We start from the raw sequence: 72,089 nt of genomic DNA on the forward strand, positions 1-72,089 counted from the left end.
TTTAGTGCCGTTTATCTGTGGATTTATTACTAAAGGAATTTGTCGAAGAAAATCGAAATAAACTTGTCTCAATGAAATAGGTATCACTTGAAGAAGTGTTTATAACTTTTTATCTAATAATTATATCGATATGAAATTTTGTTCATTTAAAATCAACTGAACAACATTAAATAAATTAAAGATATCCCTATATTTAATAGTGTATGTCCTCCTCTATTTGTTCTAAGTCTTAGGATACATTAGTCCACTCTCTCTGAAGCTGTTTAGTTAATTCTTGAAGGTTATTTGAGGGTTTTATATTTCTTATGTGTCGTCCTAGGATGTCCCAAAGATGTTCTATCGGATTAATATCGGGACTATTCGATGGCCACTCCATAACTCCCAAATTATGCTCTTCAAAGAAATTTTGAACAACTTTAGCAGTGTGTGGTCTTACATTATCTTGTTGTAAAGTGAAATTGGTTGATACTGATTCACAGAAGGTAACATAATAAGTTGTAGAACATCGTTTGACGTTGGTTTGAAGTTATACCCCTCATACCATTACAGATCCTCCTCCAAAAGCTCTTCTCTCAGCCACAGTTGTATTCAAATATCGTTCTCCTCGCCATCTAAAGACTCTATGTGGTGCATCATTTGATTTTAAACAAAACCTGGATTCATCTGTAAAGACTCCATTGGTTCATGTTCCAGTTAAAGTGTTAATTAGCAAAGTTTCTTCTCATTCACTTCTGTGATTTAGTTAATTGAGGAACAACAGCTGTACGTCTTGAATGTAAAGTGGCTTTATGAAGTCTGTCCCATACGGTTTGAGTAGATAAATGTGTCCCTGTGAAGATTTACTAACTGACGAACTGTTTTTGTTAGCTCTTAAAGTGACATATGAAGCAAATGTCGTTCTTCTTGAGGAGTAGTCAGTCTCTGATGAACAATATGTGGTCTCCTATGTCTGATACCAATTTCTCTGCACCAATTCCACAATCTGTGAATAACTGACCGACTTGTTTGAAGCAAGTTAGCCACGTACCTCTGCGATGGACCTTCTTGCAGAAGTGGCCACCTCGACTCAGAAGTCTTCTTTGTGCAATAGGTCCAAGAGCATCGTTGTCCATGACCGATAAACAACATGAATTAAACGAGTCTATTCTGAAGCATTGAATGATAATTTGAATTATTTTCAACTATTTCATTGTGACTAGTTTATAATCTTCAATTAGCTTTAGCTTTATTTCGGTTCAGTTGAACTGTGCCGGATCTCTCGTGGGTACACAAAAAATAGCACAGTTTTAGTAGGTTACATGCGAAACGGTGAGAATAAAATTATCATCACGAAAGTGTTTGGGTCTCTGAATCGCGGCCGTAAAATCAATAGAGCCGCTTACATGCGTTCCAGCGACTTTAATTTATGTATGCTAATTGCACACCTAAACATTTTCAATCCAACACTTCCTACAAACCAGAATAATTGGACTGTTTAGCCTACAATAAACGTCGGTGATTAGGTTCTTTTCCCATGTCTGGCCGACTAAGTGGATTGAGTCATGCCATCTCCGAGTCGTTTCTGAATATAGATAAATTATTTTCTATAAATCACACGGCCGCCGGTACGGGTAAATCGCGACCCGGAATTATAAGCCCATTTCGGGGGGAAATTGCGTGTTATTTGTCAAAGATTGTCGGTTACGAAAGGCTACAACTAAAAATAAAACTCAAACTTGCAAACCGCATTACGAATTACATGTAGCGTGCCCCGGCGACATTTTCCCTTATATCATTTATGTTTCATTAGTAGTTTTACAGGAGTAATTTCTGGTTGAACTAGACCTAATGCGCAGAATGAACGACTATAAAATTCTTAAACGCTTGTTTAACAACGCGCAATTAACTAACATTAAACTATTGCAGTTGGGAGATTCGTGCTAAAACTGTACTATTTCGTTGTTCATAATTTAAAAGGGGCAAAATAACGGTGACTTGGAAATATTACCCCGTTATAAATATTTATGTTCGATAATTTAATTTGCTTTGCTTTTGAAGCAACTGGAATAATCACAGTAGAAATTATTAATACATAAATAAAAATCAATTTGTAAAACATCTGTTAGAAAACGCGTCTTTCCTGGCCTGATTTACAAGTTGATTTGTAGGTAAGAGTATTTTATGGTAAGAAAAAGATATCTTATTGATTACTTTCTACTTGAAGTAAATTGGTATTAATAATTTTAAATTCAAAAATTTAATAATATAAATTTTAATGATGCTAATATTAGTCATTTTAATTTTAATAATTATAACTATAAGAATTTAAAATTTAATTATTATATTTTCTAATTAAGGTTATTAATATTAAACTTTTTAATTTTTAATAGATAGATTAAATATTTCTAATAATTATAAATTTAATAATATTAAATCAATATTCTAATATTTTTAATTTTATTAATTTTAGTAATCATTATAATCTTAGTTATTTTATTATAATTATAATAATTATTTAAATATATTATATAATTTAATGATTTTGATAAATATATTTTTATTAATTTTAATTGTGTTAATTACCATATTATAATTATTTTTAATTTTGTTTCATTAATTTTAAGGAAATCAATCAAAATTAATTTTAATAATTTTATTTATTTTTTAATTTTAATTTTTTTTCTTTCTGCATAAAGTAAATTTTCCTAAAAATTTTAAATTAAAAAATTAATATTAATATAAATAATTTTAAAACATAACTATTTTAATAAACTAAATAATAGATTCAAAGTATATAATTGTAAATTTAATAATATTAAAGCAACATTAATTTAATGTTAATTTTTTATTAAATTTAATTGTATTGATTATTTTTAATTTTGTTTTATTAATTTTAAGGAATTCATATCATTATCACAATTTTAAAATTACTGGTTAGAAATTAATTAATTAATAACTAAACATTAGTATTTTTAATTTCAAAAATTTTTATTTTTAGTAATTAATTTTAATGTTTTATAATTAAAATTTAATACATTTTAGATAAATAATTTTATTTATTTTTTAATTTTCTTTTTTTCTTCACAAATTTTCTTTAATAATTTTAAATTAATAAAATAATATTAATTTAAATAATATCAATTTTAGTGATTTTAATTTTAATATTAAAAATTGATTCATTTCATAATTTTTGTTTTTAATGTTTAATAATTATTTCATATTTTTTAATTAAAATTTAATATGATTATTTTTTAAATATTAATATTCCAATATTTGTAAAATTTAACAATTTTAATTTCATTATTTTTTAATTTTACTTATAATAATTTTAGTTTTAATAATTCTAATATTAAAAAATTGAGTAGTTGCTTTGTAGGTAAGAATAATAATAATAAATAATAAAAAATATATTTTATTGACAAATTTCTATGCACAGTAAATTTTCTTAATAATTTTAAAGTAAAAGAATAATATAAATTTAAATAATTTTAATAAATCTTAATAAAATAATTTTACTACAACTTTTTTTTTTAATTTAATAGATTTAAATTTCCAAATATTTTTAATTTTATTAAGTTTAAATTAATGGTTTAATATTTGTTAATTATATTTTAATATTTTCTAATAAAAATGTGTGCAATTATTTTATTTTTTTAGGTTTAAATATTCCAATGTTATTAATTCTATTATTTAATTGTTTCCATCACAATTTCAATTTTAGTAGTTTAAAAAAAAATTTTACTTGTTAAAATAAATTTAATTATATCTTCAGTAATTTTAGTTTTAATTATTCTGTTAATAAAAAAAATTAATAGTTGCTTTATAGATAAGAATTATTATTAAAAAAATAAATAATATTAATTTTTTAGTATTTTTTAATTAAAATTTAATAAATTTTAGGGAAATAATTTTAATTTCAAAATAATTTTATGTTAATATTTTTTAAATTTTGGTGAAGTAATTTTATTTATTTTTTTTTTTAATTTTAATAGATTTAAATATTCTAATATTTTTAATTTAAAATTAATATTAATGGTTTTGACCACAACTTACTAATTAAAATTTAACAATTTTAATTAGTAATTAATTTAATATTTTTTAATTTTATCAATAGTAATTTTGTTTTAATAACTCTAATATTAAATAAATTAATAGTTTTCTGGATAAGAATAATAACAATAAATAATAAAAAAAAAATATTTTAATATTTACTTTCTACGCAAAGTAAATTTCCTTAAATAATTTTAATTTTAGTAATTTTAATATTTTCCCTTAATAATTTTGGTTAAAAAAATTAATAATATAAACTTAATTTTAAAAATATTTGTTATTAAAATATAATAGTTATATTTTAATATTTTCTATAATAATCTAGTTTTAAAAATTTGAATTTCAATATTTTTTGTAGTAATTTAATTTTGATAATTGTCATATTAACAATTTTAGTAACTGTTTTGTAGAAAAGAATAATAACAAATAAATAAAAGATATTTAATTACTTATTTCTACGCAAAATTAATAATAATTAATTATAATAATTTTTAATAAATTTGTTTTATTAATTTTAAACTTAACAATTTGATGTTTAACTATTCTAATTTTATTATTTTTAAAGACTTTAATTTAATATTTAAATTTTGACAATTTTAATTTCTATTTTTAATAATCATAATGTTATATATTTTAATGATTAAATAATTAAAAGGTTGTGGCAAATATTATTTGGGATAGTTGTATAATATACGTTGTTGTGGCATAAATTAGAAATTCAGGAAGTTAATGAAGATTTATTATAACTAATTACTATTTTATCAACTATTAATCTTAACCATATTCTTAATTAACAATAGTTCAACTTAATAAATCCTCCAGTTGTACCTTAAAGATTAACACAACAAAATAATCTAAATAATTCATTTTTTTTTTTTGCAGCGAGAGCCTTTGCATATCTCGGTAAGTAAATCTCGTTCGCAGTCATTAATTTATCGTTTGTGCATCGTTTTATCTATACAAGATACTGAATTGAAGGCTCGTTATTTTAATAAACATATTAATTAATCTGGGGCATTCTCTCATAGCTTTGCGGCTACCGGAATGATTTTTTCAAAGCAACTTTGCGTTCATACTATTTATAAGTAAGTGACATTGGTGCAATTACAAAACTGAACGTAAAATATTGTGGAGCTCGTAATTAAGTCCATAATTTATGATACTGGTTTAATATAAATACATGTGAAGCGTTTTGCATAAAAATATGGCTTAATTACAAAAAAGATGACTATCGGTATAATTTACTGTAATTGTGTGTATTACTGGCAATATTACGCGGTACTATTTTTTAAAAGTGTGTGTAAACGGTTATGATAAGGCAGAAATACATGTTCAACATTACTTGCCACAATAAAAACAGGCGACGACATTTTTATTTATATCCGAACAACGAATAAAGTCAATGTTTGGGAGCTAATTCATCACCAAAACTTTTCAACGGTGGAAAATAATTTCCAAATTGACAAATTATTAAGAATCATATCTGGACTGAATGGAAAACGTCACGTCCCAAGATTGATAGGTTTTCAGGGGGGGGGCCGTTGATTCCGTTTTATGTACTTTGGGCAACTTCGTCGATTTCCAATCATAAATTATTCATAAGCCCCAAATAAAATGAATCGCTTGTGTATGTATATTTACAGATTAAGGTAATTTTTTGCCTCTTCCTAAAAGTTAAACTACTTAAATTGGCATTATTTGTTGTTAATTTAACTGGACTTGGGGAAAAATAATTTACCACAGTGACAACTTTTTCACCGCAATTTATCTAAATGTATCTTTGATTGATAACAAAGGAATGTTTACCACGTTTCCAGTTATTTTGTTATTCATGAAGCTTTTATCTATTGACGGAGAAGTTATTTGTAAGGACGGTTATTTAATCAAATCACCAGTCAAAAGTTTCAAAACGGTTCATTAAACATTTTAATATTCTTGTAAATAAAATCATTTCGATCTTTGACGTCCTTTATGAATGCTAATTGTGTCAATTTAAATAAATAATTAATAGTAAACGGGAATTAGCATTTTAACCGAGTAGATTACTTAACTAAATAAAGCAATAAAATAGCTAGAAATATTTTAATTAATTATACTCCCTCCTTTATTTGCGTCTGTCCCAACTATTCCGAAATGCATTTGTTGTGTCGTCTGAAACGGAAATTCTCTCAAATTGTCTTCAACTATGAATCATGAATTCTGTCATGGAGTGATATTTTAAGTTTCCATTTATCTCATTTAATATTTAAATGAGCGTCAACAACAACAGGGTCACTTGCTGTTCATTTACAACTCCAAGAAAAGACAAGTGACCGAAATTAAGGACAATGTCGTTGGTGGTTTTATACGGGAATCGAGATAATTAAGTGTGTGGTTTTGTTTCACACCAATTACAACGTCTGAAAAAGCTGTTACACTCAATCAATCCCATTTAAGACAATTTATTTCATCTGCGCCAAACTATAAAGATATTACCAACGTGCATTTGCACGAAAACCAATTACTTATTTTCAAGTCCCGTTTCTTTCACCGTCGACACCATCAACAATGTAACGACTCGCGCTTTGGTGTCGACGCTTCTGGTGTTGATCATATTATTACAAAGGCATCATAAAGTGCCTCGTGAATGTTCCCGATCTACTTTCTTTGATGTTAATGCACGAGCATCTCAAACAAACCCTCAGAAATGCATGTGCATACGGTTACGACTGACTAGCTAGTCTCTCAGACGACGATCGTCCATTATGTGACGCGAGATGAATTCCATTCACATCATTGTGTCAGGTCGATAAAGTTTCGCACACTCGATCACCGTGCATGGAACGGGTCGATGCTAATTGCATTTTGTGTCATATCCACTGATGTGATGGCAAAAAATGCCATGCAAATCCTCAGGAAGATGCACTAGTCACGGACTTCCAAAGTTTTCCGTTAGAGCCTTGCACTGTCAAAGTAAAGCATACACTATTATAAACATGGTGGATTTATCGCATTATGTTTTTGTCGGTAATTGGCTTTGTCTTCTCTGGATTCATTACAGTTACTTCAAGTATTGATTTGCTTTCAGCGTCTAAATACAAAGGTTTCAGGCTTTTGGTACAACCAGATTCAATGGCACGAGACACTGTTTTAATTAGCATTGAAGTGAACAAAAGAAGACAAGTGACAAAGGCTAAATAACAAATTTCAAACGAATCATATAATATTAATACATCACTCTGATATATGTGGAGCAAGATTAGAAATTTTCATTTGTCTTGATAAAAATGTACGTTTAAATATCCATATTATTTAAAGGTTGAGGCTTTCGTGACCATTATTTCCATATCTATAGTTGTTTGAGTTTAATGGTGGAAGTTTGTTGGAATCATTTCCTGACATTTCATCTTCAGAGGTCTGATTTGGTTCGTGCCACTTTGACCTCTGATTGTCAACTAAATGACAACTTAGATAACTGATGTTCTAGAAATTTCGTTCTCTTCATTGGCCGTTCTTATCAGCTTAGCTATATTGGTGTTTTTGATCACTGGTGTCCATATTTTATCAAGCTTCAATGCTTATTCTTTTCTGTTGAAGTTGTTTTTATGTTTATGGGTTTCAATTGCTTCCCTAATCATTCTGTTGTGATATCCAGTTGTCGAGACAAGCAGTTGTGTATCTTGGAATTTTATCTTATGATTTCCATCTAACAGTGCATGTTCAGCTACAGCAGACTTGTCTGATTGTCCTAGTTTGCAGTTTCGTTTGTGTTCCTTAATCCTAGTCCCTGTTGAACGTTTTGTAGTACCAATTTATTCTTTCCCACAAGAGCATGGTATGCGGTATATCCCAGAACCTGTTTGATAGTCTCTTCTATCTTTGGCAGATCTGAGACTGTGTTGAATCTTCCTTGTTGGTATAAAAACAGTATGGATGTTATGTTTTAATAAGATTTTTCCAATTCTATCGGTAACTTTACATATATATGGGAGAAAAGCTTTACCAATCGTGGGCACACTAGATGGATCTTTATTATTTGTATGAGGTCTCATTGTATGTCTTGTTTCTAAGCTTTTGTATCCGTTGGTCTGTAGTGTTTTTTCTTGTTCTTCAGCGAGGTGGTGTGTGGCACATATCCTTTTGGCTCCTTCGGTTAGTGTTTTGATGACCCCTTGTTTTGACTAGGATGATGGTTAGATAGTTTATATAGATACCGAACGGTGTGTGTAGGTTTTCGGTATACTGTATGGTCTAAAGGTTGACCCACCCTTTTTACTAGGACATCCAAAAAAGGTATTTGGTTCTCCTTCTCCAATTCCATTGTGAATTTGATATTGTTATGTTGAGAGTTTAGGTGTTTTAGAAACTGCTCTAGTTTTTCTTGTCCATGTTTCCATATCACGAAAGTATCATCCACGTAACGATACCAAACAAAAGGTTTGTGTTTGGAAGTCTCAATTGCTTTTTGTTCAAACTTTTCCATAAAGAAATTGGCGATCACTGAACTAAGAGGACTGCACATTGCTAATCCTTCAGTCTGTTCGTAGAATTTATTGTTCCAAACGAAATAGCTTTCAGTAAGGCACGTACGGAAAAGATCCACTATATCTGGAAGGAATATTTCTGATTTCATTGATAGGAACTATAGTGAAAAGTGACACTACATCGAAACTAACCAATCTATCTTCTACATCAAGATGTAATTCTTTCAATATCTCAACAAAATGTGTGGAATCTTTGATGGTGATGGGTGTTTCCAACATGTGGTTGTAGCAATCTGGAAAGATACTTAGTTAAGTTATATGTTGGTGACCCAGGAGTACTATCCATGACTAATTGTTTTTGGATATCCGTTGGTAAAGGTGGGCTTCCTTTATTTAGTATCTATTAACATATCCGTTATTCTAAACACCTTTTTTATTGATTTCAGTAAGGTTAAATAGGATAAATTACTCTTTGAATTGCTTCTCTATCCACTGTACTCTCCAGATTTGGCCCCAGTTGCTTTTGGCATACTTGTAAAAAATGTTCTTGGGAATAAATTTAACTCAAATGAAGAAGTGATTGCCAAAACTGAGAGCTATTCATCGTTTTACAAAAAGGGCTTCGAAAAATTAGAATGAAAGACTGTTAATGAATACCATAAAGTAGAATTGATTTTGTTCAAGTTTATTTAGAAACAAACCCTTTTGAAAATTAGAAGGCGACAGTAAATTTCAATTTAGTTTGAAGGATGGAAACAGAATGTTAACCGGACAAAGATCTTAAACAGGCATCCAAACCTTGTTTAAAATGTCCATTATTTACGTAGATGAGTACTGTAACAGTGGAAAGACATTAGGGCAAATAAAGGCGCCTATATCGCGTTTATTAATAAACATCTGGCAAATCGTCTACGAGTCTAGACAGTATGCATAATTAACCCTAACTCCGAGCAATTCCAAATGACAATATTACTTCATTTCAGAGGCTTCGAAACACACAAAGGGCACACCCTTTCACCAGTAAACCAGACGGGTTCTTTTACGATAGCGTTGCCCAAAGTCCGACAGACAGCCACCACCGTATTTATTACTCGTCGGTGACACACGAAATCGACATTTATGACCGACCATTATTTCCAAGCCACACTGTCGCTTGTTTATTCATTGCTAATAAAAAATTACCCCATAAAAATCGGACCTCCCGCCATTCCTAGTTCCCATTCAAACAAAACATCCAAAAACGAATTTACGGCGGAGGCCTCTTCGCAACCATCAACTTGTACGTGTTAAAACAAAAGCAGGAAACGAGGAGCCCGGTAAATGAAACTTGTCGTTTAGCATGTTAGTTGTCGCACAATTTAGTACAATCGCGTTCCACAAAAGGCACTGTTGATGCAGAAGTGGCAGCCACTATCAACCAATTTATGCGGCACATTCCCCCACAGCGGCAGCGCCTACGTTCGTGAACGTCAAAATTATTTGCGTTATCAATTTTAATGACACTTAATATCAACCCCGTGAGCCTGCCCGTGTGTGTGTGTCTGCTCCAGATTTTGCATATTCACGTGACACTGTTTGTTCTATCTGTATTCAACGGATTTCTGGAAGGATTAACGAGAACACGAACGCAATCTTACGTCTAAGGTTATTGACGAGTCGTATTGACCTAGATCTTTCGATAAAGGTGACGTAAATTAACTAAAATTTTTTTCTTTTTTTTTTCTTTATGTATGTCTATTAGTATAGATAATTTGAACTTCCTAGACTAAATAATATTTAAAAAATTATTTAATATGTGAAGCTCTAGGGGGTTGTACAATTTTTATTTCCATTTTTTTTCGGGGCATATTTTATTCGGTTCAGTATTAATTTAGTTGTTGTTCAGTACCTCAAAAAACACTTTTTTCAGAAAATTTGCCTCTTTAATTACAATTCTGGAACATAAGCACCTGTCTCAAAACTTGGCAAGCTATGAAACATTTCTGTCGCCCTCTGTTAACAGGAATCATTGGATTGTCCGCAGTTTCTTCAATAATGAGTCTAGGTACACACTATAGTACTCAGACAGTAGTATTCAGACATGGCATCAACGTAGAGAGAGATATCATGAGCAAAACTTGGTTCCAAATGTTGTTTTTAGATTTAGTGTTTCAACAGTGTGAGATGGAACTTCTTTAGAGACATAGTTACTCATATTAAACCGAGAAATTATGAATGCTCGACAATATCACAACTTGATTATTCATCTAATTATTTTTCTATTTGATTAAAAACTTGGACCATATTTATTTTTATTGACCACCGTGTGAAAATTGGACATTGAAAGACAAATTTATATTCGAAACCAATTGTCCTAAAATTTGGAGACGCTTGCTAATGGTCCTATAGAAGAGTGGCAAGCTATGAAACATTTCTGACACCCTCTGTTAACAGGAAGTATTGGATTGTCTGCAGTTTCTTCAAAGATGAGTCTAGGTACACACTATATTACTCAGATAGCAGTATTTGGACATGACATCAACATAGAGAGAGATATCATGAGCAAGACATGGTTCCAGCTATTGCTTTTAGATTTAGTGTTTCAACAGTGTGAGATGGAACTTCTTTAGAGACTTTAGTTGCTCATATTAAACCGAGAAACTATGAATGCTCCACAATATCACAACTTGATTATTCATCTAATTATTTCTCTATTTGATCAAAAATTTGGACCAGATTTATTTTTATAGACCACCGTGTGAAAATTGGACACGTATGGAAACATCTTGAAAGACAAATTTATATTCGAAACCACCTGTCTCAAAATTTGGTGAAGCTTGCTAATGGTCCTAGAGAAGAATGGTAAGCTATGAAACATTTCTGACATCCTCTGTTAACAGGAAGTATTGAATTGTCTGCAGTTTCTTCAAAGATGAGTCTAGGTACACACTATATTACTCAGATAGCAGTATTTGGACATGGCATCAACATAGAGAGAGATATCCTGAACAAAACTTGGTTCCAAATGTTACTTTTAGATTTAGTGTTTCACCAGTGTGAGATGGAACTTCTTTAGAGACTTAGTTGCTCATATTAAACCGAGAAACTATGAATGCTCGACAATATCACAACTTCATTATTCATCTAATTATTTTTCTATTTGATTAAAAACTTGGACCATATTTATTTTTATAGACCATCGTGTGAAAATTGGACACGTATGGCACCATCTTGAAAGGCAAATTTATATTCGAAACCAATTGTCTTAAAATTTGGAGAAGCTTGCTAATGGTCCTATAGAAGAGTGGCAAGCTATGAAACATTTCTGACACCCTCTGTTAACAGGAAGTATTGGATTGTCTGCAGTTTCTTCAAAGATGAGTCTAGGTACACACTATATTACTCAGATAGCAGTATTTGGACATGACATTAACATAGAGAGAGATATCATGAGCAAGACATGGTTCAAAATGTTGTTTTTAGATTTAGTGTTTCAACAGTGTGAGATGGAACTTCTTTAGAGACATAGTTACTCATATTAAACCGAGAAATTATGAATGCTCGACTATATAACAACTTGATTATTCATCTAATTATTTTTCTATTTGATTAAAAACTTGGACCATATTTATTTTTATTGACCACCGTGTGAAAATTGGACATTGAAAGACAAATTTATATTCGAAACTAATTGTCTTAAAATTTGGAGACGCTTGTGAAAATTGGACACGCATGGCACCATCTTGAAAGACAAATTTATATTCGAAACCAATTGTCTTAAAATTTGGAGAAGCTTGCTAATGGTCCTATAGAAGAGTGGCAAGCTATGAAACATTTCTGACACCCTCTGTTAACAGGAAGTATTGGATTGTCTGCAGTTTCTTCAAAGATGAGTCTAGGTACACACTATATTACTCAGATAGCAGTATTTGGACATGGCATCAACATAGAGAGAGATATCATGAGCAAAACTTGGTTCTAAATGTGGCTTTTAGATTTAGTGTTTCAACAGTGTGAGATGGAACTTCTTTAGAGACTTTAGTTGCTCATATTAAACCGAGAAACTATGAATACTCGACAATATCACAACTTCATTATTCATCTAATTATTTTTCTATTTGATTAAAAACTTGGACCATATTTATTTTTATAGACCATCGTGTGAAAATTGGACACGTATGGCACCATCTTGAAAGGCAAATTTATATTCGAAACCAATTGTCTTAAAATTTGGAGAAGCTTGCTAATGGTCCTATAGAAGAGTGGCAAGCTATGAAACATTTCTGACACCCTCTGTTAACAGGAAGTATTGGATTGTCTGCAGTTTCTTCAAAGATGAGTCTAGGTACACACTATATTACTCAGATAGCAGTATTTGGACATGACATTAACATAGAGAGAGATATCATGAGCAAGACATGGTTCAAAATGTTGTTTTTAGATTTAGTGTTTCAACAGTGTGAGATGGAACTTCTTTAGAGACTTTAGTTGCTCATATTAAACCGAGAAACTATGAATGCTCTACAATATCACAACTTGATTATTCATCTAATTATTTCTCTATTTGATCAAAAATTTGGACCAGATTTATTTTTATAGACCACCGTGTGAAAATTGGACACGTATGGAAACATCTTGAAAGACAAATTTATATTCGAAACCACCTGTCTCAAAATTTGGTGAAGCTTGCTAATGGTCCTAGAGAAGAATGGTAAGCTATGAAACATTTCTGACATCCTCTGTTAACAGGAAGTATTGAATTGTCTGCAGTTTCTTCAAAGATGAGTCTAGGTACACACTATATTACTCAGATAGCAATGTTTGGACATGGCATCAACATAGAGATAGATATCCTGAACAAAACTTAGTTCCAAATGTTACTTTTAGATTTAGTGTTTCACCAGTGTGAGATGGAACTTCTTTAGAGACTTAGTTGCTCATATTAAACCGAGAAACTATGAATGCTCGACAATATCACAACTTCATTATTCATCTAATTATTTTTCTATTTGATTAAAAACTTGGACCTTATTTATTTTTATAGACCATCGTGTGAAAATTGGACACGTATGGCACCATCTTGAAAGGCAAATTTATATTCGAAACCAATTGTCTTAAAATTTGGAGAAGCTTGCTAATGGTCCTAGAGAAGAATGGCAAGCTATGAAACATTTCTGACACCCTCTGTTAATAGGAAGTATTGGATTGTCTGCAGTTTCTTCAAAGATGAGTCTAGGTACACACTATATTACTCAGATAACAGTATTTGGACATGGCATCAACATAGAGAGAGATATCATGAGCAAAACTTGGTTCTAAATGTGGCTTTTAGATTTAGTGTTTCAACAGTGTGAGATGGAACTTCTTTAGAGACTTTAGTTGCTCATATTAAACCGAGAAACTATTAATGCTCGAGAATATCACAACTTGATTATTCATCTAATTATTTTTCTATTTGATCAAAAACTTGGACCAGATTTATTTTTATAGACTTCCGTGTGAAAATTGAACACGTGTGAGACCATCTTGAAAGACAAATTTATATTCGAAACCTCTTGTCTCAAAATTTGGAGATGCTTGCTAATTGTTCTAGAGAAGAATGGCAAGCTATGAAACGTTTCTGACACCCCCAGTTAACAGGAAGCATTAGATTGTCCGCAGTTTCTTCAAAGATTAGTCTAGGTACACACTATATTACTCAGATAGCAGTATTTGGACATGGCATCAACATAGAGAGAGATATTTATATTCGAAATCACCTGTTTCAAAATTTGGAGGAGTTTTTTATTGGTCCTTGAGAAGAATGGCAAGATATGAAACGTTTATGACATCCTTTGTTAAACAGGAAGCATCGAATTGTCCACATTTTCTTCAAAGATGGGTCTAAATATTCACTATATCATTCGTCATCATCACTATATCATGAGCAAAACATGGCTTCAACTGTTGCTTTTAGAGCTAGTGCTGTAACAGTGTAAGATGGAACTTCTTTAGAGACTTAGGTTGGAACGTTGTAATAGTGATTCACTGATAAATTAAATCAAGAAAAAGTTTATATTCTTATTACTTTCTGTAGGAAGTAGGAGTACTTAAAAACCAACTACTTAAAAAAAAAAGGTTTTTTATTTGTAGCACGTTAACTTTTCACTTAGTACGTTTTAGTGATACGTACAAAATATGTGTGTAAGTTCTTGATGTATATTTAAAGTTCATCAATCTTTTCCGAACTGAAACATCTAAAGACTTAAAGATGGTAAAGTTTTTAATCGCCAAAGTATAATTATTGTTAAAATTATAAGGAAATTACTTTATGCGCATAGTTGTGAATAATTGAAGTTGCTCCAAAGTTCATGGAATAAATTATCGAGTCCGCGGAATCTACACAAAACTGCCTGAACAGCCCCGACGAAAATTGTACTACAGCCAAACAATATTAATATTGTATCAAAGTTTTAAAACAAAACTTCGGAAACCGTCTGCGATGTAATACTAGAATTATCTGGCGAAGTGTCTGGTATGACCGGCGGCAAGTCTATTCAAATATCGATCGATGAAACATCCCAAAACCGCCTCGAACCGTCTGAAATTATTGATAACACCTGAAAAATGCCTGGAACGTTTGCCAGAGCGTTCCAGACGTCCATTTCCGCCGGCCGAGAGGAAATGGTTTCAATTTTTGAATAAATATTTATGTGTTTTGATATCCAACACTTGGACGTTTATAACTTATACACTGGACAGTTTTTGCCACGTTATTAATGGCCGTCCAGATAGTTCCAAAGCTCGAATTTATGAAGTCGCCTTCAACATGTAATTTATATTTGCGAATTACAAGAAAACCATACGATTTTAAAATGTAAGACTCACACACAGAGAGAGAGAAAGAGGAATTTATGCAGATACATAAAAGGAAATTTGGCTTTATCGCAGAAACGCCTTATCCCTGTATAAATTAAGCCTAAGGACTTAACAAGCATGTATTCCTCAAGGACCGAAATAAAATACACGTATAAAACGAAGTTAATCTTATTTACGATTGCCTCGCATCAGATCAAAGTGTTAGATATGACCCGGTTCCATTAAGTTACGTATAAATTGGCTTGAGGACTCTTAAGGAGCATATGGTTACTCACACGCTATGATGCTTTTCCCCCCCGTTTTGAAGTATGTATTAAGAAAAGTTCCTATTGGATAAAGTTCCGTCGCAACAGGAATTTTACAAAATTGGGAGAACGTCTTCTTTATGCCGGGATAAATTTCTGTATCGAATCTCCCGTTCGGATTATTGGAAGTCCCCATGCGGGGATTATTCCACCTCTTATCGGTCCCACGAAAAAATATTATTCTATTGATATTACATGTTTTCTTGTTTATTATAAACATCTCGCAGATGTGATTTTATCGTATTTACCTTTCCATATTTACATAATCCTTAATATCAATATTATTCCTTTTTCAGTTTACTGCTTATTGTATTTTCTTTTTTATGTACATTCCCTTTTTAATAACGCATACGTATTCCCGTCTCCCGTACAATTATTATATAAATTCACCCCACCAAATATTAATTCAACATTTCACATAAATCATAATCCATACACACATAAAATATTATATGGAAAATATTAATTAAAACCAATGGATTTATTTGCATGTAATAATAAATATGCAGTACAGTAATTTTTTAGCAAATAATTATAAATAAATTGTGACTTAAAAAATCGATTTGTGCCGCAACAGAGGCGTAAAATAAAATTCGTAATTTTGACGTTTTGTTTTAGTACGTTTCAGCGGAAACTGAAAATCAAGTTCGTCACTGTGAGTTTCATTTATAGTTCGATAAATATTAAATTTTAATTTAAACTCTGCAATACGAAATTAAGTTCGATAATGCTGTGTTTTATAAATGAACGAACTGAATCTGACTTTATATATATATATACAGTGTTGGAAAAAAGTATGGAGTATTTATTTACTTATGTTAGTTTTCTTTAATCTGTTGCATATCTGAACAAATCTAATTTGCTGGAAGATATAGTCATTAGTACAATGGTCATTCACAGGTTTTTATCATTTTTAATAAAAATAAACTTGGCCCGGTAAGAGGTGTGGAATATTTTATTAATATTCATAAAAAAATTAACAATAACTAACATAGTTCAATATTTTATAGCTTAACCTTTGGCTTGACACTGCTTGACACCTTTTATGCATAAGCAGATTAGAAATCTTCTTCAAACTTTTTGATTTTCCTTAACTTATGTCCAGTAGAAATAGTATTTGTATTATAAACTTTTAAAAGAACTGAAAGGTGCTACTTTTAAATTCTTTTCCAATTGGTTTTTTATGTAATGCAACAAGTTGTGGAGTTTCTAAAAATTAGAAATCTTCTTCCAAAATTTAAATTATCTTTAACTTATGTCTAGTAGAAATAGTTTTTATATTTTAAACTTTCTTTTAGTGGTACTTCTTCAAATTCTTTTCCAATTGGTATTTTATGTGGTGTAACAAGTTGTGGAGCTCCGAAAGATTGTAAATCTTATTTAGTATTTCTAGATAATCCTTAACTTACAGACAATAGAAATACATTTCATATTTTAAACTTTATTTTAGTGGTACTTCTTCAAATTCTTCTCCAATTGGTTTTTTATGTCATGCAACAAGTTGTTAAGCTTCTAAAGATTCGGAAATCTTACTTAGTATTTCTAGATTGTGCTCAACTTACAACCAATAGAAATACATTTTATATTTTAAACATTCTTTTAGTGGTACTTCTTCAAATACTTCTCCAATTGGCTTTTTATGTGATGCAATAAGTTGTGGAGCTTCTAAAGATTGGAAATCTTATTTAGTATTTCTAGATTATCCTTAACTTACAGCCAATAGAAATACATTACATATTTTAAACTTTCTTTTAGTTTTACTTCTTCAAATTCTTCTCCAATTGGTTTTTTATGTGATGCAACAAGTTGTTAAGCTTCTAAAGATTCGGAAATCTTACTTAGTATTTTTAGATTGTCCTCAACTTACAACCAATAGAAATACATTTTATATTTTAAACATTCTTTTAGTGGTACTTCTTCAAATACTTTTCCAATTGGCTTTTTATGTGATGCAATAAGTTGTGGAGCTTCTAAAGATTGGAAATCTTATTTAGTATTTCTAGATTATCCTTAACTTTACAGCCAATAGAAATACATTTCATATTTTAAACTTTCTTTTAGTTTTACTTCTTCAAATACTTTTCCAATTGGCTTTTTATGTGATGCAACAAGTTGTTAAGCTTCTAAAGATTAGAAATCTTATTTAGTTTTTCTAGATTATCCTTAACTTACTGCCAATAGAAATATATTTTATATTTTGAAATTTATTTTAGTGGTACTTCTTCAAATTCTTCTCCAATTAGTTTTTTATGTGATGCAACAAGTTTTGGAGCTACCAAAGATTGGAAATCTTATTTAGTATTTCTAGATTATCCTTAACTTACAGACAATAGAAATACATTTCATATTTTAAACTTTCTTTTAGTTTTACTTCTTTAAATTCTTCTCCAATTGGTTTTTTATGTGATGCAACAAGTTGTGGAGCTTCTAAAGATTGTAAATCTTATTTAGTATTTCTAGATAATCCTTAACTTACAGACAATAGAAATACATTTCATATTTTAAACTTTCTTTTAGTTTTACTTCTTTAAATTCTTCTCCAATTGGTTTTTTTATGTGAAGCAACAAGTTGTTAAGCTTCTAAAAATTCGGAAATCTTACTTAGTATTTCTAGATTGTCCACAACTTACAAACAATAGAAATACATTTTATATTTTAAACATTCTTTTAGTGGTACTTCTTCAAATACTTCTCCAATTGGCTTTTTATGTAATGCAACAAGTTGTGGAGCTTCTAAAGGTTGGAAATCTTATTTAGTATTTCTAGATTAACCTTAACTTACAGCCAATAGAAATACATTTCATATTTTAAACTTTCTTTTAGTTTTACTTCTTCAAATACTTCTCCAATTGGCTTTTTATGTGATGCAACAAGTTGTGGAGCTTCTAAAGATTAGAAATCTTATTTATTATTTCTAGATTATCCTTAACTTACAGTGAAAAGTAAACGTGTTTAGGCATTACAACATTGAAAATGTTAAGAATTTAAGTATAACTGATCTCAAATATAATAATATCTTATATTTTTTTCCAGGTCAAAAACTGTATCCTATAAAAAGACTTAAACAAAAAATGATGAGCGACAATACTTAGTATACCAGACGTTATACGCACACTACACCATTACAAAAGATATGATGAAAAATCCCTGGAAATAAAAATCCAAGTTTCATAAATATTCCATACTTTTTTCCACCACTGTAATTATAAACTTCATTAACAAACGCAAAAAACTTTCGACCAAGATTAATTGCGAACAAACTTTGTACGAACCCGCAAAACTAATTTTTCTAAGAGATGATTGACCACAAGAAATTACATCTACACACCACACCATATCGGATGCCTCTTTTCCGGGAATTGATTGCCTTCAAAGTTATCGAACTCATGCATTCGATTTGATTCGATTTAATATCGGGACGTAATTATTGTCCGGGCTGAAACGGTAGCCGAAGAACTAGGCGTGATAATGCATGGCTTAAATATTAAATAATAGTTGAGCTGTGGTCAGGAATGTCTTACAGTTACGACCATCTGATACGTGGTGTAATAAGCTTATAATCACCGTCTAGACCTGGTCACAAAACCGATTTAAGTCTTCATTTTTTGCGTTTTAAGAATATTAGTTTTGTAATGTGTGAACGGATGTTAAATTTGCATAAATTATTAATTTCATTTTAATATCTACACAGGAAATGGACGGTAAAACTGAAATTATTGTTTCGAATGCAAATCGTGCTCAGACAAACACGAAATGGTAAATAATAATCATTATTATGAATAATTTACATTCCTGTAATTGGTTAATAATATACCAAAACTTTTTTCCTCCTAATAGTAAATTTGTTTTGTTGTTGCAATTAAATAAAACTGGTACGGTTCAGCATAATTTATTTAAAAGCATTTTTCTCTAAAACTCGTTACAATGATTAACGTAATTTATGGCCATCTTAAAAACATATTAATTAAGACATGGGCAGTTTACTGGCACGATTTCATTACCTTATACATCAGTCGACATTTCTCGTTTCAAATAAAAATACGGATAATTAATAGAATTAGCCGTATAGTTAAATTCGACCGCGATATTAAACAAGTACCCGTAATAGCTTCATTAAGATAATTAAACGTGAACCCGCTCACCTTGAGTCTCGCAATGAGCACAATGATACATTGTGACAAATTTGCAAGGCATTCAATGCATCGACGTGGTTTTATATAAGGAAATATGATTCTATTGTGCGAGTATTTCTATGACATATATCAATCCTTGAAACTTTTTGTAGACTTTCTCTAAATGGTACTTTTCAAAAACTTCTCCAACTAGATTTTTATGTGATGCAACAAGTTGAGGCGCTTCTAAAGGTTCAATATTTTAACTAATCTTTAACTTACACTCAATAGAATTCAATTTTATATTCTTCTGGAAATTAGAAATCTTCTAACTTTTAGATTATCCTTAACTCATGTTCAGTAGTGTAATGGTACCAACCGGGGTATCACTTACTTACTTGTCATAAAAATAAATATATCAATGTAATGTGTAATGTAATAATTATTTCTATAACTAATCGAATTAAATGAATTTAGTTATTGTTCATCATGTCATGTAGACACTCTATCGAATACTGAAGCCAATTTCCTCCTGGTCCCCGTTTTGGAAGATCATCAAAAGGAAGGTCTTTTCATCAGACATCGACGTCTCATGAACAATGTCAAAAAAAAGTATGCACACGATAAAAAAGAAAAAACATCAACATTCAACGTACGTTAAAAACATAAAAAACAATATAATTATGAACAGGGGTTCTCTTTACAACGATACCACAACAAATTAACAAGATTTTAGATGTCCGAAAACATTGTTCTCACTTAGGTCTTCAGAAATCTATACATGAGATCATAGTGTTCCTAAATGAACAAGAATAACAATAAAATGATTGCAAATTTCGAAATGCTGGAAACAGAATATGACACTGAATTGAAATAAAAAGCCGAAACTACGTACAAGTTTTACACATTACATCGACAATCATTCAAAAATTTTAAACTAAGAAAATATACTTTACATTGAAGCAAATCGAAGAGACACACATATTAGTACAAAATGAGACATTATTAACAAGAAATATGTAAAAATTCTTACCTTAATTTTGATTACGTACTCGCACGTCCTAACTGATTGAACACTCGAACAGAAGAGGACAAATCTAACCACAAATTTTTTTACAAACTTATTACAGTCTTGAACAAAGATGATTTGAAACACTGATGATCAAAAATAAATAACAATATCAATCATATACTTAATAAAATAATACATATTCATATATATCTAACAATAACAATATTCATTGGTTTTAATACAACATTTATTCGAATGGTCGAATTGGTTTTTTATGTTCTGCAACAAGTTGAGGAGCTTCTAAAAATTAGAAGTCTTCTTCCAACGTTTAGATTATCCTTTAACTTATGCCCGGAAGAAATAGTTTTTATATTTTAAACTTTCTTTTACTGCAACTTCTTGAAATTCTTCTACAATTGGTTTTTATGTGATGTAACAAGTTGTAGAGCTTCTACAGATGAGAAATTTTTTTCAAAGTTTTAAATTATCTTTCACTTATATCACGTAGAAATAGTTTTCATATTTTAAACTTTCTTTTACTGGTACTCCTTCAAATTCTTTTCCAATTGGTTTTCTATGTGATACAACAAGTTGTGTAGCTTCTAAAGATTAGAAATGTTATTCAAACTTTTAGATTATCTTTAACTTATGTCAGGTAGTAACAGTTTTTATATTTAAACTTTCTTTTACTGGTACTTCTTCACATATTTTTTCAATTGATTTTTTATGTGATGCAACAAGTTGTGGAGTTTCTAAACATTTGAAATCTTCAAATTTTGGATTACCTCTAACTTATGTCCTATAGAAATAGTATTTATTTTTTCAAATTATTCTCCAATTGTGTTTCTATGTAATGCAACAAGTTGTGAAGCTTCTAATGTTTAGAAATCTTCAAACTTTTAGATTATTCTTAACTTATGACTAGTAGAAATAATTTTTATATTTTAAACTTTTTTTTAATGGATGCTTCTTCAAATTCTTCTTCAATTGGTTTTTTATGTGATGTAACAAGTTGTGGAGTTTCTAAAGATTAGAAATCTTCTTCAAACTTTTATATTTCTCATAACTTATGTCAAGTAGAAATAGTTTTTATATTTTAATCTTTTTTTACTGGTACTTCTTTAAATTCTTCTCCAATTTTTCTGTATGATGGAAGAAGTTGTGACGCTTCTTAAGATTGGATTTCTTCTTCTAACTTTTAGATTAAACTTAACTTATATCTAATAGAAATAGTTTTTATATTTTAAACTTTCTTTTACTGGTACTTCTTTGTAACTTGTTCAATTGGTTTTTTATGTGATGCAACAAGTTGTGGAGTTTCTAAAGTTTAGAAATCTTCTTTGAGTGATACTTCTTCAAATTCTTTTCCAATTGGTTTTTTATGTGATGCCACAAATTGTGGAGCTTGTAAAAATTAGAAATCTTCTTTTATCTTTTATATTATCGTTAACTTATGTCTAGTTGAAATAGTTTTAATATTTTAAACTTTCTTTTAATGATACTTTAAATACTTTTATGTGATGGAATAAGTTGAAGAACTTCTAAAGATTAGAAATTCTCTTCAAACTTTTAAATTATCCATAACTAAAGTCCAGTAAAAATAGTTATTATGTTTTAAACTTTCATTTAGAGGTACTTCTTCAAAATCTTCTCCAATTGGTTTTTTATCTGATGAAACAAGTTGTGAAGTTTCTAAAGATTAGAAATTTTCTTCAAATTTTAGATTATCTTTAACTTATGTCAAGTTGAAACAGTTTCTAGATTTTAAACTTTCTTTTAGTGGTATTTCTTCAAATTCTTGTCCAAATGAGGTTAAATGTGATGTAAAAAGTTGTGGAGTTTCTAAACTTTAGAAATCTTTTTCAACCTTTTAGATTATCCTTAACTTATGTTCAGTAGAAATAGATTTTATACCTAAGGTTTCTTCTTCAAAATCTCTAAATTCTTCTAAAGATTTGAAATATTCTTCAAATTTTTAGAGTCTCTTTAATTAATAATCAATAGAAATAGATTTGATGTTCAGTAGAAATAGATTTTATATTTTAAGGATTCTTCTTCACAATCTTTTCTAATTGCTTCTAAAGATGTGATTTTTAATTAATATTCAATAGAATTAAAGAGAGATTTGATGTTTTAAACTTTTTTTAATGGTACTTCTTTAATTTATTCTAAATTAGGTTTTATGAAACTTTTATTATTATTATTATTCTGAAATAGTGTATTTAAAACATTCAGGAGTCTCCTTTAGCACCATTGAAAGTACTGTCAGAATTTTGTTAATATTTCTATAAAAATCCTCTGTAAATTATTTTCTATTATTTTATAAATTATATTACTATTGTTTTTATCCTTAATCTTTTATACTTACCTAACCTACCTTGTAATTTATAATTAATTGGGAAATAAGAGTAAATGCGGCGTAAAAATGAAACAAGTGTATATTGCTAGATATTGAGATTTATTTATAAAATATATTACACAAGTTATCTACACTGTACAAGAGTTCATTTTGTTCTAGGAAACAAACGAGGATAATAAATTAAATACAGTACATTTACAAGGAATAAAAACTATATATAGCACCAGTCAGGACTACAAATATACAATAAAATAGACGAAATTTACATATAAATACAAAAGGTATCCAACAGTTATTAAATTCACGGTCAATAAAAGTCGAAAACTAACAACAACAATGCTGACTACGTGTTGTAGTAGTACAGAAAAGAAACATATTTTAAAAAAGTGCTTATTTTCTACTTTGCATCACAGACCAAACGCGGCATATCATCTGTCCAATTCGGCGTCGAAGCCGCTACATTATTTTATTTTACAGTAAAGCGTTCTTGGGTTTCTACAATTTAATTGTATTTTTATGTTTTTTTTTTGTTTTTATTTAATTTCTATGACTGGCAATTGGATTGCGACAATACATCATTTAATGTTAATAACGCTACATCTTAGGAGGAATGGAAAAGGTAGGTAAGACACGAGGTGTAAATAGAGTAGGTTGAACCGTAAACCTAACCATCCGACTTAATTCCTTGGGCATATCGGAGCGACGCTTACCCTTATGGAACCAAGATCCGATGTTTAAATTCCCTTCGAAAGGTTGTCAGGCTGTACAGTTGGCACAGGATAGAGTTAAAAAAAAATTGCAGTCCACACTTTCGAAGCACAGTAACATTCGAACGCTTTACTGGATCACACACTAAGCAGATTCACACTGTCAAATGTCCATGATAATCTGGCCGAACGGACTAGTATAAAAACATGACTTGAAAACAATTTGCCAGAAATTGTCGAATAGCACAGCATCACTGAGTTCTTTATACAAAAAAGAAATCGATTAAACAGTCAGTCATTCACTAGTTTCACTATGGAGGGTCACCAAAGTCAACGGTTGAACCAGATCACCAGCACGGAGAAGAGTACGAGCGCACAAAAACCACTTTCACTGGTGCCGGAGTTGAACCGGCTCAAGCCTAGCGACTCCTCCAACGACACGCTGCTGCTCCTCGACACTTTGCTCCTGGCGGCACCCTCTATGTGGTTGCTGTCCAGCTCGATTATGGGCGTTCCGCCGGGCCAGCCCTCCGTGCTGTACCGTCTGTAGTTGCACTCGTCCACCCTGCTCTTCGCGTAAGGCTTCGAGATGTTCGGGTAGTGGGACTCCTTATCCGTACCCTGGAACAAACAAGAACAAAGAATTTAGTACCTGAATTGAATGTGTTTTTAATATTTTATCGGGCCAGAACGGATAAATATTTTGCTTCGCCAAAACCAACATAACGCCTCATTTCACGTTAATTAAAAAACATTTTTAATTGGCGTCCACCGAAAAAATCATATCGTCGATGAAAACATGATTAAACCGGAACGTGTTCCATAAAACATACTTTATGTATTGATATCAATAATTTAAACAAATTTGAAATGTTACGTTAAGCCCGGATACTGTTTTTAAATTAAATTGAATATTTTAACGAGACAATTCGTTAAAAACTCGATATTCGTATTACACGACCTGCCCGTACATGTCCAGAAATTCAACAAACATTATTCAAATGCGAATTTAACCGGAATAATTCGGTTGTAATTTTAATGTTTCATGAATTTGTATAAATCTAATAAATCACTGAATTGTGCTTCAATGAAAAAGAAACGCACTGGAATATTATCGAAAATTATTTGACTGATACAATTCCGACAAACTGTATGATTTATACGTTATCGATTTGTGTGTGTTCTAGATAATAATAAATACGTCAATAAATTCAATCAGAGTTTAATTTGTTTTCCTTTGTACCATTCAGAGGGCTTACGGAATCTTTCCGAAGACTTAAACAGTTCATCAGACACATCTTTTGATCCATAAACGTCACTTATAACATAAATAATGAACCCAATTTTGTTTTCGACTAGCCCGACTAATCCCGGAAAGAGAATAAGCCAGCCCTAAGTCGCGGATCCCGCGAAAGCTGAAAGAGAAAACCGTACTTCGATATGAACGTTCGGAAGAGATGCACTTACCGGTAATAACGTCGATTGCGCCGTCCAACAAAGAGGCTTAAAGGACCCTTTCATTGTGGCTTCCTGAAAACTATGGAACTGATTGTCCCAATCGTACGACACTAATCTGGCTTCCAGGGTCATCCCGGCCAGCTCCGGGGGCGCAGCTATCCGCACCGGATTCGAGCCCCTGTAAAAATAAAACACAATAAATAAGTAAGGTGTACTGTGGAGTTGGTAAAGAGAATAAATTAACTAAATAGGGGAAGTTTACTTACGGGCTAAGTTCCTGGATGCCGAGCGAGTGGAGGACGGTGGGCAGACTGGGCAAGCTGTGGCAGGCCGCTAAAGACCGTTGCTTCGGATAATACAACCCCATGACCAGACAGGTTTCCTCGCGACTAGTCAAACCGCCCAAAGTGATAGCACTGCGTCCGGAACTGTTGTAAGTGCACTCCGTAATTAAGTGGTCGCCGGGGTAGATCTTCACCGGCACGCCCAAATTCCTGTACTCCTGATAATCGGCGTCGAGATTGTCGTCGGTGGCGATGGGCGCTTGCTCGACGCCACCCCGTATATGCTTCAACGAGACCTGTTTGCCGATGCGGTGGGTCTTCATCACGACCGCGAACATGTTGATGCCGGACGGCGGGAACGCCTGGCGGGTACAATCAGCCACACAGTGCCCCGACGAAACAACCCGTTGTTGACCAGGCGGAATAATATGCCTCCAATTAGGATCCATCCCTATTGAAATAACCCCCGCATCGTGTCTCCTCAACTCGGGGGTGTAAAACAGTCGCAGACCTGAGCCGTCGATCGAACCCATGCTGCCGTCAATGGGGCTGGTGTAATGAGTCTCCATAAGGTAGTATCTGGAATTTTGGGCGTCCAGAGGATAGCCCGCTTCCGGGGGGAAGCTGAAACCCTCCGAGCCTCTGGCCCAGCTCGCCACCACGGTGTTGCAGGCCAGGGGCTGGGCGTGCGGGTCGTAGCACTGTCTGCCTGGGGTGTTGGCCAATTTCTCCACTTCTGGATTCTCCTGGCATTCGTACAGCACGACGTGCTGTAAGCCGTTTGATCCCGATATCCCCTTGAGGGGCTCGTACTGGAAAAAAAGCGGAATGTGAGGATAAGTCGGCAATCATAACCGGGCGGAGCGGGGCTTTATTTGGAATATCGATTCAGGAAAGTAAATAAGCATGCATCGATGGGGCGCTTTTTGCGTTTTGCTTTGGGATACAAGGCAATTATCTTGCTTTTATCTGCTCCATGCGAAATCTGGTTATTTACAAATAATAATGGCTTATTCTTTGGGGGGAAACGTACAGGCACAACAGTAAACCCAATAAAGATTACAGCTTATTGAAGCTTTTTTATCCAAACATAAGCATGCTTAAACCAGTAAACTGATATCCCATCACAAAGTGTTTTTAAATAGCAAATCATAAGTAGATAACCCCAAGATCAGTCCTGGGAACTGAACCATCCAAACGAACCAAGATTACAGACCAAAAAACCAGTTTCGGTGATTAAATGGCGATAATTACACGAGTAAAAACCGGCCATCTCCGAGTTCTAATAACAACAACAGCCGTACAAATGCGAAACACGCACGATTAATTCGAATACACAAAAAAAAACGCCCGATCGGATTTGACGCGTTTTTGTTTTATAACTTCACGGCTTAATAAACCGAAACTCTTCATTCGATTTTAATTAAACGGTGGACAGCTCGTTACACAATTCGGTTTTAGTGTTTTAATTGATAAATCAACTTTTGCCCGACTTTTTTTTCGGGTTCGTGTTTAATTTTGGGTTTTTAATATTTGCTCAGTGCTTAATAGTGGAATTCTCAATTGGTATTGGCGAAGGCGGACAAGAAAATATTGATTCGACCATAGATGTCGCTGAAAATTTTACATTATCTGTTATATATTTAGAAATAAAAACTATCCTAAACGTTTCCCAACAGTATAAACCATCGGTACATCAAATTTCATCAAAATCTGTCGAAGCATTTCTGCGTGATACGCTTACAAACGAAATTGGATGATATTATAAATTTTTGAATTAAATGTTTTTGTCTTATTAGTAAAGTGTTTGTGGTATTATAAAAGGTGGTAAAACACGTGTCTGCATGGAAATTTCCAACCCGACGATAGATGGCGCTGATAATTTTAAGACAATTTAGCATTATCCGTTACATATTTAGAAACAAAAAGTATCCTAAATGTTGTCCAACAATGTTAGCCATCGTTACGTCAAATTTCATCAATATCTATCAAAGCATTTCTGCGTGATACGCGTACAAATAATTGATGGTATTCTAAATTGTTTAATTAAATGCTTTTGTCTTTGCTTAGTGCTTAAAAGTGGAATTGTCAATTGGACCTTAAATGTTGCCCAACAATTCCAGCTATCGTTTCGTCAAGTTTCATCAAAATATATCAAAGCATTTCTGCGTGATACGCGTACAAACATAATTGAATGGTATTCTAAATTTTTAATTAAAAGCTTTTGTCTTTGCTCGGTGCTTACAAGTGAGAACGACGAAGGCAGAGAAGAAAATATCGATTAAGTCAATGTATGTGAACGTGCGAGAGCCGAAATGGGTTTAAATTCCCGCTAGCACGCTCGCCAAGATTGTTGATTAAAATCCGAACGAACCGAATGGTATTTTTGTCGGGGCATCGTTACAATTTGTTGCACGCATGTGGCGCTTTAGAATTCCATCTAGGCACATCAAAGAGATATACAATTTTATGTAATTTCGGAATTTAAATAACAAAAGCGGGTCTAAAACTTCGCCGTGCCCGTACGCATAATGATATTTGTAAATCCGTGGAGCGAGTTCAAAACTAAGCAATTTGCATGTCATATCTTGCAGGGGCGGTTCGAACAAGACGGCGACACGTGAAAATCCCGGTGCATTTCAAAGGGGATTTCCAAATCAGATAAAATGTCTCCATTGTATCGAACCACCTCCCGCATACTCCGGAGCGACGAATTTTTTCCTCGATCCGCGACGGCGAAATGACTTTGCTCCGAATATTCGCCTGGGAAATTGACAAAAAACGACTAAATTCGGAAAGTTCTAAGTGTACTAGTATAGTAGAAGCATTTAACACCCCGACATGTGTTGCTTTAATCCCTTTTGACGTCCCCCTTATAAAATATGAACATCTCAACTCACCCTAATCAAGTGGTGCTTCCTGGTGATGGTGGGAATTCTGAACACCCGACACCAGTAAAGAGTTTCACCTGGAATCGGAGGCTCAACTGTGGGATTCCTCAGCTCCCAAATTCTGGCTGTCTCGTCCGGTCCCGGAGCATCTTGATCGGCACGTTGGACCAAGTACAGGGATTGAGTGCCTCGAGTTCCAGTTTCGTGTTGCGGTAACGATTTGGGGCCGACTGCCCCACCGGCCGGCTCCTCCTGGTGGAAGGCCCAGACGATCCTCATCGTATCGTTCTGAAAACAAAAAAAAAACGTGTTTTAACGAACATTGCCGGAAAGATGTTGCCTTTCAAGGGATAATTTCTATTAGGTAAGGAAGACGATTTTCATTTGGGTTTTCCACACCGTAAGGCGTAATTTAAAACTTTCGATGATTCTCTTATTTTAATACTCGACGTTAAAGTTTCGTGAAACAACGTTCGGGTTTTGCTTCGCCGTTATTTTCGTGGAAACACCGACGATTCTGGCGTGCCGGTTCGATAAACTTGTTAGCAGGAAAAAAGGACGACCTCCCTTATGTACGGTGCCAGTTTTACTCATATTTTCCTTCCTGAGCTAACTACGTGATCTAGTTATTTATCGAAATACTGCCCAAACTGGATTTGTTCTCATAAATGAAATGGAATTGACTTTGAACTATCTGCCATTTATAAGTCCAATTTGTGACGGCGACAGGAATATTGATGGCGGTCGATTTTAGAAATTATCCGACCTCAATTTTTCCAACAAACGACAGTTCACGTTCAACTTGTCTTTGTTAACAACAAACATGCATGAGCGTATGTATTACACATTAAGTAGGTAACTTGATACGTTCCAAACAGATTGTGTTACATAAACATTTATTTAAAGTAGATTTCGAGACAATCGGTTACATGGATGATAAATTTAAATCGGCCAGTCATTCTGTTTATTTAATTTTATAAATGTTTACCAGTGACGTTTTGATTGATGGAAAGAGTCACGAACATTTTTTCCCGTCCAGGACAAACAATTTAGAAACAGTTGCAGTTAAAAACTGGAAGAAAAATGTGCCACGAACCGGACAAAGCTTTCGCTAATTGACAGGTACGTTCCAACGCACAAAAAGTGGTCTCCCATTTCATCCCAATCGAACAATTAAACCCAGTCAATAACCCTCTAAAAATACACGCCTAATTGACGGCTCAAGAACGAGGGAAAAGGGCGTCGGTTTAAAAAAAAAATCCACCCGACGATTTGCAAATGATTCGAGGAAACGGGCGCTTAAGCGTCCACCTAAGCCGAAAAACCTTTGACAGTTTAATGGGTCCTGGACTAACGCAACCATATGGCCGAGAAACACCAAATCCCCACTCCGGACCCGGGAACGGGGCTTAAAAAGATCTACTACGGGCCAATTATTTCTGTTGACTCGGGCCGTGCATTAGTCCCGGGCCTGAATGTTGAGCAAATATTCAATAAAATCGCCCCGTCACCCTTGAAAACGGCGCCCCTCACGTGTGCAACGCGATTTGTCTCCGTTAAAAATCCAGATAGCGAATGAACGCCGCCATGAATATTAATTACAACTATTTTGTTATTCTGTCATTATCATAATTTAATTAATCGCTAAATGCATGTTTGAAGAATGTTAATTATGCGGATTAGGATTTATTGTGGGCCGCTGCATAATAAACAGTTTTTTCAACCTGTCAAAACGTTTCTTGTCGCATTTATTAGTATGTGACATATTCGACCATAGATGTCGCTGATCATTTTGCATTATCAGTTACATATTTAGAAACAAAAAGTATCCTAAATGTTGACCAACAACGTAAGCTCTTGTTATGTCAAGTTTCATCAAAATCTATCGAAACATTTCAGCGTGATACGCGTACAAACAAAATTAAATGGCGATTTAATTTTTTGAATTAAATGTTTTGTCTTATTAGTAAAGTTATAAATGATAGCAAACAAGCGTCGGTGTTATCCTTTATGGAATTTACTATCCGACAGTAGATGTCGTTGTTAATCTTTACACAATTTTGCACTTTCCGTTACGTATTAAGAAATGAAAAATATCTTAAATGTTGCCCAACAATATCAGCCATCGTTATATTAACTTTCATCGAAATCTATCAAAGCATTTTTGCGTGATACGTGTACAAGTAAAATTGAATGGTAATTTTTTTCTGGAATAAAAAGTATCCTAAATGTTGGCCAACAATATCACCCATCATTTTGTCAAGTTTCATCGAAATTCCTTGAAACATTTCTGGGTGATGCGCGCACAAACAAAATTAAATTTTTTAATAAAACGTTTTCGTCTTATTAGTAAGTGTTTGTTGCGTTATAAATGGCGGTAAAACACGCGTCGGCGCTATCCTTTATGGAGATTGTGTGTAATGTACAAGGAGGAATCCCCGGAACGCTTAATTATTCACAGAACATAAAACAGGCTCGCGCTTTGGCATGTGCAGTGATAACACTTTAAATTCTGCAAATCTACTCGAAAACTTTTCAAGGCGATATTAATCACCGCTCCTTATCGCACCTTTCCCGCCTTAACGGCTCCGGGGATTAAAATATTTAGGATTAAGTTAAAAAAATTACTTACGGTGATGGGTATGTCGTGATGGTCGCACGTGTCGAGCCTGCGACGGAATCGCAGGACCGTGTGCGTGCTGTTCTCGTAGCCCAACAGCAGCTGATAGTCCTGGCTGGGGTCCACTTCCGGTTCGCGGTCGTTGGAACTTCCAGGCGAGTCCTTGACGTGCCGATCCTGCAAAGCGAAAACAAACGGTGAAATCAATTTGTGGGGGACACGGCATTAATTATTTCGGCATTCGGTGCGACACACACACACACACAAAGACTGCGAAAACCGCACGATCTAATTAATACGGCTCCGCATTAATTAACTGCTTAAACAGACTCACATTAAGGTACGTTTCAACGCGAATTATTAACGTTTAACTTAACGATCCGGCTTTCTAACGACGCTAAACCGACTTTGTCTCCTTCGTGAGGCCGAAATTAATACGGACTTAATTATTTTTTGTTCGACGGCTAATTGGTTGTAAAATTGCGACGGACGCGGGTATGTTAATTTCAGCCAGGCCGGGGACGGGACCGCCTGAAATACGGCCCGATGTAATTTGAATGGGAATCTCGTTGTGGGATTTGCACAGGCCATGTTTTTAAATGTTTGGAAAAGAATTAATGACTTGTTTTCGGCTACTTATACGACTGCACGGCCGGAATGCCTCTTTGGTGTTCGATCGCATTTTACTAAACTACCAATTCAACGTCGCCGATAAATTTTACTTTCAATAAACTGTTTTAGGTGTTTTGTACCATCTCGGGCTTTTGATTTTCCTTTTACGGGCTTCCCAATGTTTAACGCCCCTTGTCGAATGGCTCCGGGATTTCGGGATTCGGCGGGACACGCGTCATAAAACATTTCTGACCAGGTAATTTGTTGCACGACCGAAAAAATAAGTGCGCAAACTACTTCACACATGGCCATAAACCAACTAACTTGGCCGGGAAATAAAAGAACTAGTCTGTTTTGTGAGCGTTTCGGTCGGTCCGTTCCGGCTCTAAATTAACGACAATAATGTGGAGCTAACATCTAACTTTTAACCTATTAGGAGCTTGAATAAGTTCTCGCTGTTTTTATTCTACTTAAACTACCTTGAATAAGTTTTCGCTGTTTATATTCTTCAAAGTAAAAGCTTTGTTTAATGTATAAGGTACTCAAAGTACTGACCATTACTAACCACATCTTTCTGGCAGCAAATAAATTTCCTTTCGGAAAAACCTTTTAAAAAGTCTTTGGAAGTTACCTAAGAATCCATCCATTTTTTAGTGTATTCGTAGGAATGGAAGTGATGCTCAGCCAGGCCATGTGCCCATCGAAGGGAATAGGAAAAAATCGGAAGGGGCTATGTCTGGTGAATACAGAACTTCCCATGGAAGTATTTCTAGGTAGATTTTTAATGGTTTTGCAACATGAGGCCGAGAGTTGTCATGTAACAAGTCACTTTGTAGTTCCTTTTAGAGCTAGACTCAGACGCATCCACTGAAGTCGGTAGCTAGCTCCCATGATCTTATTAGGTTTGAGCAGCTCATAATAAATTATACCCTCCAGATCCCACCAAATGCAGTGAAGAAGTTCGAACCATGAATACTTGGTATTGCTGACGATGTTATGCATGTCCGGGCTTACCCAACGATTTTCTACACTTTGCATTATTTTAGAGTGTTCACTTTTCATCGTCAGTAATGATACGGTGCAAAAGAACTGCATTTTTGGCTGTTGAAACAGTAGTTGACAAGTGAGAAAACTCCATTAGACGTCTCTCAGCTTCAAATCATCCAGCACCCAATATCCTTGCTTCTGAATTACTTCTAACACTTTTAAATGATGTGAAACTGTTGACTTATCTTCTTGTAATATGTTTCCAAGTCTAACATCGGTCTTGATCAAGTAATACCTCCAGTTATTTGTCTTTAAATTTTTTCGGTGCGTAAGAACATTCTTTATCCCCAAGTTCAAAATCATTACTTTTGAAGAGTTGAAACCAGTCTCAGCATGTCGCATCGGACAGAGCATTGTCCCAGAAAGAATTCTGTGTACTTCAGCTACAAATATCTCTTCGATAATATGGTGCAATAAAATTCCCTGCCAATAACTTTATTTGGCACAAAAGTAGACATTTTCAGAACCAATAAAAAATTACTTTGATTATACTAACGTGAATTAACATGCATTGAAATTTAAGGTTAGAGTCAGTACTTCCTTGAGGATGCGTTTTTATTCGAAATTGCATGCATAAAGTACTGCTATTGCGGTTTTTGAACAAACAGCGAGAACTTATTCAAGGTTCCAAAACTAATAAAATTTTGGAAACCAATAAAAAACTATACTAATATACAAAGATATTTAAGACCCAGTACTTCCAGTGAGTACTACTACAGCCAATATTGAATAAACACCAAGAAATTACTCGAGGTCTTAATATGATAATTTGGAGGACGATAACGAAGCTGTAAGTTGTTCAGCAAAAATTACACACGCATAAAAATTTAAGGCAGACTCCCCCCTCGTAAACTCGTTGCTTTAACAACGCTTTAAAATTGCACTAGGTGGTTTCGGGTCCCGGGTTAAATGGATCGGGTGCACACTGCATCCCGCAGTGCAAATCCTTCGAGCCGTCTTCCACATGTTTTCAAGAGCTTAGACGAGTGAATTAATTAGTGCCGCCGCGCCGCAATCTCCATATGGCCCGGGGTGGTTTTTTGCCTGCGGGGCCCAGTTGGCACACTTCGTCCGTAACACGTATTTAAGCTGTCGCTGTTGCCCCGTCCGCAATAAACAACGCCCCCGGCTTTTCGGGTGCTCTCGCTCAAAACGTAATTAGGATGTGCTTAATGTTAATATGTGTGGGTTTAAAAGCCACTTTTCGCGGGCCCGTTTTTAATTAATGCTGAATCGATTCACCGGAACCCGGACTCCGAAGGGTACTCCTCGGTCGGCCACTTTTTACGTCACACAGATATCATTTATTATTATTAAGTCCATGTGCACTCGGCATAATAAATCGTGGTGGTCATTCGAAAGTTCTTCATGTGGACGAGGTAAAAAAATGTTCGGACAGCTTTATTCGAGCAGTTTCCATTGTATTTTTCAGCCGCAATTAACTTATAACTGTACAAAAATTATTATGACGTTTATTGCGGCGGTGGTTCGGACGCACGGCCATAAAAAGACATCGCCGTATGATTGTATGAGCGACACGTTTATTGTCCGCGATGGTATCACGATGATTTTTGTGTTTTATTTTTTTTTTATTTAAAAATGGCATGCCACGGGTGTACGATATGAGCATTAGATAAAGGATCAGCGGCCGTAATTAAGACGTAGGCCGCAGTAAATCCAGGTAAACGAGTCGACCAGTGGTCTCATATTAATTACGCCATATAAGGGGACATTGCAAGACCGAACAATTGCCAATGTTTATAGGCAAAGCAATTACTCGCGGGGCAGTTTAGTTGCGCCTGCGTATCGCCGAAGATCGCTTAGCGTGTGCGGTCTTAACATACCACTCCCTAATTTACAGCCTTCTTAGCGCCCGTCTTTGTCTTCGGGAAAATAATTGACGGTCGGCCACCTAGAAATCACTTGATTAGGACCGAGCCGCCCGATTACCACCGGGCTAGAAGAACGCCAGGACTTTTCGTCTCGTCTTTATCTATCATCTCCGACAGTCCGAGATTATTAAATTCCCGGAATTAACGTCCCAATAATAAATTAGACGGTGATACCGCGACACACCAGAACAGGTTTCCGTATAAGACGCCAATTTCAAGTACCTTCTCCGGTCCCGCGGGTGTCGCTCCAACTAGAAGTCCGTTTTTAATTGCTAAATCGATGTAAGGATCATAAGATTCCATCATAATTGTCCTCCGGGAGAAATGCGGCTCTGCAACGAGAGTAAATTGAAATCGCCCGCGTGGTATTCTCGGACTCGGCAACGGCAAAAAGAAAATGAATAAAACCATAAATAAAGCTTAATGGATATTAATTATAAAACGCAGGAAGATTAAGAATGTCGCGAAAACGGCGACGATTATAAATTATCCCTCGAGAACGTTTAAGATTGTGACGTGCAAAAACAAAGGTATGCCCATCTTCCGTCGCGAACAGAAAAGTGGTTCACAGAAAGCATAAACTCGTTTTTATTACGGGCTTATTACTCTATTACCTCGTTTATTTTACTGTTCGCCTCGATACCGCAAACGCTAATGTTCAATTATTAAAAATCATAGCCACGAACATTTTAACATGCTGCCTTTATTTACTTAACTTACGCGTTATAACGCATGATTTTGACGTTAAAGGGGTTATTTTGCATTTCTCCGGTATTTATGGCCATTATTATGATGGGTACCTGCATTTTACTGACTGTATTCCACATAAACTTGCCCAATGAATAATTAACTTAGATTAGTTATCAAGATTTTAAGTTATTAAATAAACTACATACTTAAAAAGTTATAAATTGTAACTACGATTTAATCTAGAAAGTCTAGATACAGAAATATAAGCATTACCATTGTAGGGGTTGTCTTTAAGACATTTAATTGGAAAACCCTTAGTAAAATGTACTTCCATTTAGAATTTAGGATGTTGTAATCATGTAACCACCAAGTTCCTGTTATTAAGTAAAAATTACTCATAATTTTCACTCTGGACGCCAACCCCAACCAATTTACATCGAGTTATCAAAAACTCGAGTTATCTAATGAAACAAAAACACAACTCAATAATATTCCAAGAGAAATTATCATCGAATTTGAGCCTCTTGTTATTCGATTCGATTATCTTAATTCCCTCCCCCAAAACCAATATTTCCTTTAACCATCAGAATTCGTAACGAAGCGAAGCCAACGCAAATTTGACCATTAACCGAACCGATACTTGTAAAAGATAAAGTTGACAGGGTCCCCGAATCTACAAGCATAATTGCATTAGAAGTAACACAGATCCAATTCGGAAACTTGCTTTCCAGGCGTCCGTCGGGGGGATGGCGTGGGGGTGGATCGAGACAAAGAGATAATTTAGCATCCCCCCAGACCGAATCCGTACAAGACCGTTTAATTACTACCATCACAAACTGCGCGGCAATCAGGTCGGGATCCGTGGAAAAAGTCGGCGACACAACAAATTAGATGAACGCCCCGCCCGGAGAAACGGGGGTCCGAATTGGACCCGTTCTTTTTACCAATCGGGCTGCGAAAGCCTTTAACGAAATTTAATTATTTTATGATGACTACGAGTTTCTGCGGAACTTGGGAAGAATGGCATTGCCGGGGAAAAAACAATGTACTCTTAAGTACCTTACTTTCGAGGCACATAATTAAATCAACATTGGCCCAACATACAAGAAGGCGATTTCGGCGGGTTAATTAATTGTTTGTTTTAATTTTCGCCTTAATGACTTTTGATAAATTTTAATTGGTTTTCTGATGGTCCAACGTTTCCTCCATCCATTATCACTTTGAATGTAACACTCATATTTATAAATAATGAGGCAAGTGAGGGCAATGATGTGAGTTTATTGGCACAGTATTAGGTCCAACAGTTTCTCAGCTAGTCCTGACACAACAATATGATGGATAAGTAAATAAATAACAGTGCCATAAAATAATTGGATAACACAACACACAAACATAGAAGCAACAGCAGTTATTCACAAGAAGATAAATGAGCGTGGAACGGATCTGATGGGAGAAAACCATTTTTGAATCCATTAAATAATCCTCCATAAACGATTGACTTTTTGCACTTTATCGATCTTTACAGTTAGCAGTAATTGCCGGTGACCGTTACACACAATTAAAATCGAAAACGTAATCTAAGAAAAATCTTGTACCACACACACATAAAAAGGTTGTAAAACGCAACAAAACTGAAAATTAATTAGTTTCCTTATAAATTATCGTCCAGTTAAGCCTAATAATAATTCCCCGTGCCTAATTAAACTCCGGAGCTTGTACACGTATCGATACTGGTTTCATCTAAGCCACGATTTACTGGTAATTTGACTCACACAAATAAATTGCTTTCAGATTACTCGTACGAGCTTTCTTTTAGTAAATAAACCATAATCGGGCACGTTGTTGTACATTAATTAGAAAACACAATTGATGGGCCAAAAATTGGTCAATTCTGATAAATTGCAAAACTCTTTAGTTTAGAAATTAAATGTTTTAAAACAATTCAAATTCATTATAAAATTTTTATAATCATTTAAAATCATTAAAAATGATCTAAAATCACACAGGACCCTTTAAATTACAGATAATAAATGAGGAAATCCATTTAAAATTATTTGAAATCACACAATTTAAAAATCGTTAATGATCATTGTATTTAATCATTTAAAATTATCAGTTGAATATGTTTAAAATATGAATCATGTAAAATCATTATGTTCATTTACTTAATTGATTTTAGTTTCTAATTAGAATGTGAAGAAGAATTAAATGTTTTAAAACCATTCAAATTCATTATTAAATTTTTATAATCATTTAAAATTATTAAAAATGATCTAAAATCACACAGGATCATTTAAATTACAGATAATAAATGACGAAATCCATTTCAAATTATTTGAAATCAAACAATTTAAAAATCGTTAATGATCATTGTATTTAATCATTTAAAATTTTCAGTTGAGTATGTTTAAAATATGAATCATATAAAATTATTATGTTCAATCACTTAATTGATTTTAGTTTCTAATTAGAATGTGAAGAAGAATTAAATGTTTTAAAACCATTCAAATGCATTATTAAATTTTTATAATCATTTAAAATGATTAAAACTAATCTAAAATCACACAGGATCATTTAAATTACAGATAATAAATGAGGAAATCCATTTAAAATTATTTGAAATCACACAATTTAAAAATCGTTAATGATCATTGTATTTAATCATTTAAAATTTTCAGTTGAGTATGTTTAAAATATGAATCATATAAAACTATTATGTTCAATCACTTAATTGATTTTAGTTTCTAATTAGAATGTGAAGAAGAATTAAATGTTTTAAAACCATTCAAATGCATTATTAAATTTTTATAATCATTTAAAATGATTAAAAATGATCTAAAATCACACAGGATCATTTAAATTACAAATAATAAATGACGAAATCCATTTCAAATTATTTGAAATCAAACAATTTAAAAATCGTTAATGATCATTGTATTTAATCATTTAAAATTTTCAGTTGAGTATGTTTAAAATTTGAATCATATAAAATCATTATGTTCATTCACTTAATTGATTTTAGTTTCTAATTAGAATGTGAAGAAGAATTAAATGTTTTAAAACCATTCAAATTCATTATTAAATTTTTATAATCATTTAAAATTATTAAAAATGATATAGAATCACACAAGATCATTTAAATTATAGATAATAAATGATGAAATCCATTTAAAATTATTTGAAATCACACAATTTAAAAATCGTCAATGATCATTGTATTTAATCATTTAAAATTTTCAGTTGAGTATGTTTAAAATTTGAATCATATAAAATCATTATGTTCATTCACTTAATTGATTTTAGTTTCTAATTAGAATGTGAAGAAGAATTAAATATTTTAAAACCATTCAAATGCATTATTAAATTTTTATAATCATTTAAAATGATTAAAAATGATCTAAAATCACACACGAGCATTTAAATTTTTCAGTTGAGTATGTTTAAAATATGAATCATATAAAATTAATATGTTCAATCACTTAATTGATTTTAGTTTCTAATTAGATTGTGAAGAGAAATTAAATGTTTTAAAACCATTCAAATTCATTATTAAATTTTTATAATCATTTAAAATGATTAAAAATGATATAGAATCACACAAGATCATTTAAATTATAGATAATAAATGAGGAAATCCATTTAAAATTATTTAAATTTAAAAATCGTCAATGATCATATAAAATTTTCAGTTGAGTGTGTTTAAAATATGTAAAATCATTACCATTACATTATTTCATACTGGTTTCATCTAAGCCATAATCAGGCACGTTCGTACATTAATTAGAAAACGCAATTGATGGGCCAAAAATTGGTCAATTCTGAGAAATGGCAAAACTCATACGTCTGTGTCTGAGGGGCAATAAAAACGCGTTTTAGTGGTTAATTAAAATTTTATTCGGCTAATCAACGAGGACCGGCTAATTCAGGTGGTAATTAGACGGTGGCCGGCATTTAATAATAGCCGTATATTATATAATTTGTGTCCGTCTGTCTGGATGCCAATCGCATCCGTTGCCCGAGTGCTTCTGTTCTGGTCAAGCCCGTTTTTGTCCGACATATTTTCATATGCAGGCCTTTTTTTTTGGGGCACATGTTACACGCTGAAATATATATTACTTTTTGGGATTATAAAACGTTCCTTTTTCGGCCGTTGTTCGGGGGGGTGGCAAAAAACTGGATGCTTCTCCCTGGCCCCACATAAACACAAAATTCACAGACGTTTTTTTTAGGGTTTTGTCACTATCATTGCACGGTTAATAATGCATGAAGGTCTAGGCTCCATTCATAATTCCCCGGATTATTATTTTTACCTAATCGTGGCATTGCATGCCACCTTAATGAATTATTCCTGTGCCCGGCTCTATAAATACCAACACAATAAATTCAATTTATATGTTAATAGAGGATGAAAAAGTGCATTCCGGAAAGAAATCAGAAACCGGCCCATAAGGGGTGGCGTAATTTGGATGTAGATACAGCCCCATAAATCCGGGATATTTATTTGACGTGGCCCGCAAGACGAAAGGCAGTAGTTTAAGGATTTATCCCCTGGAAACCCTTTAATGCCCCGGCGCATTATCAACACTGTCGCGACCTTGCCTTATCTACCAGATAACCTAGTCACGAGTAAATAACTTAATTACCGCTCCCCCGAACGGGTAATATATTCAGTTCTTAATGACAACTTATTTATCACTCATATCTCGGGCGAACGAAATGAAAATAACACGCACGTCCGTGCATAATTTATGCGCCGTAATTAAACAATTTAATTAAAGCCGAATTAGTTTGTAATCAGTCTTAACTTTAATATGTTACACAATCGATTCGGGGGGGCGACAATCAACCAGTGCAATGAACCGCCATAAAATTTAAGTGGTGCAATTAGAAAATTAGTTCGAATTGGCGTATTTAAGAGGCAGTTGTCGCGAATGTGAAAATTCCCACACCATAATGAGGGTTATTAGCATTTTTGACTGCTTTGTTTCCAATAGACGCTTGAAGGAATGAAAGGAGAGAAGTATTTGGTTGTGAGGTCGCAATTTAATTAAGGCTTTTGGAATATAATCAATTAGAAGAACCAGTTTGTTGTCTGGCTGTGCCTTAACTATGTCTTTTTCACTTAAAAATCAGTCCAAGATCAGTTGGCGAGATTGAAGTTAAGTTATTGACATCACAGTGGCCACTGTGGGATAATTATTTAAATTAAGGCCACTTAATTTTTATACCCCCACGTCGGGCAGCTGTATTAAATTGTTTAGAATACAAATTAACACATTTCGACTAAAACAAAACAAGACCGTATTTGAATAGAATTTCAGGTCCCTTGTTCGTTCATCCTTCGACAAAAGAGCACTTGTTCCACTCCCCGAGATATCTGCTAATTATTACGTAACTTAATGCCCTTTTCGAGCCTTTGATGCGGTGGTATCTTAATTAACCCCAACGTAAGACAACGAATCTGGGCCCGGAACAATGAATTATTAAGACCAAAGTCAAGTAATTGACGTTTCAACTGGAGGGCCAACAAAGCGTGACATGCGTAGTGGAAATAATTGCGAACGCAGGTAGAAAAGTTTGATTTGTCGTTTCACGCACGGCTTACGAATATTAACGACCAAAACCGTCCGAGGCGTCGACACCTCGTCTAATGTTACCCATAAAAATATCTGGTTACGTCCAAAGGAATTTTATTTACGGGCGTAATTGTTATTAAAACTGTACGCCATCGATCGCAGCTCTCGATTCCCGAGACACAAAGAACAACAGTTAACCCGAAACAATGCCTAATGATACAATTTGTTTTGTACGAGAGGAGAAACTTTCACACAATAAATCATCGGTTGTATTATTATTAATGGTGTTTATCGCACTGTCTGTGTTTTATGCTGGTTTTTTTTTTTAGTTATTCGACGTGATTGGGACGGAATTATTGGGGAAAATGGAAAAAATCAATTAATTATTCATGTGTGTTAACGAGGATTTTATTAAGATTTTGGGACTGTGTTTCAAATGTGGATGAAGTAGGTGTAAAGGTTGCCACAGACAGAATGCCAATTTACCGTAATATTTGTGCTTTGATTGATTAAGAATGTTTAGATAGCAGATTGGTCAAGATACAGTTGGACTTCGATAACTGGAACCATGATTTGTCCGAGAAATCGAGATATCAATACACAATATATTTTCTGGTGAAGAAAAAATGTTTTAAAACAATTCAAACTCATAAATCATTATAAAATCATTCAAATCACACAATTTAAAAATCGTTAATGATCATTGTATATAAATAAAAAATTTTCAGTTGAGTATGTTTAAAATTTGAATTATATAAAATCATCATCACTTAATTGATTTTAGTTTCTAATTAGAATGTGAAGAAGGAATTAAATGTTTTAAAACAGTTCAAATTCATTATTAAATTTGTATAGTCATTTAAAATGATTAAAAATGATCTAAAATCACACAGGATCATTTAAATTACAAATGAAGAAATCAATTTAAAATTATATGAAATCACACAATTTAAAAATCGTTAATGATCATTGTATTTAATCATTTAAAATTTTCAGTTGAGTATGTTTAAAATTTTAATCATATAAACTCATTATCTTCATTCACTTAATTGATTTTAGTTTCTAATTATAATGTGAAGAAGAAATTAAATGTTTTAAAACCATTCAAATTCATTATTAAATTTTTATAATCATTTAAAATGATTAAAAATGATCTAAAATCACACAGGATCATTTAAATTACAGATAATAAATGACGAAATCCATTTCAAATTATTTGAAATCAAACAATTTAAAAATCGTTAATGATCATTGTATTTAATCATTTAAAATTTTCAGTTGAGTATGTTTAAAATATGAATCATATAAAATTATTATGTTCAATCACTTAATTGATTTTAGTTTCTAATTAGAATGTGAAGAAGAATTAAATGTTTTAAAACCATTCAAAAGCATTATTAAATTTTTATAATCATTTAAAATGATTAAAAATGATCTAAAATCACACAGGATCATTTAAATTACAGATAATAAATGACGAAATCCATTTCAAATTATTTGAAATCAAACAATTTAAAAATCGTTAATGATCATTGTATTTAATCATTTAAAATTTTCAGTTGAGTATGTTTAAAATATGAATCATATAAAATTATTATGTTCAATCACTTAATTGATTTTAGTTTCTAATTAGAATGTGAAGAGAAATTAAATGTTTTAAAACCATTCAAATTCATTATTAAATTTTTATAATCATTTAAAATGATTAAAAATGATATAGAATCACACAAGATCATTTAAATTATAGATAATAAATGATGAAATCCATTTAAAATTATTTGAAATCACACAAAATCATTTAAAAATCGTTAATGATCATTATATTTAATCATTTAAAATTTTCAGTTGTGTATGTTTAAAATTTGAATCACATAAAATCATTAAATTTTTAGGTCAAAATTAAAAATTATTTAAAATCAAATTTTAATTGGAATTATTATAGGAGAGATTTTTTAATTATTTTATTTTATAAATTTTCTGTTGAAAATCCGTCATTTAATATTAATATAATCACCAAAACTGATTTCAAATAAATATGATTTTAAATGAGTTTAAATAAATATTAAAGGCTTTCACCTGTAAAAAAAATAAATTTGTCTTGTATAATAGTTTAAGAACCTTGCAAAATAAAATACTAAAAAAGATTTGAGCAGATGAAGAAATTCAGACAATGGTTTGAACGAGCCTGGAAACATGTGTGGCTTATTTGAGTGAAATTTAAATTCCGAATAAGTTGACAGATTATTATCCGGCCCATAAAGAGACCTTAAATATTAATCGTGTGAGATAGTATCTGCAAAAGGGCCGACCGTCCAAGAAGCCCCATAATATTTTGAATAAAACCCCATTCGAATTTTGGTTTATCGTCCGGTAATGCCGGTTTGAAAGCGGCCATAATCTCTGTGGGTGTCTCGTCGTACGTCCTAATACACAGCGGTCCATGGTCCAGCGTTCAGGTACGGCGAGATGCCACGAGATAATTCCGATTCCCTTTACGTGCACCTCGCATAAATAACCATAAACAGAGACCAGCTCTCATAACCGGACCTCATATTAACATAACAAGTTGTACTTCACTATATCATCGGAGTGTCATCTAAAACCGTATGCTAATATTCCATTGCGAATGCACCTTTGTTTCAGTTGTGCGGCGTCGACGGCTTTAAAACGGCGAACGGCCGGTAATGATATAATGGGACCGTGCGTAACACAGTGCTACCAGCGTTGTTTATTGCCGCTGGACCGCAATATGAATTGAATGGGCTTAGTAGATGTGCCTATTAGGAGGCCACAATGGCTTATCCCCGATCGCCTTCGCCATAAACTCGACGTCTTCGCCTTTTTTCCACCTTCAACGCCCATGGAAATTTCTCCTGGTGCAAACAAAAACGCATTTAAGTACTAAGGAATCGCACCCATCAAATTCACTTCACATTGTTGGCTTATAAATAAATAAATAACGGGCCCAGTCCCTCGCAGGTACAATGCGGAGCTACGTACAAATTTATAAAATGCTAACGGAATAAAAGCGGGACCTTTTATTTGGCAATTTATCCGAGATCAGCCTTACGAAGTGAATTGGGTCAGTTTACGTTTTGCGGAATCGATATCCCCCGGCCCCGAAACTGGCATTATACACTCGTCCAAAAAGCGGTGGACTTGTCTCCTTTCAGATACAAATCGGACGGCTTCCTTTCAACTTCTTCTTCGCCTATCTTCAATCACGGTTCACGGAAACACTGTAAAAATGACGGAGGAACTTGTCCGTTTTGTTTGTCCCAGTTCTGGCTCCAACAATTAGGCTGTCACATAAATAATAAAAGAGCTTGGGGCATCGACGAGTTATAATTTCGCCCTTACCATCGACGATACATCAGTGCCCTGTGCCGTATCTCCCGCCCGTATGTTAATGTGAAACATTTAGATCGGAATCTAGACGCAGCTACTTTGTGGTGTCCAAGTGAACTCGAGAAAGAGGAGACCGCATTCCAGCCGGACTCGGATCCGTGTAAACAAATTCTTACACTCGAACAAAATGACCATTAACTCGATAAAAATGAAAGTCATTTTTGGCCGTACGAATGCCGCGGATTTTACGAGACCCGACGGAGGGGGATGGACGGTGGAATTTTTTAATGTGGCTTCTGCGAAATAAATCCGCTCTTTGTGTATGACATCGGGGCGATTATAAAAATGTATGAAATTCCCGTTTCGGAGTGTCTCTCGTACGCCATTTGGAGATGCCGCATTTCTCGCATAAATTTTCATTTTGTTCTGCCATCTTTCCCTCCACCTCGGAGTTATGAGGAATTTTTCTAATTTCGACAAATATTTAAGCCCCGATGATAACGTTAACTTTCGCTTTGATTATTTGCCACAGATAAATACATTGCTATTTAATAAATAAACAAACATCAGCGGCGTTGTCTCGTTGACTAGTTGGACAAATATTGTTATAACCGACGTGCCAAATACATCTTAAGACGGCCCAAGCAACAACGTTTCCAATAACTCTTAACGTCGTACACGGAGATTATGAAAATAAAACGAAACGGGACGAGAAATATCCACATTAACCGAAGATTATCTACCATATACAGACGGGCATGTGTTTCTGAATAATTCATGTATAACTTTTCAATTTTTAAGACTCGAAATGGCGGCCGTACATTAAACGCTGAAACTGGACATTCCGGAATGAATAACGCACTGAAATCATAAGTGACAGGCAATTATTTTCTGACCCAACCTTTCGCAAATGTACCTTCTTTCGTGGTGGTTCACAAAATGTAAACTCTTCGGGACGATCATCTCTCTCGCCGTGACCTTCTGCTTATTTGATTAATGAGCCGAAATGTATTAATCAATCTTCCGGACGGACGTTTTTATGGCCGCAATAAAAGCTAATTTAAAAAATAAAACGCATCAAACGTAAAAAGGCACAGTTACACGGGCACATGGCGTTGTTTAATTAGAAAACGAAAATACGAAAAGGTAATTAACAACAAGACTTTTTCACGAGCCGGAATTTATGGTCATAACCCGGATTTTTAATTATAATTTGAACGCAACAATCTTCCAGGACGACCCGATTCGTTACCTTAATTCGGAATAATTTGGATTCTCATTAAAAAGGGATTGGCTCACTCCCGGGGACTTAATTGAAACGAATTTGTATCTTTGATTGAACGTGCCAAAACTGAAACTGAAAGGGGGAGCGAGTGTCCTTTGTTTAGTTAAATATTCAGGCGTCATCAGTTTTAAATTGATTCATTCGACTCACACTGCAGTGATTTGAAGGTGTGATGACATATTAAAGGTGTTTTTCTTGTAATTAGGTTTGTTTTGTATGGCAGGTCTGTTATTAAGGAGTAAATTGCCTTGTTAGCCGTTTTTTTTTTCTTGAGTCTCTCGTTAACTCAGTCACCCAACTTAATGAATTATATTCAAACAGAAATTACCATAATTTTAGTCATAATTTGTGGAAGATTGATGATAAAAATAGTTTTTCTTAATCCACACAAAACTGCCCTTTTGATTGGGAGCCACGATAAATTATTGTTATTCTAATACCATGTATTAAAAAGGCAAATTATAGAGTTAAAAATGACGTTTCAAGTTTGGAGTGTGAGCTGGTTTCAACAATAAAATGCTTTTATTTGATAAAATCATGGTCTGACTTATCGCAAACCGCTACTTCATATTTAATTCCCATGGTACGCCCACTCACCGTTTAAACATATCAGTTTAACAACAATAAGTGTATTTTTTGTATAAATAAATTACTTGCTGGTTTTTTTATTTTCAACGTTGCGTGCACCGTTAGCTAATCCGATACATAAATTATACGGCTCTTGTCAAATCGCAGTTAAAATCAGTCCCTCAAAAATAAATACTTTATTATTTCAGACATGAGCTTTCCGTAATAGATGTCTCGGTATTGATTTATCATTCTATCATGCAAAAGACATGTTACAAAGATCCGAACGATTAATCACAGCTAAATATATCCAGACGTTCGAAGACCATTAGAATAATTCAACAAATCAAGGGACCATAATATATAATAAAACCGATTTATGACATCCAAAACCTTCATCCATCACGACAAATTAGCCGGCATCAATAAATGTCAACACCTTTATATAATTCTTTGAAAATACAGTCAACTCCAATAATAAAAATCGATTTATTAAATAAAACCGGAGGCCAAATCGTACTATAAAAATGGTATAGAAATATTGTATGACCGCTATAATCGTTGAATAGCCCTAGAAGGTCACTATATTGAATAGTAAAATCAAATTCTATCAAAAAAAAGATTTTTTCTATGCTAGCCTACGAACTTTTCAGCCCTCTGTTACTTTCATTTAAAATTATAATCATGTAAACGCCATAAAGTACATTGTAGGAGTTTTCGACATTATTCTGATCAATCAATAATTGGCCTTAGAATTGTTGTCGACAGAGAATGTCGTTCTGGAATAAACCAGGTACCATCGCAAAGGAAAAACCTTCAGAGGTTCACCTGGGGCAGCAGAAATTCGACTCATCGAAGGTGGTGTCAAATATTTAGATAAAATTATCAAGATATTCGAGTTGTCAAGGAAAAATTACACACAATTTCCACCGTGGACGCCATCAGCTTCGAGTTATCAAAGCTTCTGTTCATCCACCAAAGGCAAATCCATTTTGCTGACAATTTTCGCAGCCAACCGGCCAGAGGTCAAGACTCTGGCACCGGCATCGGGTTAAATGAAGCGGAATCCAAGCACCTGGCCGCGTAAAACGTTTTAATTGCCGTAAATGAATACCGAGAGTTCACGGTGGTGCGGTCGCACGAATATTACCTTCTAGGAAACAGTGTGAACCGGCCGAAAACTTTCTATCTAACGTGACATGAGCCCGTCTGGTCACGTCAAGGCCTTTTATTAATAATAGTTGTGCCGTACTAAAATAAAGGTAAGCCGACGATGGGAATATTTAAAAAGGCAACTCCGCCAGCTTAATAGCGACGTGGCGAGAACAAAGAGCGTTTTTAAAAAGATCCACGACGATTATTAACCGGCGGGATTGCCTCAGTTTAGTTGGGTCTTAATAAGAAACGCATGATCAATTCCTTTAAGATCGCGTCCATTAGTGTTGGCGTTAATGTTGCATGAACTGGGGCTCCTTGTATTTCACATTCAAGTCCCAGTAATTGTTTAAATCATAAACCTTGTTGCAAGACACTGATTTATTGTAAAAATTAGACCTGACGGATTTATCTTTTATCCATTCATGTCTCCGGTTGGGAGCGTCCAAATTAACCGGAATTTCCATGGAAAACCATTAGGACTTCGGCCCCGCGACTCTCGTGTGTTTTTTTTACTTTGCAGCACCAATTTAACGAGGACTTAAGCCTCGACTTTTCTTCCTCGTTAGTCGGAGCATCGAATTGTGCCTAACGAGTGATTCATCATACGGTCTTATCCGTCCAAGTGCGTTTATCTCCCGGATTTTGCCCCGATCTCTTTTTATTTGTCTTAGGCTGCGCCGTACGTGTTACTACTTCGCAAAAACCTCCGAACACATTCAAATCAATAAACGCATTAGGAGTTGCCGCCTTTTGTCTTTGTGCGGGGTGATTTTACGTGCACCCTTAAATTATCCAATTCGAGTAGAAGTACGTGCACGGATCCGGCGCTCCTAATTGAAAACTTGAATTAAATTAGGTCAGACGCTGACTGTAGACCGAACGTCACGAGATTGGGCTGAGACACTTGAATTGCTCAATTAATGGGACGCCTCCACCCTTCCGTGTGATGGGAAAAATCCACCCAATAAAGTGGCGTCCTGGAAGTTATAATGAGGTGGTCGCACGTACAAAAGCGACGAGAGTCGAGAGTGTTCAATTGATATCGTTTACTGCGGAATAAAACATTTTTACTTGCAGCAATGTGGGCTCTGAAACGGCGACTATAAAAATCGAAATAAGTACTTTCGGAGCATTATTCGATGTTTGCGGAAAGAGTCATCGTTTCTAAAGTTGATTTGATTTTATGAGCTCAATTGTTTGGAGAATTCACGAACGGTTTCGCAGGCCTAGACATAAATAATGCATAAGGACGCCACAGCGGTGGATCTTCTCTTTTCTCTCCGCACTTATACGGTAAATTGAGAATATTTAGGTTTACCGTTAATATTGGCTGCATAAAATCGACGAATCTATAACGAGGCTACGCCACTTCCTCTCGTCTGTCAATGTTCTCCTCGAATGGGCTTCCAATTTGTGATATTGGACTTCTTAAACATTCCATATCGTTGTCTGTTAACTGACGTTTATTAATACCCTTTAAAATAGTGGCACGATTCAATTATGACCCAGTTGAGTACTTCCTGTACGTAACGGAACGACAAAAGGACAAACATCTGTCGGTTAATTGTTTTATCTGTGTTACTGTCGCTCCACTAACAGCACACAAAAATGTTGTAAACTAGAAAAATTTTAACGACCTGGCATTATTAAAATGTCATTCCCACAAGCCTAATAAGCGTCATTACCGGCGAAGCTGAAAAAACATTCTTTCCAATTAATTGAATGGTTCGGTACCACTTGTTCGACGTCCCCCCTAATTTATACCTTTCGTAATTCCCGACTAATTAAATCGGCATTGGGATTCTCAATAAATTTTAATAAAAGTATCTCACGGAATGTCTGAGATTACGTAAGATCTAATCGGAATTCCAGCGACGTACGACATTTTTCCGTTCGCAAAGCGACAGGATTAACCCAGTTTACGTTGATCCGCTTAAATTTACATGCGTGGAATTAATTAATTGCAGGAATGCAGCTGAACAGCTGTCGCGTACGCATACCGGAAAATTTACGCCGCACGAAAAACTTTCCCGGATCAATTATTCAAAGTTTCCGTCCCCGCCGTAAAGTTTCGACCCTCAGTCGATGCGATTTGTCGCCGCACCCGAAATGATATTTACCTGGAAGTAGACTTGTCCCTGGTCGACCCATCCGACGACCATGTCGGCGCCGGCCATGCGTCCGTCCCTGCTAAATCCGAAGCCGACGTAGCCCAACGTCCGGACTTGGAGTTCGAACGTGATGTCCTGGGGACCCGGTCCCAGGGACCACAGCAGCCTGTAGTCCGGACTGAGCATCGCCGAGTGCGACCATCTGGCACCGTTGGCGCAACTCACTAACACTACAACGAATAACACTGAAAGAACTTTGGTCGCCATGTTCTTCGGGTCTTCCGGACGATTCACAACACCACTACTACTTCTAGTAATACCATCATCTGAAACAAATAAATTCATTAAACTTGAGTGCAAAGATTCATTGATAATGGGGAGGAAGTTAGGGTCTACAAGAACAGTTTTTCCAATTTCCCAGGTTGTCAATAGGACCGGGCCGGGGCGGATCGATAGCAGGCATTGCAGTCGCACAACCGGGCGCCGAAAAACAAAAGTGAAACAACGAATGGATGCACCATCGATGATTATCAATTATGAAAACCGACCGCTTTTATTAACCCGTTTTGTTGCTTTATCGGACGGCCAAAGTGCCCGGAATCGTCCCTACGCCACTTTCCACCCCGTTTTCGCTCGCACACGTTTATCTCTACGGGTGCATAACATACAGTTGTAATGATCGCGGGGGTTTTTTTGCACGTAGCGGTGATTAATTATTCGTCGTTCTCTTTGCCTCGTTCCGCGTTTGTGCTGTAGTTAAATAATAATTTTTTGAGGTGGGATTAGTTTTTTGTCGGAGTCACCATTAAACGGCATTGAGTTTGCTCGTGAGGTTAATCACGTTACCCAAGATGGAGGTGTAATCATTTATTGAATTAATTCATCAGCGGATTGACGGACGTTGATGAGGTACTCGTCAAGAGGTGCAACGACCGAAAACAAATAATAATTGCTTATTATATCTTTGTATATTTATTTAAAAATTTTGTTTTTTAAAAATGTTAAAAATTAACAAAGTTTATGTTTATTAAAAATAAAAATTTTAACTCCTTAAACGTCTCCCAAAAATGTCCCAGATATGTTGTATTGCCTTTATATTAGTAATTTTTTATTTCTAATTTTTTAAATTAGAGTATTTTAATATATTAAAATTAATTAATCTCAATAAAAACAGTAAATTCAAAAATTAGATTCTCCATTTCTAATATATAATTTTCTTTTTAATATTGTTAATTAAAAAACTATTTTTGTTAAAGTAGTTAACATATATTTAATATTTTACTAAAATTAGTTTTACTTATTTATTTTACTTTGTTAATATCTAATTAATTTTGGTGATATTACTTTTAATGTAATATTTATAAATTAGAAAATGAACTTTATCAATTTTTATGATTAAACCCAATTTTTTAAATATATCAGATAATTAAATTTATCAATTATACACTTAAAATATAACACATAATAAGAAAAAAATTTATATTTTTTATATCAGTAATTTTTATATATTATTTTTTAAATTAGTTTATTTTAATATATTAAAATTAATTAATATCAATAAAAATAGTAAATTCAAAAAGTAAATTCTCCATTTTTAATATATAATTTTCTTTTTTACATTGTTAATTAAACAAACTTGAAAAATTAAATAAAAAACTAATTTTTGTTAACTTACGTTATCATAAATTTGATTTTTAGTTTAATAAATAATCAATATTTATAAAAAATAGTCACTATAATTTCTCTAAAACTCATAATAATAAAAAATTAATTAAAAATAAAAGAAAACAACATTAAAATAGATTTTATATTTTTTAAATATTGTAATTAAAAAATATATATAGGAATTAAAAACAATTTTACACATAAGAACTAAACAATAAATTCTTGAATACGTAAAAATAAATATATGAGAAAATTTATAACATATATTTAATATTTTACTAAAATTAATTTTACTTATTTATTTTAGTTTGTTAATATCTAATTAATTTTGTTGACATTTACATTTAATGTAATATTTATAAATTAGAAAATGAATTTTATCAATGTTTGTGACTAAACCCAATTTTTTAAATATATCAGATAATTAAATTTAGCACCTAAACCCTTAAAATATAACTATAATAAGAGAAAAATTTATATTTTTTGTATTAACATTTTTTTATTTCTGTTTTTTTTTTTTATTTGAGTATTTTAAAAAATTAAAATTAATTAATCTCAGTAAAAATAGGAAATTTAAAAACCAGATTATTCATTTTTATTATATAATTTTTTTTATCGTGGGTTTGGTCTAATTTACATTTTGATTTTATTGATTTAACTTATTGTTAACAAATTTCTACATTAGATTGTTTAGTTTCAATATTAACTCGATAGTGAACAATAATTGTATTTATTTAACTTTTAATTAATCAATGGATATTAAAAAATAATTACTTTAATTTCTCAAAAAGTTTTGATTATAAAAAATTAATTGAAAAATAAAAAAAAGTAACATTAAGGTGAATTTTATATTTTTTGGACATCATAATTTAAAAATAAAAACTAAAACTAATTTTTGTCGACACAAGAACTGATTCTTAATTAATAATTTAATTCTGAAATATCTAAAAATGTTATTATAATAAGAAAATACATATTTAACACATTACTAAAAATCATTTTATTTATTTTAGTTTGTTAAAATTTAATTAATTTTAACATTTACCTTTAATTAGTCGTTGTGTCAACTCAATTTTGTAAATATATATATAATAATCAAATTCATAAACCCTTAAAATATAATAAGAGACTTATTATACTTTTACTTATACTTTTTATATTAGTTTTTTTATTTCTAATTTTTTTACTCTGGTATTTTAATATATTAATATTGATTAATTTCAATAAAGATATTAAATTTAATGACTATATTCCTCATTGTTTAATATTATTTAATTTTCTTTTTATTGACGATTTATATATAATTGTTTTTAAGGAATTTATTACATTTTAATTTATAAAATTGTTAATAACGTATTGAATATTGTAATAACTAACGTTCTAATATAGATTTTGATTTGAATAACTATTATTGTTAACAATATTTGTATTTATTTTAAATTAAATTCAATAAATAATCAATATTTTCCAAAAAAATATACAAAGTTCTTCAACCGAAAAATTCATATGTGGTGCATTAATAACTTGGAACTGTGTAGAATGTGATATGTGGAAGGAAAGTTGCTCATTTAATTCTCCAGGTCCCGGATTATGCATATAAAGATTACATGCATCGCACAAGTATGGGTTGAAGATTATCTACGTGTAACGCCGACTCGGGAATCCTTATTTGCGAATTTTAATTACGTACATCGTAATGAGATTTGCCGGTTCCCGGTTAAATCTATTATTGTTATAAAGTTCTTAGGCGAAGCCTCTGAAGCCAACGCGTTGGCCCACTTCAAGCCACGGCAACCGACGGCCCTAAACGATTCATTAAACGCTCTGTCATAGAAAATTGTGGTCACAATGCCCGAACGAATTAACACTCGTCTCTGTGTAAAAGTCCCAATTTTTTTAATGACCCAAACATGACGACGATTTTTTCTTTTGTGGCCCGGCTAATAACGGAGCCGAAGAGGCGGCACAATGAACAATTATTAAGTTGATATAATGGACGGCGGAAAAAGTTAAGCATCCACGATGATATTACGCCCTTTCGGGGGGCTTTGTTGCACGGACAAATGGATCTCACATTGTTCTATTGTGGCAAGATGCGTTCTTATAAATATGCAGGCGCGATTGAAATTCGCCAGCCTCGCAGGATCGCATTCCGCCTGTTGCGCACACATGTGAAAAGAACACCGTGTAAAAATGCACCATCGTCGTCGCCGCCTCCGGGTTTGAAATTGCACCTTAAAACCCGACTCCGGTCGCCGACACTGAATTTATTAATAATATTGAGTTTCGACACCTACTATTGTGCTGACTCTTTGTTAGATTTTTTTTTTTTTTCATCAATTTGTCACAATGAGTGTGTGGATTAATAATATATTCAAAAGGGAAGCTCTAGCAACAATATAATAACATGTTGGTCAATGACTAACTAACTAAATGACATCACATCACTTCCCACAATAACTTTTTTTATTCCCGACCGTTGGTGTGGTAAAAAGTTAAACAATTGAGTGAACTAGTTTACCGCAGTTGTGATGAATTAGCTGCGAATATCTTGCAGGGAAGTTTCCATCCGGATTTATCTTATTTAACCAGATGTCTTTCACTCCACCCAGACACTGGATAATTGGCAACTTTAACATAATACATAATAAATTTAATTTATAGCGATACAAGGCCTATTTACTGGTTTCAAGCGGATAAGGGAGATTCACCCCCCCCCCCAAGTAACTCCTCGTTGTTAATCCATTTTCCTCTCCGACTGTCTAAGATGTAACCAAGTTGAAGTGACTATTGTACCAGTATGACTGACACACTCACATCTAAGACAAAACATTCCCCGGCCGACGCCCCAACTAATTTAACCCCATAATTGATAACAGAATTGGCCCATTAACGTAACTCCCAACTTTAAACACCGTCTTCGGTTTTAATTCGTCTTAGTCATGTCAGTTGTTGGTGATAGATTCGAGGTGTCGGCTCGCAAAAGGATGATAACATTTCAACAGCTTAAAATGCAAATGGTCTTTCGTTACAAATGCTATTTAACATGGTACATGCCGCAACACGCAACACCACATTTAATTATACACATGTCGTGTATACGCGCTCTTCTTATTTCCTTATAATTGCATGTCGATTTCAAAGATATTCATTGAAAAAGGCTCGAGGTGAATGGCAATTGTGCGTTATTCATCTAAATAAAAGAACGATAAATTACGGGCTTTAATTTTTATCTGGACGACTGGTCAAACGCCGAACACGGTCGCTGCATAAAACACCTCGAAACCGAACCATAAATCACCTCTAATTTATCGTCTGTGGGCCTCATTTTCATTCTAATTAATCCAGGTACTTTTATTTTAAATTTGCTCATTCTGTGACTACTTCGGGATAACTCCTTTTGATCCACATTAATGTAACAGCCAATCAAAATAGCCCCGTATCGGTTATAAATTTAATAACATTACAGGCCTAATGAATACATTACCAAAGCTCAGCTCCTAAAGTGGTACAGCCTCCATATTTGGCTTGGGAACGTGAGACGGCTAATTTTCAGCCTTTCAGCACTTTTTTACCACCATCAATACCGTATCATCATCGTGACTCCGAATCAATTCCCCAGCAAGACATTGAGCATGATTTGCAAGACATAAATATCAGTTGGGTGCGTAAACTTCAAAACCGAAGTTTCCAAGTCGATGGCTCGAGACGCCCCAAACTCCCGGAAACTACACTTCCAATATTTCAAGCGGGGAATTAGTGTGGCGATAATATTTTAGCGTCGCGCCCGGAATATAAGAGACATCCTTAAATTTACTGGTTACACAAAGGAGGAGCCGATCGATGGTTACGGAAAAACTTCCAGTTCCACGGCTCTTGGGGCTCGGTGCGGCTGACGTTTTAATTAAATTGATTGCAATTGTGATAAAACTACACTTTTGAAACAATAAATAACCCCCTGACAGTTGGTGTAATTCGGTAAAATTGTTTGCGAAGTGCTAGACCGCCGCTAATAATACAGTTCCTCCTTCTATATAGTACATAAAGTGGCGAGAGATACCGTAAATGTAATAAGTTTGTTTCGAAAATTGTTGCCACGAAATTAATAAGGAGTTATGAAGTGGCTTAACTGTCAGCCACCACAACTTTTCGCACCTTGGAATGTGGCTCACGAACCGGCGATAAATGAGTGAAATGCCCTCTTCAAATTCGCATACGTCTCCTGAAAGGGTCTCGTTATTTTATTATATCGGAAACTTAATTAGTGACGTATTACAGGGCACTTCTGGTTTAATTAAAATCTGTAATAATTATTAATTAACGAAATGCTGCTGCATTAATTATTTCATGAGTTGCACAAAGTTATATAAATTAAAAAAGATGGTGATGGAGCACATGTAAGGTACCAGTTGGTCTCCAGGTCTTATACATAGGGTCGAACTTCAATAACCAGAAGCAAAGACGTCCAGGGTAATTTTTACTCTCGAATTTTACTCCAATATCTTGATAACTCAAACCAATTATTGATTAGAATAATGCCAGAAACTCCTACAAGTTACTTTAAGGTGTTTACATGATTTCAGCAACCTGAAGTCTAAATAGAAGTTCATCTTACCAAGGGTTTTTTCAATTAAATGTCTTAAAGACATCCCCTACAATGGTAATGGTTATATTTCTACTTTTGAGCTTTGTGTGAGAACATCAATGTATGAAAATGTCGACAAAGCTATTCTGGAATGGCTTTTTTTGAAAATAAATATAAAAATCCTTTCGTCAAACACAAATAACTGACTTTTTTGCATTAAAATAAAAGCTTTACATCATATAACACGTAATAATTATAAAAATATTGATCATAGTCAGTAAGTTACAGTAAATTATAGATGGTGATGAAGCCCACGTAAGGTAACAGTTGGTCACCAGGTCTTATAAATAAATCAAAGGCCATAAAACCGTTTTATTATGTTCAAAGTGTTAAAGTTCCACAATTAAAATACATGCTAGCCAAATAGATGGATGCAAAGGAGCATAAATCAGGTTTATTAGTTCTGAAGCGGCCACAAAATCTTTCCCATCCAGATAATGGACCTAATTATGGATACACTTGAATTCTGCGGACCATTTATTTTATATTTGCAGGCACAAAAAGAATAAAACAAAACAGGAATCTATCAACCCGTAGGGTATTGTACCGGACCAAAGCCATTATCTATGGTATTCGACACAATGGTTCCAAGAAGCTGAACAAAAACCACTCTCATTTCACGGTTGTTATTCATACTGAAAGGAGCATTTTTCAGTTTTTCGTCGGGCCCGAATTCGGATTTAATGAAACTGTTAATATCTGTGTAATGGAAGTGGGGCAAAAAGCATCAGTGACCAAATCGATGGATTCTTTTCGAATTGATTATGTAGTTAGATTTAGGCAGAAATCTTGTTACGGGGCTTTTTGTGCGGCAAATTGCCTATTATGCCATAACGTTTTTATAACGGTAACAAGGAAATTAGGTACTTTTACTTTCGGCTCCGAGTTTAGAACTAATTTATCGATTTCCTACAGTTAACGTGCAGGCAAAAACCGTTTTTTAATTAGCCGGTAATTGGACCCACTTTTTAACATTAACATAAGCTATCGTGTTACACCAGGAAGCTCTTAAATCTGTAACAACAGTATACATGGCGAAACAGGTATACATAAGTTCCCAATAAAAAAAGGTATGGGTTGCTTGGTAGGCAAGACTAGGCCAGTTGCCTGACACACATACAGCCCGTGCCATCTACCGACGGCACTACGAACCGCCGTTCGACCTGTTCTCCACTTTGTAAGACACGTTTCAGCGTCTCATGTTTTTGCACTTCCCTCAACACGTCCATGAATTATGAATCTGTCGTCGTTCCGTTGTTCTGTCACCGGATTTTTTCATTTTTATGCAAACATTTGATGCACCACAAGTTGTTCACAGTTAACTGCGTTAATGTTGTTAATATTTGTTGCCGGTTTGCACGCACGGTACGACTAACGAGCTGCCGCTACTGGTTTCCAGCACCGTACTACAACGTTGCCGATTTGTCGCCGCAAAAAACAATAAGACACAACCAACATCATCGAATTACATCCCCGCCCGGACTTTAACTCGATTTCCGCGTTGCGTACCCGGGAGTTATTAATTCGGGAGTTCGTGACGCGCAATAATTTCGTTGCAATTCGTTCCTTTCGGCCCGCCGATCGATTCGGACGGCGTGAGGTCCCTTGTGTTTTACTTTTTTTTTGTTATTTTGTTGTTTTTGATAATGAAATTATCTTGCTTTCGAGATTTGCTCGATTCGTGCACTTTGCCCGCATTAACTTGTTATTAAGGGGCCGCAAACAATGAAATTTGTGACATTTATTAGGTTTCCGTTGCTGACGTGAAAAGATTTTTGTTTCACAAACGGATGGGGTTGAAATTAAACTGGACTAACGAGTTTCCTTAATGTTAGGGGGCAATTTTAGAGGGTTATTTTGAGATTATTACAACTGAGTGTCCCGTAGAGCAACGCCAACATTGTATAAATATATATATAAATTTCAATTTTATTGCATATTATAAGGCTTAAGTACAAAAATAGAAATAATATCTATATATAACACAACAATAACATAAAGTTCTGGTACTCGTTGACGTAATCGAAAAATTGATTAAAAGCAATTGTGAAAATGAATTGTTTCAAATCAAGAAATCAATTATTAAGATTGAATAGAAATTGAACACTTTACAAATTGACAACTGGTGGATAAACTTCAAATGTCCTTTACTTTAAAAATCCTTTTCTACATGATGTTGAGGTTAGAAATTGAAAGCTTTACACAGACAGTTATCAACATCTAAAGTTGTGGTATCACATAATGTTATATATTTTTGGAGTTTTAGCTCTTAATCTTTTAAATATTGTACATTCACATTCCCAATAAAATCAAAAATATTAAAGGTGCGTTAACTTCAAAAATCTTTTTCTACATAATGTTAACATAAGTTAATTATTAACACAGTATCTATAAGTTGTAGGTTAGAATTGAAAGCTTTACACTGACAGTTATCAACATCCAAAGTTGAGGTATCACATAATTTTATATATCTTCGGACTTTTAGCCCTTAAACTATTAAATATTGTACATTCACATCGAAATAAAATCAAATATATTAAAGGTCCGTTAATTTCAAAAATCTTTTTCTACTTAATGTTAATATAATTTAATTATTAACACAGTATATGTAAGTTGTAGGTTAGAATTGAAAGCTTTACACAGACAGTTATCAACATCCAAAGTTGTGGTATCACATAATTTTATATATTTTTGGAGTTTTAGCTCTTAAACTTTTAAATATAGTACATTCACATTCCTAATAAAATCGAAGATATTAAAAGTCCGTTAACTTTAAAAATATTTTTCTACATAATGTTAATATAATTTAATTATTAACACAGTATCTGTTAGTTGTAGGTTAGAAATTGAAAGCTTTACACTGACAGTTATCAACATCCAAAGTTGAGGTATCACATAATTTTATATATTTTTGGAGTTTTAGCTCTTAAACTTTTAAATATTGTACATTCACATCCAAATAAAATCAAAGGTATTAAAGGTTCATTAACTTCAAAAATCTTTTTCTACGTAATGTTATTATAATTCAATTATTAACACAGTATCTGTAAGTTGTAGATTAGAAATTGAAAGCTTTACATTGACAGTTATCAACATCCAAAGTTGTGGTATCACATAATTTTATATATTTTTAAAGTTTTAGCTCTTAAACTTTTAAATATTGTACATTCACATACATATAAAATCAAAGATATTAAAGGTCTGTTAACTTCAAAAATCTTTTTCTACGTGATGTTGATATAATTTAATTATTAATACAGTATCTGTAAGTTAGAAATTGAAAGCTTTGCTTTGATAGTTATCAACATCCAAAGTTATGGTATCACATAATTTTATATATTTTTGGACTTTAGCTCTTAAACCTTTAAATACTGAACATTTACCTTCTAAATCAAAGATATCAAAGGTTCTTTAACTTCAAAAATCCTTTTTTACATGATGTTGATATAATTTAGTCAATGATACAATGTCTTTAATTTTAAGTTGGAAATTGAACTTTGCTGCTTTGGCAGTTATGAACAATTAAAGTTGTGTATTTTTGAGGTTTTATCTTTAAATATTGTACACTTACATTCCAAATCACACGTATGAATATGGAATGATTTGTATTATTTTGGGGTTTCTAAGACAAAACTGAACTTAGATAATCCACCTACGGACAACCAGAAGCAGAAAGAACGAAAGAAAACGTTGAAGCTATTTAAAGTTGACCGGTCTAACTCGAATAATATTTCTACTCGACTTGAAAATACAGTACTAAAACTGTAAACTACAAGATGAAAAGATTACAAATGAATTTCAAACACCATAATCTCTTGAAATCAAACGTGAGAACACGAAAAGATTCCAGAGAAGTTATCTTTGAAAGAATTTAAAACGACTTCTTCAGATTTCGTAAAAGTTCCACTAAAGGACGGGTTCAGGAACTGAAAGAAGTTGTCAATTTGTTGTGTAACAATGGGTCACGAATTCATCCAGTTTGCCAGTCGCAATCGTTCAATTTATCTGCTAAGTTTCGCAAGTGGACCAGTTCAAGTTGGTTTTGTTTGACTGGAGGAAGTTGTTGCCGAAGCCGTCAATTAAATCACAATGTGTTCACGTTCCAACGGTAAACCAGAACAGTATGTCGTGTAAGTTGAGGCGTCTTAGTGATGATAAATTTCAATCACTCACCCGATGCGAATCAGAAAGGAAACTTTCAAAAAACAGTTCATTGATTGTTAGCCACGATTGTCACAATGTCACAAGCACAGTCCAACAAGTAAGTATCAAATCAAAACACGTGAAGCACAAGCACAGTCCGGCCCTCAATCACCGGCCGCGGCGGCAGCACTCCTCGTCGGATCGTCGGACTGGTGCACAGTAGCGAGGTACGCGAGGGTCGCTTCCCTTTTATCGTGCGAGCGGAAACTCCAGAGAGCGAGTCGATGCCGACCGACGCAAGCTCACTCGCCGACTCACAATTTCGAACTGAGTTCACGCACGCCTCGGTTCCAGATCGCCCCGAGATGCACTCGCCCCACCACCGGCGGGTCCGTTCGGTGCGCCTAAATAATGTCGCTTACCTGAACGGCCGAGGCCGGCCGCGATCTTATTGGCGCTGCGACGGGACAATGCACCGGCAACCCGCAACCGGAAACGCGAAAAGAACTGTCGAATGTGCGTCAAAACATCACCATTATCGGGGTTCGATCCGGTGACGTGCCACCGTGCAACCGCCGACGACGAATACGGTCCAGGTGCGGATGAATTGTCTGCGGAGACTGTGGAGGACGTACGATGAATGTGTCCGTAACTTGACTCGCTGTTGATGTAAATTAGAATTATATCCTGTCCCTGGTTCCTTTAAGTGATCAATGGCATTTTTCCACCCTATTGTTGGATGTAAACATGATTTTTAAGGCACTGCCTATATTTATGTTTTATTTGAGGTTGATGTCTTTCTTTTCCGAACATTTCTGTGACGTTATAATTATAGAAATACCAATACTTTTTTCTTATTTATACTTATTTGAAATATTATAATTGAATTTAGTGAAATACTTTTACTGGATTAAAAAATGCGAATGAAATTTTAAACAACAAAATGTATACTTACTTATAAATTTTTTATATAGTGCAGTATTACAGTCAAATACATATTTATTAATTAGATTAATTTAAATTTTAGTATTTTTTGTACTAAAAATATAACAGAAAAAAAAATTAAAGTTAACAATATTATAATATGTCCTAAAAATTGATATACAAATTTAGTAAAAAAATATTACATTAAAGAGTTAGAGTTAACAATATTTTAAATATTTCCTAAAAATTAACATAAAAATTTAGCAAAAATAGTTTATTAAAGAGTTAAACACATTAAACTTCAAAATATTGTTTAAATTAATTGTTTTATAATATAATAAGTTTAATATAAATTTATTAAAAAAATATCAGGTATTCATTTATTTTAAACGTAATTACTTAATCAAATTATTTTTATTTTCTATGGTAACAATGAAAATAATTAATAATTAGATTAATTTAAAAAATTTTATACGAAACATTTTTAAATAAAATATTTAACATTAGATTAATTTAAAAAATTTTATACAAAACATTTTTAAATAAAATATTTAACAATATTTTTAATATGTTCTAAAAATCGATATAAAAAATATGTAGAAAATATTTTATTAAAAAGTTAAATACGTTTGTTTAAATTAATTGTTTTATAATAAAATTTTTTAATCATTATTAATTATTTATTCAAATTATTATGTTTTCTATGGTAATAATAAAAATAATTAATAATTAAATTAATTTAAAATTTTTCATACAACAAATTTATAAATAAAATATTTAACAATATTTTAAATATAATACTAAAAACTGATGTAATAAAAATTTAGTAGAAAAATATTTTATTAAAGAGTTAAATACATTATACTAAAATTTTAATATAAATTAATAAAAATTTATCAGGTATACATTTTTTAACTGTAATTATTTGTTCAAAATATTTTTGTTTTCAATGGGAACAAAAAAATAATTAATAATTAAATTAATTTAATTTTTATTTAAAATATTTTAAATATATACTAAAAATTGATATAAAAATTTAGTAGAAAAATATTTTATTAAAGAATTAAATATATTAAGCTTCAAAATATTTGTTCAAATTAATTGTTTTGTAATACAAGTTTAATATAAATTTATTAAAAATTTATCAGGTATACATTTTTTTAATCATAATTACTTTATCAAATTATTTTTATTTTCAATGGTAACAATGAATAGAAAATAATTAATAATTAGATTAATTAAAAATTTTTATACGAAATATTTTTAAATAAAATATTTAACAATATTTTTAATATGTTCTAAAATTGATATAAAAATATGTAAAAAAATATTTTATTAAAGAGTTAAATACATTAAACTTTTAAATCTTTGTTTAAATTAATTGTTTTATAATAAAATTTTAATATTTTTAAATCATTATTAATTACTTATTCAAATTATTATGTTTTCTATGGTAACAATAAAAATAATTAATAATTAAATTAATTTAAAATTTTTCATACGAAAAATTTATAAATAAAATATTTAACAATATTTTAAATATAATACTAAATACTGATGCAATAAAAATTGATCAGGTATATATTTTTAACCATAATAACTTATTTAAATTATTTATGTTTTCTATGGTAACATAAAAATAATTAATAATCAGATTAATTTAAAATTTTTCATATGAAAAACTTTTAAATAAAATATTTAACAATACTTGAAATATGTTCTAAAATAGATATAAAAATTTAGTATAAAAATATTTTATTAAAGAGTTAAATACATTAAACTTAAAAATATTTATTTAAATTAATTGTTTTATGATAAAATTTTAACATAAATGTTTTAAAAAATTTTCACGTATATTTTTTTAATCATAATTGTTCAAATTGTTCTCTATGGTAACAATAAGAATAATTAATAATTAGATTAATTTAAAATGTTTCATACGTACATTTTTTAAATAAAATATTTAACCATATTTCAAATATGTACCAAAAATTGATATAAAAATTTAGTAGAAAAATATTTTACTAAAGAGTTAATTACATTAAACTTCAAAATGTTTGTTTAAATAAATTGTTTTATGATAAAATTTTCAGGTATATTTTTTTAATCATAATTACTTATTCAAATTATTTGTGTTCTCTATGGTAACCATAAAAAGAATTAATAATTATATATAATAAAATGTTTAGCATTATTTTAAATTGACACAATAATATAATAGAAAAATATTTTAATACAAAATTAAATACAACAACTTCTTTTTAAATAAATAAAATATTTTTTTCAAGTTATTGTTGTTTTTAATAACAAAAAAAAAATCTACAAAAAAGGTAAATATAAATAATATATAATACTATATAAATATAGTTTTAATTAGTATATTATTTTTATTTTTGTTTACAATTAGTAAAAGTGAAAATATTTTTAAAAATATATTTCTTACGTATTAAATAAAACATTTCTAATAAAAAAATGTGTATAAAATTGTTGTGTTTAATTTTATTTGAATATTCTTAAAAATAAATCTCATAATATAGTCCAGAAACATTTTATAAAGAAGTTAATATTTATTTAAATTTAAAAGTTTTTTTTCAGTTTTATTATTATTTTTTCATTATAAATAGATTTACAGTTTTATGTATTAAAAAATCTGTTATTAAAATTTACTGAGAACTTATGTTTTATAAAGTAACATTTATTTGAATTGTTTTACACTTCATATAGTTATGTATATTAAAAAATAATTTCATATCTATACAACAATGAGTAAAATATTTCGCATGTATATATTTGAAAATAAATATTTTAAAATAATTTACAATGGAATGTGGCATTTTATTAGATTATATATTTATTGAACTACGAAAAAATGAAACGTATTAAATTTTTAAAATTTTATTAAATACAATAAATAATAAACAGATATTTATATAAAAAGCAAATATTAATAAGACTAGTTAAATTAAATATTGTTATATTAATTATAAATATTATACAGTACATTACATTACATAATTTTTATTTTCAATAATAATAAACATTTCGTTGTAATGCAGTCTAGTGTCATTATTTATTAATAAACATTTAATATTCTTCATTAATATTTTAAATTCCATTTGTTTGAACCAAATGAAACAGTAAAATCAATATTCAAATTATGTGCGGTTATAAAATGTTAAACACGCCTTATTACAAAGCAAAGCCGCATTATAAACATAAAAATATTTGATGAAAATTAATTCATAAATCATTTAAATAAATACATCCGATTGCATACGTTAATAACTGCTGTATAGACGTCCACTTTGTGATGATTTGAACTACGTATTGTGTTTACGGATTAAAATAATTCAGTTAATTAAAACGTTTCGATAATTATTTAAAAATTGCGTGCAAAATGCGAAATTATATCGATAAAAATCTCGAGGTTTGTTAATAACAGGTTGTCATTTTATGCACCTGCAAAGCAATATTATTTAAATTGCACAAACTGCAATTTTTTATTATATTGTTATTAAAATACGTAAATAATATCCTTTCACTTTGTTGCGATTCATTTAACGCAACGGGAACAAACAGAAATTGCAGAAAATAAATTCCCCGGCCGACTTTGAAAATATATCACGAACATATTATGATGTAAAGCACACCATTAATAAACCCGGTTTAGTATCCAATTTCGGCTTAATGCATTTTATAGATAAACACGGTATTTACATTTTGAATTACATTTGCTTCCGATGTGTGTTTAGCAAATGCAAATCTAATCTCGTTTCACTGAAATAAACACCCGAAATATTAGATAATTTAATTAGGTTTTGGCCGCGCTAATTCTCGCGTATTAATGCTGCCGTTTAAAAGTGTGAATGTGTGGGGAAATTAAAATCAAAATTTGCAGATCGCAGACATTGGAAATATCGGCCCTGTTGTAACATGACTCATGGAACTAATTTATAGATTTGCTCCCACCGATACAGCCCGCGCCATCTGCTAGTAAAAACAGGAAATTAATTAAATCACTTTGTCTTTGAAAATTTAGTTTTTTACTACAATTTTTTGACTGAACAGTGATATTTTTGTTTTGATAAAATAATAGATTCTTTTAATATTTAATTAATTTCATATTAGTGTTATCTGTATATTTATCTATATTTTTATTATTGTACTGTATTATTAATTGTCAAGAAAATTTACTTTTTACTAGAATTTTATGGCTACATTAATATTTTTTTGAGAAAATACTAAATTATATTCATTAAAATGAAATCAGTGAAAATTAATTAATAACTTATTTCTTTACCATGATAAAAACTGAAATAATTTCATACTTCAGTTCTATGAACATTTGTCTATTCTTTTATTATTTTATTGATTTATTAATTTCCAAATTAGTGTAAGAATAATATAACAAATATGTCGAGAAAATTGAGTTTTCTTACTACAATTTTATAGATACTTTAATAGTTTTTAAATAATACTAAACTATAATTAATAAAATGAAACCAGTGTAAATTAATTAATAACTTATTCCTCCCCCATGATAAAAATTGAATTAATTTCATACTACAGTTCTATGAACATTTGTCAGTTTTTTTATTATTTTATTGATTTATTAATTTTCAAATTAGTGTAAGAATAATATAACAAAATGTCGAGAAAATTGATTTTTTTACTACAATTTTATAGATACTTTAATAGTTTTTAAAATAATGCTAAATTATATTTAATAAAATGAAACCAGTGTAAATTAATTAATAACTTATTCCTTTTCCATGATAAAAACTGAAATAATTTCATACTTCAGTTCTATGAACATTTGTCTATTCTTTTATTATTTTATTGATTTATTAATTTCCAAATTAGTGTAAGAATAATATAACAAATATGTCGAGAAAATTAAGTTTTTTACTACAATTTTATAGGTACATTAATCCTTTTGGAGATTATACTAAATTATATATAATAAAATGAAACCAGTGTAAATTAATTAACAATTTATACCTCCCCCACGATAAAAACTGAATTAATTTCATACTACAGTTCTATGAACATTTGTCTATTCTTTTATTATTTTATTGATTTATTAATTTCCAAATTAGTATAAGTATAATATAACAAATATGTCGAGAAAATTGAGCTTTTTCTACAGTTTATAGATATATTAATACTTTTTGAGATAAAACCAAATTCTATACAATAAAATGAAACCAGTGTTAATTAATTAATAACTTATTCCTTCCCCATGTTAAATATTGAATTAATTTCATACTACAGTTCTATGAACATTTGTCTATTCTTTTATTAATTTATTGATTTATTAATTTCCAAATTAGTGTAAGAATAATATAACAAATATGTCGAGAAAATTGAGTTTTTAACTACAATTTTATAGATACATTAATACTTTTTGTGATAATACTAAATTATAATCAATAAAATGAAACCAGTATAAATTAATTAACAATTTATTACTCCCCCATTATAAAAACTGATTTAATTTCATACTACAGTTCTATGAACATTTGTCTATTCTTTTATTAATTTATTGATTTATTAATTTCCAAATTAATATAAGAATAATATAAAAAATATGTCGAGAAAATTGTTTTTTACCACAATTTTATAGAAACATTAATATTTTTTGAGATAAAACTAAATTATATTAAATAAAATGAAACCAGTGTAAACTAATTAACAACTTATTCCTCCCCCAAAATAAAAAATGAATTAATTTCATACTACAGTTGTATAAATATTTGTCTATTCTTTTATTATTTTATTGATTTATTAATTTCCAAATTAGTATAAGTAATATATATCAAATATGTCGAAAAAATTGAATTTTTAATAAAATACAAATTCTATTTTTTCCTCACCGATGATAATAAACATTTATCATATTTTATTTTATTATTATTTGAGTAATGATATGTAAAGGAAATTAATTTTTTATACAATGCAAATAAATTAAATTAATAGATTTTTAACAATTTATTTCTCACTGAATAAATTAAAATAAACATTTATTTATTATCATAGTATCAAGAAAATTAACTTAATTTAATTATTTTATTCAATTTCACAACTATATTAACATAAGTAGTAATTTATTATTTTGGGGAAAATTTTTTTCTAATTATATGCCACAAGTTACTAATCTGTAATACATCTAAATTAATTAACAACTTACTCTCCACCAATGATGAGAACTGAATAAATTTAATACGATAGTTTCATAAAAATGGAGGACATTCGTAGCCATTTTGTGGCACTTCCGGTGTCCAACAGAAATAAAAGCAATAGATCCACGTTCCAACCGGAAGCGCTCATTAAAATAAAATAGAAACCGAAATTGTGGTTCGTGGTACAAAGAAATTTTGTTATCGTTAATGTAATTTGTTTTGGTTGAGGGGCTCGTGGAAAATAACGAGGTGTGACCAAATATTTTTTGTACGTTTCAAGAACAAAAAAGAAAAAAGAAAAATATAATTTTTCTAATTAAATCGATAAAAAATATTTAATTAATTGATTAGATAAGTTCTTGGAAAACGTTATTCACTTCGGCACATCCATAATTTAGCTGTTTAATTATGTATTTGTGTTAATTATATTTTATTTCGAGACACAAAAATATCGTGTCGCTTTTCAACAACTGCCTCGCTGACGTTAATTATGTATTAATTCGTTAAGTTTTTGTTCATTCCATTTCACAAATGAATTATTCGGTACACTTATAAATTACGGCACAATAAATAAATATATCAAGGAGAAAATAGTGAAAATACTTGTAAGGGTCGGAATGGTTGGGGTGGGTAGAGAGGGAATTCGCTGCATGCGATTTATTAATTTTAAAAGGACCCTTCCAGTCCCGACCCGAAAGCTACGGGGTACCAGTGGTGTGGAATTACAAAGACCGACGCATGAAGTATCACCCAAGTCCAAGAACAATGGACAAAAAATGATATTCCGTTTAATATGGTCAATATAATGGTGTATTCTGATTGATCGCATTGTAATGCCGAAATGGCGGTGCGGCGGAACAAAACAAAAAAACGATGACAAGGTTCGGCCGTATTAAAAGACATTGTGCCGGACTATTAAGCGTTGATAATCTTTGATTAATACCACGGTGTCAGAACGCGTGGGAGATGATAATCGGGAATATCGAGGACCGAAATGATTTCGTACCTGAATAAATAAAAATTACCGGTCATTAAGGTACCACCAGTATTGTACATGGTACCATGCGACAGTTACTTAGGCTTGCCATTCCAACGCGTGTGGGATGCCGGTTTTACTTTCATTTGGTGAATCGTTAATAAAATCTTGTGGTATTTTTTATTTAATTTACTTGTGCCCTTTTTGAAATCATTTAATTTGTCCCAGTCCAAAACTACGTAAAGCACAAAAGGATAAAAATTCCTAAGAGATAAAAACAATCATCTAATGCAGCAATAAAATTGTGTACGACACCAAAAACAGTTTATTTATCACATCGAAACGTGCAATAAAACAAAAATCGTTCGAGACACAAGCGATTAATCTCATTATCAATTTCCTTAAGTGATAATCGCTTTCCGAGTCATAATAGCGGATTCGATACGGTTATTGTACGGGCACACAGCAAATTGATTTCTCAAAATTAAAAAATGTACAGTCATCGTGCTGTAATTTATGTTTTCCTAATTTTCCCCCGAGAAACTTTATCAATCATCGCTTTTGTTGCGGTTCGTTCGATTGATCATACATTTTTGTGTCACTATGTGGTTTTAAAATGGAATGGGCCGGTTATTAATTATGCTAACAGGTTGTTCAAAATGTTAATTTTTAATTTACCTCTTTTTGCATTCATTAAAATAAATTACACTCTTTTTCTTTATAAGGAAAGAGTTTTCTCAAATATGTTTTTTTAAAAAGTGTTATTATTTGTAATTGAATTTATTTATTCTTTGACTTTTAATTAGTATTTAGAACTTTATATTTATATTTTCTTAATATATTTTTTGTAATCTACATTTTTTGAGATTGTTTTGATATTTTTTAATATATTTTGAGTTAAATATTAAATTAAACTATTTACCAGTGGTACTAAATATTTTATGTTTTTTTTTTTAAATTGTATTAGATATTTTATTTTAATTTTTTTAATTTATAATTTTGTTTTATTATGTTATATTTTTGATATTTTTTATATATTTATATTTTTCGACCTTCAATTAGTTTTCATAAAATATATATGACCATTTTTTATTATATATATTTATATATAATTTTGTTGTTTGTGATAATATTTTTTATAATTGTTAAGTTAAATATAAAATTAAACTAAATTATTTATTAGTATTACTAAATATTTTAAATTTTTTATTAAAATTATATTAAATATTTTATTTTTATTTTTTGAATTTATAATTTTGTTTTAATATTTTTTATATATTTATATTTTCTGACTTTTTTTTTATTTTTTAGAATTTTAATAAAATATTTATGATCATTTTTTATATAATCTTGAATTTTTTTTAGTTTTTTTTAATATTTTTATAATTTTTGAGTTAAATATTAAATTAAATTATATTATTTATCAGTGGTTTAAGTTTTTTATTAAAATTATATTAAATATATGTATATATATATATATATATATATATATATATATATATATATATATATTTCATTTTAATATTTTTTGATATTTTTTATATATTTACATTTTAATATTCTATGTCTAAATTTTAAAATCCAGAATATTTTAAAAATTTTTAAATAAATTATATTTATATAATTTAATTTATGCATTTATTTCTGTTATTTTATTAATTTATTTATAAAATTATATATTTATTTATTTATTTATTTTTAATTTATTAGGTTTTGGAATTTTTATAAAATATTTATGAGTTACAAAAATTAAAATATATTTTAAAATCCGGGATAATATTTTATAAATTTTTCAATAAATTATATTTATATAATTTATTTTATGCAATTATTTTTATTCTTTGAATGTTTATAGAAAAATTTGTTTTGTGATTTTTAAAATTTTGGGTTTGTTTTTACAATTATTTTTTTATAATTTTTTAAATCAAATAAATAAATAAAATAAAAGTAAATTAATTTAAAATTTACTAAACTTTTTTATTAAAATTATATTAAATATTTATTTTTTGAATTTATAAATTAGTTTTAACATTTTTTGATATTTTTTTAATATATTTATATTTTAATATTCCATTTCTAAATTTTTGAATTCTTAAACTCCAATAATTATAGGATTACTTTAATTTAAAACTTAGTATTATCTATAATTTTTCTTTCCGTTTCTTAAATATTTTCGTTCTCTATAAAGAAAATATGTTTTAAAATGTGTTTCTAAAAAAGTATTATTGTTTATAATTGAATTTATTTATTTATTCTTTGATTTTTTGGAATTTTTGCGAAATATTTATGAGACAATATTTTTGACAAAAATTTTAACAGGATAATATTTAAAAAAAATAAATCAATTATATTTATATAATTTATTTTATGCATTTATTTCTATAATTTTATGTATTTATTTCTATTAATTTATGCATTTATTTATTCTGTGATTTTGAATTTATTAGTTTTTGGAATTTTTATAAAATATTTATGAGACAATTATTTTCCAAATTAAAAATAAAATAAAATATATTTTAAAATCTAAGATAATATTTTAAAAATTTTTAAATAATATAATTTATTTAAAAATTATATATATAATTTTAAGCATTTATTTCTATTCTTTGAATTTTTATAGAATATTTATACATTGAAAATTTTATTACATTTAAAATTTTTGGTTTATTTTTATAATTATATTTTTATAATTTTGAAATCAAAATAATAAATAAATAAAATAAAAGTAAATTAATTTAAAATTTCCAATTTTCTTTTTATGACTTTTTAATGAATTCCATGATTAGAAAATTTTAAAATTACTCAACTTTTTTAATTGTATTTTCTATTTTTATAAATGTTTCCATTAAACTTCATATTTTATTTTTATTTATTGTTTTATTATAATTTATTTAAAATAATACTTCTTAATTTTTAAAATTTTTTATTTCTTCTATAACAATTTATTTATTATTTTAAAATTAATTTAGTTTTTTTAACATTTTTCATTAAATTTCTTATTTTACATTTTTTTATTATTTTATTATAATTTATTTAAAATAATACTTTTTAACTTTTTAAATTTATTATTTGTTTTATAATAATAAGAAATTCATAAAATATTGTGTTTTTTATAGTTTATTTAATTTATTTATTCTTTGAAGTCTTTTTTAGAAATTTTTTAAAATATTGGTATGTCAATTAACCTCTTATAAATTACACAGAATTTTTGTGGAATTTATTACATTTTTCACACCTAGGATAGTTATAAATCTATCAAAGCATACCTGACCAATATATTAGTGAAGGGGGAAAGCGTTGTTATTAGAACCTGACAACCTATAATTAACCATTGTTCCCAAAGTAAAATAGATATAAGCCTGCAGTAAAAACAATTTATGTATCGGTTGTCTGCATTTCCAAATAGGAAATTGGTCGAATAATAATCGCCCCCCGAAATTATGGATTAACGATGATTTAATGCCGCCGTTGCCGAACGCAATATTACAACATTAAGTCCCGAATCAAGGCTGTTAAAATCTCGTGTCCACCGAAAAAAAAATTAATTTCGCTTTAACGTAAATTCTTCCTTGTTGCCGCTCGTGATGCATATATTACCCGTCATTATGCGATCATAAAAGTTCACCTGTTCAGCCTTCATTGTCGTAATAAAATTTTTACAGCACCGAAACGTTTCATTTTGTTGTTGCTAATGTAAATTATTTACTGAGGCATTAATATTTGTAGGCCCGGGGCGATGGACAGACACAAACATGTCGTAGACAAACCCCCGGTCTGTGAAGTCAATATCAATTGTGGAACGGACCCTTTGGCTCTTGGCAACTTGCGTTTCATATACGGAATACAATTAATTAAAGTAGCAATAAAACGTTTGTAATAAGATAGCGGGACAAAATAAATCCAACGAGGGGGGAGATAATACAAATGGGGGGCGATTTATTAAAAAAATAAGTGCTCGTATTCGTTGCGGGGTGCAATTTTACAGTTGCATCCCGGATTTCACTAATGGTGCCATTACCACTTGGACAAAGACCTCCTTTGAACTTGGCTGGGTCAGTTACGCACCCAGAATGGATCAATGTGTGGTCGGGCGGGCACAATGGGTAATTGTCGTAACGGGAGGTGGTCCACTAAAGATTCTGGGAAGATGTGTTTATTTTCGAAATTTCATGCCAGAAGTAACGTATTTAT

The 72,089-nt window shown here is 31.6% G+C and overlaps 1 protein-coding gene across 1 annotated transcript; it reads right to left on the reverse strand.

Moving 5' to 3' along the window:
• Window positions 1–23,197: 23,197 nt before the first annotated feature.
• LOC109598612 (MOXD1 homolog 2) lies at window positions 23,198–60,240 on the reverse strand. The gene is made up of 7 exons (XM_020014515.2): window positions 59,847–60,240; window positions 49,373–49,689; window positions 31,090–31,254; window positions 28,467–28,745; window positions 25,549–26,378; window positions 25,292–25,460; window positions 23,198–24,445 (listed from the first exon to the last, which is right to left on the reverse strand). The coding sequence occupies exons 2-7, from the start codon at window positions 49,628–49,630 to the stop codon at window positions 24,155–24,157; spliced, it is 1,992 nt and encodes a 663-aa protein (XP_019870074.1). The 5' UTR covers window positions 49,631–49,689; window positions 59,847–60,240; the 3' UTR covers window positions 23,198–24,154.
• Window positions 60,241–72,089: the final 11,849 nt, after the last annotated feature.

This window comes from Aethina tumida, chromosome 4, assembly GCF_024364675.1.
Source record: "Aethina tumida isolate Nest 87 chromosome 4, icAetTumi1.1, whole genome shotgun sequence".
In the NCBI taxonomy this organism is placed as follows: domain Eukaryota; kingdom Metazoa; phylum Arthropoda; class Insecta; order Coleoptera; family Nitidulidae; genus Aethina; species Aethina tumida.

Excerpts from the sequence above, each read along its gene's own strand:
- LOC109598612 (XM_020014515.2), bottom strand. The coding sequence starts at position 49,630 with ATGGCGACCAAAGTTCTTTCAGTGTTATTCGTTGTAGTGTTAGTGAGT. Across the intron at positions 31,255-49,372 it reads AGGGACAAGTCTACTTCCAG|GATCGGCACGTCAAGGACTC; the intron begins GTAAATATCATT and ends TTCGCTTTGCAG. Across the intron at positions 24,446-25,291 it reads CGCAATCGACGTTATTACCG|GGTACGGATAAGGAGTCCCA; the intron begins GTAAGTGCATCT and ends TGTTTGTTCCAG.